The 70,870-nt window shown below is 35.8% G+C and overlaps 7 protein-coding genes and 2 long non-coding RNA genes across 22 annotated transcripts in view; 6 read left to right on the forward strand and 3 right to left on the reverse strand.

Moving 5' to 3' along the window:
• LOC113500456 overlaps positions 1-3,751 on the reverse strand; it is a 64,960-nt gene extending 61,209 nt beyond the window's left edge. The window contains exon 1 of the long non-coding RNA XR_003401205.1: positions 2,309-3,751. This is a non-coding gene — a long non-coding RNA (uncharacterized LOC113500456). The remainder of the gene's footprint in view (positions 1-2,308) is intronic.
• A 3,960-nt stretch (positions 3,752-7,711) lies between these two features.
• On the forward strand, positions 7,712-8,685 carry LOC113500454 (bolA-like protein DDB_G0274169). The gene is made up of 3 exons (XM_026881261.1): positions 7,712-7,879; positions 7,956-8,158; positions 8,472-8,685. Exons 1-3 carry the CDS (start codon positions 7,858-7,860, stop codon positions 8,619-8,621), a joined length of 375 nt encoding a protein of 124 aa, XP_026737062.1. The 5' UTR covers positions 7,712-7,857; the 3' UTR covers positions 8,622-8,685.
• Positions 8,686-9,473: 788 nt separating this feature from the next.
• LOC113500636 (set1/Ash2 histone methyltransferase complex subunit ASH2) lies at positions 9,474-19,446 on the reverse strand. Of its 3 annotated transcripts, XM_026881491.1 has the most exons (10): positions 19,071-19,446; positions 18,808-18,986; positions 18,137-18,284; positions 17,434-17,630; positions 13,108-13,325; positions 12,755-12,932; positions 11,692-11,848; positions 11,358-11,481; positions 10,882-11,136; positions 9,474-10,624 (listed from the first exon to the last, which is right to left on the reverse strand). In XM_026881491.1, exons 1-10 carry the CDS (start codon positions 19,229-19,231, stop codon positions 10,520-10,522), a joined length of 1,722 nt encoding a protein of 573 aa, XP_026737292.1. In that variant the 5' UTR covers positions 19,232-19,446; the 3' UTR covers positions 9,474-10,519. The 3 variants fall into 3 exon arrangements, with proteins under 3 accessions (XP_026737292.1, XP_026737294.1, XP_026737293.1); XM_026881493.1 differs by lacking the exons at positions 17,434-17,630; positions 18,137-18,284; positions 18,808-18,986; positions 19,071-19,446 and adding an exon at positions 15,756-15,845; XM_026881492.1 differs by lacking the exons at positions 17,434-17,630; positions 18,137-18,284; positions 18,808-18,986; positions 19,071-19,446 and adding an exon at positions 15,365-15,713.
• Positions 15,865-18,133, forward strand: LOC113500640. Its single transcript, XR_003401226.1, has 2 exons — positions 15,865-15,922; positions 17,984-18,133. It is a non-coding gene; the product is annotated as an uncharacterized LOC113500640 (long non-coding RNA).
• Positions 19,447-19,788: 342 nt separating the features above from the next.
• LOC113500639 lies at positions 19,789-22,618 on the forward strand. Its single transcript, XM_026881498.1, has 3 exons — positions 19,789-20,257; positions 20,578-20,914; positions 21,758-22,618. Exons 1-3 carry the CDS (start codon positions 20,038-20,040, stop codon positions 21,909-21,911), a joined length of 711 nt encoding a protein of 236 aa, XP_026737299.1. The 5' UTR covers positions 19,789-20,037; the 3' UTR covers positions 21,912-22,618.
• On the forward strand, positions 21,847-30,445 carry LOC113500638 (2-acylglycerol O-acyltransferase 1-like). 4 transcript variants are annotated; one of them, XM_026881495.1, is made up of 6 exons: positions 23,846-23,892; positions 26,617-26,844; positions 27,090-27,533; positions 27,803-28,002; positions 29,225-29,387; positions 29,900-30,444. In XM_026881495.1, the coding sequence occupies exons 1-5, from the start codon at positions 23,846-23,848 to the stop codon at positions 29,380-29,382; spliced, it is 1,077 nt and encodes a 358-aa protein (XP_026737296.1). In that variant the 3' UTR covers positions 29,383-29,387; positions 29,900-30,444. The 4 variants fall into 4 exon arrangements, with proteins under 4 accessions (XP_026737297.1, XP_026737296.1, XP_026737295.1 ...); XM_026881496.1 differs by lacking the exon at positions 23,846-23,892 and adding an exon at positions 21,847-21,900 and having other exon boundaries at positions 29,225-30,445; XM_026881494.1 differs by having other exon boundaries at positions 29,225-30,445.
• Positions 30,446-30,821: 376 nt separating this feature from the next.
• Positions 30,822-55,720, reverse strand: LOC113500635. 5 transcript variants are annotated; one of them, XM_026881486.1, is made up of 26 exons: positions 55,526-55,720; positions 45,788-45,970; positions 44,624-44,764; positions 44,361-44,393; positions 42,968-43,150; positions 42,447-42,590; positions 42,071-42,253; positions 41,856-41,987; positions 41,452-41,766; positions 40,963-41,277; positions 40,439-40,753; positions 40,046-40,234; positions 39,754-39,894; positions 39,236-39,556; positions 38,823-39,005; positions 35,779-35,910; positions 35,374-35,697; positions 35,057-35,245; positions 34,816-34,953; positions 34,500-34,601; positions 33,802-34,116; positions 33,568-33,724; positions 33,324-33,490; positions 32,920-33,246; positions 32,660-32,839; positions 30,822-32,584 (listed from the first exon to the last, which is right to left on the reverse strand). In XM_026881486.1, the coding sequence occupies exons 1-26, from the start codon at positions 55,689-55,691 to the stop codon at positions 32,397-32,399; spliced, it is 5,163 nt and encodes a 1,720-aa protein (XP_026737287.1). In that variant the 5' UTR covers positions 55,692-55,720; the 3' UTR covers positions 30,822-32,396. The 5 variants fall into 5 exon arrangements, with proteins under 5 accessions (XP_026737287.1, XP_026737288.1, XP_026737290.1 ...); XM_026881487.1 differs by lacking the exon at positions 44,361-44,393; XM_026881489.1 differs by lacking the exon at positions 34,500-34,601.
• A 3,111-nt stretch (positions 55,721-58,831) lies between these two features.
• LOC113500466 (myosin heavy chain 95F) overlaps positions 58,832-70,870 on the forward strand; it is a 44,682-nt gene continuing 32,643 nt past the window's right edge. Inside the window, exon 1 of one of the 5 annotated variants that reach the window (XR_003401206.1) lies at positions 58,832-59,168. The gene's annotated coding sequence lies outside the window, so the exon portion shown is untranslated. The remainder of the gene's footprint in view (positions 59,169-70,870) is intronic. The other 4 variants (XM_026881276.1, XM_026881277.1, XM_026881278.1 and 1 more) reach the window with 4 other exon arrangements.
• LOC113500474 (myophilin-like) lies at positions 61,688-62,362 on the forward strand. The gene has a single exon (XM_026881286.1). It carries the CDS (start codon positions 61,732-61,734, stop codon positions 62,293-62,295), a length of 564 nt encoding a protein of 187 aa, XP_026737087.1. The 5' UTR covers positions 61,688-61,731; the 3' UTR covers positions 62,296-62,362.

The following is a 70,870-nucleotide window of genomic DNA, read 5'->3' on the forward strand; positions in this document are numbered from 1 at the left end:
ACACAATTCCCAAGTCTGCACGTGTTATATTCATGTTACAATTTTCAAGAATATCCATAACGTGATATCTTTATATTTTTACATCTGTTAAACAAAATAATCAAAGATAGAATACAAAACGTATTTTTTTGCCAAACACGCAAAATAACATCCAATTTCATTATTAAACTAAATTTGACAAAATATCTTAATGAAGTGTTCTCAAAAAACGACATTATTAAAAAAACTAAAAACTCCAAACACCTTTATCAAGAATCACCAAAACGCCGGCTAAATTTTAAACGAGCCACTCCATCAGCGAAATTAATTTCACAAAAACAATTTAAGTGTCCGCGATAAATTATTGAGCTTTGAGCTAGTAATAATGTAACGTGAGACCCGCCTTATAAATAACGATGCTGAGACGAACAGAAGCGTTCTTCGTAAATACATTGCAACTACGCAACGCAAAATACTTGATTATTCTAAATCCACGCGACAGAGCATCCACCTCACAACAGCTTCACAATAACGTCCACTGCAATGCAAATTGCTAGAATAATACTTAAATTGAAATATTTCCCGGAAACAAACAGTAAATATTGGACTCTAACACAAGTGTATAAGGATTAAAATGATATATGAGTGTGCAATTGAAAACGTTGGCATCATATTATTTGATGAGTGGGGAATGAGTGTCCTGAATAAATTTGCAAGTGGTTTACACGATATGGAAAGGTATGCTTTTAATGGTGCTTCCTTGTTTTAAATTAGTAGCTCGGACACCAGTCTGTAATGGAGGCTCGCTGAAGAATTAGCACTTTGAACTCCTGATGGATTTTGTTTCACTTTAAGTGCGTTCCCTAATGTTATGCAGTACATGTTCATTACTAAAACGTATTCCCTAAAATAAGGGTCGCATAAGTGCAAGGCAAAGGTAAGGTAATTGTTTTCCGTGTGTGACATACACAATCATAACTCATAGTCTTTTCCATCGCATGAATTTTGGTTTAAATAATTTTTAATTTTCTGTATCCATGCCAGGATACGAATAAATACGACATTATTTTTGTCCCTCTATTTATTTTGTCGGTTCTTAAGCCCTGAAGCCGTCCAACATGTTTTCCCTAAACATGCCATGCTATAGATACGAAAAATACGTCATGAATATCACATTCATGATACTATTACCTTCTAAAATTTCGTCCGAAACCTAAACCTGAACACAAGAAGACAGCATTCAATCGCTCAACTACAAAGGCAGCTTCAGTGCCTACATTGTTCGAAACACATCAAAGCATTAGGGTTCGGCACAAAGCTGTCTTTCAATCGGGTCGATAGTCAGTTAAGCCAATTAATGCATTACTGTGGAACACTAACGAACGGGCTGTGGTTACACCTAACCGCTCCGATCATTCAAATAGTGTTTTGACTATATTTTTGATCCATTTTCGTAGGGAAATATCGTCCTTGCTGTATAACATTTGGGGATGTGGGATTTTTCGTAGCATACCCAATCAGAAGTCAGTAGTGATCGTGGGCAAAATTTGTATTCCCACAACACATGGCACTACTTTTTCTATCTCTAAGAATTAACTCTTTGTACTGAGGATTTATTAAAACCGAAAAAAAATCCTCCGAAAACGGAAAGGCAATTCAACTTTAAGATGTTCTCAAATATTTAGAATGACATACTTGCAGCGTACGATTAAGCGGAAATTAAATCAATTAAATTGGATATAACCAAAATTTACTTAAGAAAATATGAAGCCAACGCAATAATTGATACAACAAATCTTCACACTGAGAGCGACAATACGATGTTTGCGTTATACCGAGCAGAAAATTTACAACAAAATGTAATTACCGTAATCTTTTCAGAAGTAGAATTTTGTTGAGCTGCGTAATGAGGAAAACTAGTTATATTTTATGGAGTAAAATGGAATATCATACATATCTTTAGGATATCGCAGGAGCCAGATTCCTCTTGATTCAACAGTTTCTTTTTTACGCTAAACCCCCGATGCTCAAAGAGGGTTTGAATAAGTTTGTCATGTCTGTCTGTCTGTCGTATGGCTACCGAACGGATTGAGTGATTTCAATTTAAGTTTTGTATTAAAAGTGAATGATGTGCGAGTGTTCTTAGATATGATTGATAAAAATCACTCGAGCCATGTAAATGTTCTAGGGACTAAAGTTTTTACTGTTGGTGATGTTTTTATTATTATCATAAGAAGGACAATACAATAATACAAATGGTATATATGTTCTTGTTGACAAGTGATAAGTGTTAGCTCAATAGCTAAGCTTATAGAGAAAATATTCTCACCGCCAAGTCACAGAAAGCCTACACCATTTCAAGCTCCCATAATCTGTAACAAAATAAAACTTCACAAATACGCGTGCACCCTTTGTGTGTACTACGGACCTGTTTAAGCAAGGATTATGACGTAGCGTAGCGGCGTAGGTGCCGTAATACCCAAGAGTGGCGTAAGTTTGACAAATCCCGAATGCTTCCCTTTGGGTACAAGCAGGTATGCTGTTAACGAGATATAAATGCTAATTACTAAAATGATTTTTAGTCACGTTCGTTGGATGAAGCGGGAGCACAAACTGTTTCCGTTTGTTTGTTTTCTTCGTGATTATTTGAAGTGGTTTCGAGTAAATTTAATATTACTTTATTCGAAAATTGCTCTCTTTTCTACGTGTTTTTACTATTTCGATTATTTTTCTGAGTTTGAGGTTCGGTAAATGGATAACAAAATTATCGAGATATTTGGAACGGACTATCATACGCGTAGGATTCATCCAAATAGCATAAAATATATTTATTATTACTTAAGCGAATAGAGATAATTTTTATTACCGAGGCACCGATGTCTGTCCGTCTGTCACCCGGCTGTACCTGAATGTCATCCAGCCCATTTAGAATTTTTGTACGGAACTCCTTGCTTACATACGTTTTTGAGTTTAACTAAACTGTTTTGTTAATGTTGCGCAAAACAAAATATAGTTCAGTAAACTGGATCTTGGTTATAATTTTAAAGCCTTTTTCATTGGCCTTTGAAGCTAACTAGAAATGTTATAGCATAAGGTATACATAATTCACATCTGCTCTCAATATAAACCTATCATCTGACCAGCCAAGACAAGCAAGGAGATTGTATCTATGGTCGTCGCATGAAAGCGTGTCGACTGTGTCAAGCGAGAGGCGAGCAAAGAGTGTGTTGTGTAGTGTTGTGCTTCCAATATCCGGTTTGTCAGTCCACACGACTAGACGTCAAGCGTCGTGTCGCAACACTAGGAATATGGAATAACGTGTGGTGTTGCCAGCCTATACTGAAATGTGGGGTAATTAGAAATATTTTATTAAGGAGAATATTGCTTTAGAATGTTTTTTGGTACCTAGAACTTTTAAAATAATTTTTGTCAGAAATTGTTACAATGTTCATTAATATATGGAATTCTCAGCTGAACGAATAAAACGTTTTTTTTTTGTTTCAAAATTAAAAAAGTAAGATGCTTAAACAAAGTAAGATCCAACGTAAGTAACAGTATTAAAAAAATAGTTCAATTTTTAATATTCGCTCTGGCAACCCAGTAAGACGAGCGAATCGGAACCGCTCTGTGACAACAAACAACACAATTGTCCGCGAGTGTGTGATACCGTGAACCTGCTGCTGACATTTATATGCAGACCGAAGATATCATGAGAAATGCTATGACATCATACTTTATTAAATGATGCAAATAACTGCTCATGATTAAGAACTCAGGTTGGGTCCGAAACTAGTCGGGCATTCGAGTCAACCAAGTAAACCGTTGCATCATTTAATAATGAATCAGTCTCACGATAGTTCATGCTTTGGTTAGGGATCCGCGGGTATACTGAGGGTAAAAACAGAACCGTATTACTAAAGTCCCGCTGTTTGTTAGACCGATAACAGGATGTATCTCATGAACGGTGATAACTACACAGTTGACTTTTTTACAGATGGTGTATTTCTGCAGCCGCTATAAAAATACTAGTAAATAAGTTTATGACCTGGTTTAATATATAGGATTTTTATCTCTATTATACGTTCCCGTCGTTTCATTTTGGATTTGTATCGGATAGGGCCGCGGGCAACAGCTATTATTCTAATAAAAAATCCAAAAAGTTTGACCACAGTAAACAAAATACGCACGATTTTTTCATTAAACAAACAAATACACAAACGACTCAATCCATAATGTATAACAATACAGAAGTTACTCCCGTGTAAACATCTGTGTATAACAATGCAGTTTATATTAATTGCCAGTTTCCTGACGTGTGATGTCGGTACGAACCATTCATATTCGATGCCTGAATACATTTGTATGAACGTTAGTTGACAATATAAAATTCTGATTGGACAACGGATTATTACTGCGGGCAACTTTAAAAATAAACAATGTTATTGGTATCCGTGCCGATATAGGAACGTGACTTAAAACATTATCGTTGTGACGCCGGTTAATATGAGGGAAATTGGATAGTGTTTTGTTTATGCAAACAAAGTTTAATAGGCGATAGAGGTGGTGATGTAATAGGTGATGACATGCATTTTTGTAAGTGTGGCGAAAAGCAGTATGGTTGTTTTTTTTTTATACAGTCCGGATATAGTGTTATCAAACCGTACTTGTTCCGAAATGCGATCGAGTTTCAGCTGTGCTGGTATAGTTCTAATATTGTCGCTACACGATCACTATATTCCAAAGTACCAAATCGACTGAAACTGAACGAATTAGATTTTTCGTTAGCCAGCCTACAGGATTGCCATCATTTAAGTAATGATTTAAATTAAAAAAAAAGATATAAAAAACCCTTACATTAAATATATCATGATGAAGACAGAAACAATTGAAAACCGACGTAATCTATTAACATAAGACAAAGTCGCAAGAGGATCCAATCTCATCAGAGCCACGCAACGTCTGCACATAATTCATTGATTTATTATGCGCGGCATCCACCATTTGCGAGCTACTCTTCGATACTTAAGTTAACGAAACGATTAAAGCATTTCATTCGTATTCACGGGTTAAGAGGGGTGCTAATAGCTTCTGGAGGAAAGGGAGACAATAAAAAACCGAGCGCATGAAGTTTGGGGACTGTGACAAAAGATTTGTTTTTGTTGGAGATCAAGGGATTCTCTTAAGCGCGACTGTGGAAGTTAAAAGGGAGGAAATTTTTACAACATTTTTAGTGCTTATTTGGATATGGGTGTACTGTTAAAGATTTGTACTGTTAGCTATCCTGAGATAGATAACGCGGAGTGCTCAAACAAACTTATGCTTTAAAATAGTATTTAGAGATTGATACCTACTCTCAAAATTCTTGGAACCTTTTCATTCCTAGAGTATTCTATTCTATATCTACTATAACTTATTATTTGAAATTAAGATCTTCTTAAATGTGTATCTATGCGAGAGGAACAGCATGGCACTATATCATCTGCATCTGCTTATATTTTAGTGGGGTGAGCAAAAAAAGTAATTTAACATTTTCCTTTGCATAATATACCTAAGTTCTTACTTAATAACTCTAGAATAAACACACATACGTATATACGTACTAATCCTAAGATCAAATTAAAGAATAGCATTCAAAGAAGGTGAAATAAACACGTTACAATAATGTTCGTAATCTCATTGCTTCGCCTCTAAAACAACAAGTTTGTAATAAAGTAATAATAGCTAGATACTCAACCACTCTGAATGAGAATGAGAAAGTAAAGTTCGTGCAGACGCGACGGACAAAACAATTGCATTAGTTTTAAAATTATTTTATATTTTAATTGTAATAACAGAACTTGCTTTAGATTAGGTTAGAATATTCTTTATTGTACACCATGGAATTACAGCAGTGATTCGTCTTTAAGCTTTACGTGTTTTTATCTCTGTATCACTCTATGGTTAAATGATAGACAATGTCTCCGGCATTAAGACCGCATTTTTCATGAATAAGAAGTAGGTATAATAAAATAATGTGATTCGAATCACAAGTTTGAACTTCAGTCGTAAAAATCGTGATTTTTGTGCTGTCGCACATAGGTACTACCAGTTGAACTACGTATTCAACTCCACTTTGGCAACACGTAACGTTTGGAACCGGTGTTGCAAGCCTATAAACATTACTTTTGCTGCAATGGCACCGTTGAGATCGCTAAGGCGATAAGCTTTAGCGCTAAAAGCGCAATAGCACGAACTGTAGCCTTCGTGAAAGATTAACCAGTGTTATAATTGTTGCAAGAAACGAATAGCGTTCTACCATTTTAATGGGTCTAAATGATAACAGGAGCTTATCTGTAGAGCGGATGATAGAGCTTAATGCCCATAAAGTTGATAGAATACGAAATATGATGGGTAGCCTGGGTAAGCCTACACAACAAGACATTCTGAAAATATTTAAAAGTCTACAATATCTACCTGTTCTTAGTGAACCTGGGTGCTGGGTCATAGCTACGGGTAATACATCGGTATACATCACACTGTTTATCATTTAAAAGTTACTTAGTGTCAAAATACAGTAAACAGAATGAACAACATGACTACATGCTTTAAATAGACGCACAATGGGCCGACTTGGAGTTTACGTGTGTAAAAGGGAGTCCCGCACCAGTCACAAGCTTTAAATTTAAAGTGTAGGTAAACCTGATCCAGATAGGCACACAACAATTTTCAGTCAGTTATTCAAAAATTAACTATCAAAGTATAAAATTGAAATACACCAGATACCATTCTGCCATTCATGTTTTCCTAAAAAGTGAATTAACACCGTTTCGAACCATTAAGCAATAATAAAATCACTCCATTGTGTAAACAGAATAATGTGTTACAATAAATTGCAAATCAATATTTCAAATATAACCATAACATTTGTAACGAACTCAATGATTCCACAAAAAGGGGGCGCAAAAGTGAAAAAGAAAAACGGATATTATTTGATCGTACAATGTATCACGCGATGGGGGAAGAGGGGGTGCGAAAACAAACTCACTCCCAATATCCAATGAAAAATCAATCCATCAAATCCAATAAAAAATCTAGAGCAAGTTATTATTACGTTATTTATTTATAGCTGGCTGGGGACAATTTGTGGCTTACTATATTTCTGCTGACAATACGCATAAACTTTTATTTGATATTCTCCCTTTGCCGCCACAGGGTTTATTTGTTTAGTTTTGTTGGACGCAATTAGGTTGATAAACAAATAACAATACGATTTTATGACTGCCGAAATAACTTCCGTAAGCAATTTTCTTTTGTCGTTCAAAACACAGTTTATTGTGTCGGTACATAGTGGTTCTGTTATGCGGTTTAATTATGTTTTCCAGACAAAAATACTCTGCGACCTCGATTAAATCTTAGACAATAACAACTACTTGCCCTAATGTAAGCCGTATAGCGAATATAACCCATGATATATTATTAAATCATGGTACAATTACTTTAAAGTTAATCAATTCTTATAAATCAGATAGTTTCTTCAAAGTTGAGCTCAAAAGGAAACAATATGAACGTACTCTTTATAATTAATTCAACCATACTACAGTCCATGAGACCAATTCTAATATTTTTTTTATTGTTGTATGTGTCTTTTTTTTACTCAAAAACATTTTATTTTCTCTTTATTTAAATTTCAAGATTTAAATGTAAATGTGATTTCTGAACGTGGTTGTCAATGTCTCTTGAAGGTTCTGGAAATGTCTTGTTCCCGTCACATTGACATTACCGACCAAATTATTTTGTCAGCTGTTTTGAGAATTTTCACAATAATAAACCACGAAGATATTTAAACACACTTTAACATCGGTTTAACTCATATCAATTATCATATAAAGTAACCAATCTATGAGTATCATACTGCGACCGGGTAAGAAGTTATCTATAAAGCTTAAATCGAAGGGAAAATAGAATTTAATAATAACTGTTAAAAAATAATATTCTAGGTGTCTTCAACATCCACAGAAGCATGTCTTCGATGGCAGGAGTGGTGGAGAATACGATAAGGAGCAAATTACTATCGACTTTAGACGCTAAACATTTAGATGTGATCAATGAGTCGTACATGCACAATGTTCCCAAAGGTGCCGAGACTCATTTCAAAGTTGTTGTAGTGTCCGATAAATTTGATGGATTGCCGTTAATAAAGGTAAAGGAACCGAGGTTATTAAATAATTTGAGTATTTAAATTATGATTTAAAAATGTGTTAAATCAACTTGCTATGATAAATGCCAATTTGTTACTAGTATTTACTAAATACTTATTTAGTTTAATTCTACTAAATCTTGTTGAGAACATTTCACATAGAATGGAGGATTCAAAATTAATATAATAATTTAGAAAATCTGATGATCTGTAATAAAAACATTCTATTTCTTAAATTCATTTTGTCATCTTGGTATTTCTTCTTGTATTTTATTTAAAACAGGTTTTTAATACTTACTTATCTCTTTAATTACAGAGACATCGCCTAGTAAATGATATTCTGAAAGAAGAGCTACAGACAGGTGTCCATGCATTATCCATTGTAGCTAAAACACCACAACAATGGGAAACCAGTGATAAAGTCATAGAGAGCAGCCCTAACTGTAAAGGTGGTTTTGGAAAATAGATATGTAATTGATTTTCATTACCTAGTTGTAAAATAAATTTATAGTTTTATTGTATTGATATTATTTTGTATTTGTCATTATCTCCATGTTGATCTGCATGGCGATATAAAACCCTCTTCTGTCAACCATTAGGTAACAATTATAGCTGTTTCCTGCAGGCCTGCCCACTGCAATCGAAAATTATACCACAGGAACATAAAATTAGGGAAAAACTCTGTTATTCCTGGTTATAAACAATCCCATGTTTGGTCTAAATTCATTCAGTGGTTTTTGCATGTAAGAGGAACAAACATCCATCCATCGAAGTTTGGCTGTTATAGTATCAGAAGGATCTGTCACCCTGTATTGAACATAAGACATGAACAAAAACTGTACCAACATAAACAAAAGTTTTGGTTACACGAGGCGCTAGAGACTCCAGCCAGAGTCGCGCAGATCATCCTGTGACTCTGGCGCAGTAGCAGCCCTGGGTTTTATTAGGCGGTGGCAGTTCGACATGTAGTCATGTCATACCCTCTATGTGGGTTGAAGTCATTACTATCACCCTGGAAAAAAAACGCACGGATAGCCGAGTGGTTGAGGTCACCATGCCAAACCCACTGTGCGCGTCGTGTCGCGAGTTCGATCCCCGCGTAGGACAAGCATTTGTGTGTTCCACAAATGCTCGTTCTGAGTCTGGGTGTCTGGGTGTGCATGTGAGTTGTATGTTTGTAAACCCCCCGCGACACAAGGATTAATTTCCTTACTGCGAGAGACGTTTTTTTAAAAAAGAAAGAAAAGGCTCTAGTGTCTGCCAGATCCTTTACAACCATTAAAGTGCAATCTGTTTTATAGATAAAATAAAAAAACAATTTTAAGAAGAGGAAAAGCTTTATTCTTACACCATTTCTTACTTTTCTAATTGGACTTTTCAATGCAGATCAATTGGTAGTGAACCATTAACCAATTCATATTAAGAAAATAATATTATATAATATGTATTACATATTTTTCTTAATAATCTGGAAATTGTACAAAAATGTACTATGATCACCATAAAGTGAAATACTTAGCAATATTATACTGTTCAAACATAAGAGTTCAATATTTATTTAATGACTATTTTAATCATTTTGATACTTTTTCAATACTTTCCAATTAGATATTAGTTAAAACTGTACAAAATGCGCAATTTAACATTATATGTATACACTTCAGATAAAATTGTTCACAATAATTTTTGATCATATTTTCACCTTTGATTTAAAGAGATTTATTTGATATTTTCGTAGTTTCACCTTAACATCAGTAACTACACAAATACAGTCAATGTATTTGCATACATTTATATTTCTGATATTATCATATACAATAGATGACTTTAACAATTTTTTGCATAAAATATTGTTCAGGTTGCATTTTGATAGGACAACATAAAAAGGTTTTCAATCAGACACGTCATTAAAGCTACAAAGAAAGTGATCCCATATACACAACTTAATAGTATGATAGAATTTAAATAAAACTACTTTACGGATTTTATCGTGGTTTAATTTTAGATCTTAGTTCCCGACGTTTCGACACCTTTGCAGGTATCATGGTCACGGACAGACTCCGTAAAAGTAGTTTTATTTCATTGTCTAACATTCGCGTAAAACTAAGAAACCACCACGATAGAATTACTTTAAATGATTGTGATTTTATTGTTCAATTTTTCATATTAAAAGTCCACATATCAAAACACATTGCAAAATATGCTGTGTGCATGGGATCAGTTGTCTCTAGCTTTTCAGTGCAGTATCATGGTAAATAGCAGGCTTCATCAGTATTATATTAATTTCTTGATAAAATAACACTTATACACAACACTACACTCAGTCCATTCATTCACAAACACCGTAAAACGGTGTTAGTTGTATCAGAGGTTGAAGTTATCGAGTCGTAGCTTTCCCTCGTTTTCTGTGAGGTATAGTAAATCAGCCATAGTTTGCTCGCAGATCGCTTCTTCAGCTTTTTCCGACATCTGAAAGAATCAGTAAAAAAATTGTTAATTACTTTGAGAATGACCCTTTGGCGTCCGATGATAATATTCAATGCATCCTAAGGGTTCTAGGTAAAATATATTTGAACACAGCCGTCAGTCTAGCACTCAGTCAACAAGTATACTATCAATCACAATTGTAGCTAGGATAACCTGGGTTTAAACTTAAATTAATTGTAATCTATCCTTAGTGCCAGACTAGACTAAAAAACTTAATACAAACATGTAAAAACACTTACCGGTCTGTACTTGTATTCGCTGGTCGGCGGATACTTAAAATTGGGTCCAAAGTTGACACTAACAGTGACGTTCTTATGTAGTGACACTGTGGGGTAATAGCATCCTTCGTTGATGTCCACGAAGGCCTCGCCTTGACATTCGCCATTCTTGAAGAAGTATATCTTACTGCCCGGCAAAGGCTTGAGATTGTTCAGAGATTCTTGAATATTATCCTTGTCTTCGTAGTACAGGTGACTCTTGAATTTTACTAATGGCTGGAATTATTAGCAAATAGTAATTATCATGCTCCGTAAGGCAATTTAAGTTAGTTCAAAGTTAGTTAACTATGTCATATGAAATAGTGAAAAAGCCAACAACTAGAAAGTAGAGTTAGAATTTATCGTTTTTCATCTTTGTTAATTGTAGTGTTTTAAGTTTTCTTGTAGGAGATTTTCTTTTTTACAAGAAATTTTTTTTTGGTTGATATTCGGCTTACCCTGTCTTTATAGGTGTTGGGTGTGTACTTAGTAGACACGCTCTCGGGCAGAACTACGAGGAATCCAAGTGTGTCACCCTCGCCGTAGCCGCTGCTGTAGTGCTTTCCGCGGGACTCGTGGAACCTGCAATTTTAAAATAAATCAATCAAATAGTGACTTGTATATTGTAATAATGATCTGTAGTCTGTTCTCAATTTAAATCGAACTGTAGGCTGTAGAGGAATAGACGTTGGGTAAAGTATATTTGTGTCCACAAATGCATACTTCAAGTGTGGGTGTTTGTTTGTGGAAGCCTCTTGAATTTGAAGATGATAATGAATAGAGTATAGTTACCGCGTGCCCTTGCGGCTGCGCCAGGAGTAGCCGAACTTGTCGTAGCCGAGCGGCGCCTGCAGGTTGGCGTAGCGCCGGCCCCAGCCCAGGCGCGCCGCCGCGCCCTCCGGCAGCTCCTCCACGCACACCTCCCAGTACCAGCTGCCGCGGGACACGCCTGGCACAGTGACACACCACAACAAGGAATTTAATGCGGTTCATAGCATATTCAGTTCCTACGATGTAATACCACGCACTAGACCGAGCTGACGACCACGGGTTCCAGCACGTGCTACATCAAACACTTGTTGGTCGGGCCTGTTGGTCTAGTGGTTAGTAACCCTGACTGCTATACCGGAGGTCGTGGGTTCGATTCCCGCCTAGGACAAATGTTGTGTGATGATCATGATCATTTGTTCTGGTGTCTGGGTGTAATATATCTATAATATGTATGTATTTAGAAATATATTAGTAAGTTTATCAGTTGTCTGGTTACCATAACACAAGGTCTGCTTAGCTGGGGATCAGATAACCGTGTGTGAGTTGTCTCATGATATATTATATATATATTATTATTATAAAAAGCTTTTTCATGGCCTGCTGCTTCTAATAGTCTAGGTGATAGTAGTCTGAGGGGTAGGCTCATACGTAATTCGAAGGATCGTGGTAAACAAGGTAGTGAGCAATACTAGCTCTCGCATCTATCTATCTAATTCGACATAAATAGACTTAATATGAATCATATGAATTTAATAAAGAGTCTATACCTCGGCCCTTTAGAAGACTATGCTTTAAGTTTTAATTCTTTCTATTCCGTTACAATTATGGAGATTAATAGTACGTTTATAAGGAAGTAATACGACCCTATTTTTCTCATAACGCACTGTAAAAATCGAAAACGGGAAACGAGAAAATGTTATTTATAGTACCAAATCATTTCCTTATCAAGGAATCAGGCAACAATTCTCTTCTCGCTCGCTTATAACTCTAATACTAAGTCCGTATACTTATTTCAGTGAAAATTAACCTTATTATGAAGGTATCTGGGCCAGATTTATAGGTACATGACCTATAGTATACTCACCATGCGTGGCCCGCACCATGCAGTAGCCCTTCTCCCCGGTGACCGCGAGCCTGTCCTCCGACACCTTGAGCTGCGGCGCGCGGTCGTGCAGCGCCAGCAACACTACGCCAGGACACAGCGAGCGGTACAACCAACCAGGGATGGGCTTTCCACTCCATTCATTGCTCTCGTCGAATTCCTGATTCACAAAAATGTTTAGATTATAATTGTTCCTTATATTGAGGTGAGCCAAAAATTCAAACAGAAAATTTATTAGCATCTTTAGAGTCGTTTTAGTTTGTCATTGAATAAAAAAATGTGAATCCATTTGAAAAAAGAAAAACTTAGTTTGTAATCATTCTGCTTGAACGAACCTGTCTAAAGGGCGCGTGAGGGTCAGGTTCAGCCAGTATGTACCGGTAGCCATCCTTGTTGAAGGGATGTTCAGTAGGGTACCCGTGCGAGGGCAGCTTGAGGGCCCCGAGGTCCGCGGTGCGTCCTTTCTTCCCGACGGGCGCGCCGGCGTCAGTGGCGCCACCCACTGCCGGCCGCCGCTTACCCTGCCTGCCCTTCACATTGCCAGCTAATGGAACTGAAAAGATGGTCGCATTAAGTTTATGAAGTAGATTATGGGTTTGAAAAGAGACTTAAAAGAAGATGGAGTAAAGGTGTTTAGGAATAAATTACATGGATAGAGAAGAAGAATGTTACGTTTGAGAGCGAAATCTGACTAACCGTTTGAGAAAATCTGAGATGAGTACCAAAAAAAGGAAACTATTTTACTTTAGTCGGCCAAAAAATAATTAAAAAATCATTAGTTTTACTGTTTCCCTTAGCAATATGTTATTTTACAGTCAAATTGACTTTTCAGTAAACAGTCGATATCAGAAAATGTATAAATTGCAAAAAATGTAGAGTCGAAATATGCTATTAACGAGACATGGAAATATCATTATTTAAATACATTCCATGTTTTAATTAGCTGCAACATTGCATTGAGCAAACATGCACGTCTCTGAACCGTGAAACAGATCAACAAAATAAATTCTCATCTGAACGAATACAGCGCGGGGAACAGTAAGAAATTAGCGTTGCGCATAATGAATGCCGTTCCAATTAACAGACATTGCAAATTCGCGCTCGAAAACAGAATTTATAGCAGGATGTTTTATTTCGAAGATTTTTTCTATGATTATGAACGTTGGTATCGTAAATATTAAAATAAAAAACGAATGCTTTTGACGTATAGTAGAGTGTAAGTAAAAATTGTTGAAGCAGACGTCGTCCTGTCAATTACGTTCTTATTTAGATTAATGGGTACAGAACAAAACTTGAGACCCTATACAGAAGTAGTTAGCACTTGAAGATAAATTCATTTGTATACTACGAGCGAATAAAATTTTAATAAATATGTCATTAATGTTTCCAAGTGTTTAGTATTAAAATATGTATAATTCACATAACGAACGTGAGAACAATATTGAGTAACGAAAATAAGCCTTAATTCCTTGAAATAAAGTCACTGTACTGTCAACGTGTATGTGTTGCTCTTGGTAATGGGTCGACTGTATGAATTGTGTAAAGGAAGTGGGTCCAGTTAAGTGTAAACTATATTATTATGCTGGGTTACCAACATGTTTTTTTGTAGTATTTAAACTGCGATACGACGGAATATTATGCAAATAACAAGTTAAATCAAATTCTTCACCAAATAACATTTAAAAGAATGGTGTCGGAATTTAACAATTTATCCGAACGAAGTTATCTTGAATTCCTTTAATCGAATGCGAATTAAGTAAACACGGAATTTTGATTACAAACGACACGAGTTTTTGAAGGTAGACGTGCAGCGACAGGCGAATGTTTGCATCATGACCTCTTTCCACGGCGCTACGAAATATCGCAAGAAATGTAGGTCTTATCAACCATTCATGTGTCCCAGAAACAACTCCTAGAAAAAGTACAATGCTCCCGAATCGACACGAGTTTATGACTACTCGGTATTACAGTATGGAGCAGTGATAGAGATTTAACAGTACGTTTCGTGGTAGAGTGGGAAGAAATGTTAATGAAATAAGTGCTTGTGAAAACAAAACTTCGCTGCTACATTAAAATGCAAAGTTGTTTATCCTTTTTAAGGACAAAATTTAGTGAACGTGAATATACACAAGTCGTTTTGTTTTTATAAACACCAAAATTATAATATTATGTTTCTCAACGATCGTATAAATACTATAAATCTTTATTGTCGCGTTACACGAATACTTGACGTACATACATATTTGGTATCGTAACGAAATCTCCTGAATTTTATGTAAGCTTAATCATGCATGCGACATAAATGTAGTCTTGAGATAAAAATGTAAGTAAAAAATATAATACGATGTTAGAAATTTAAATAACAAGCGGAAAGTTAAAATTCCATTAAACCACGTATGCAGTAGCATCCGTAATAGCCGATATCACAATTGACTACCCGGTAGCATTTTATTGGGTCCTTTAACACAGCGATAGCCATTCATATCATACAGCTGCAGGAAACAATTATTTATGCAAGAGGATGTTAGCACTATACCAAAGGCCAGCCAATAAAATACACAACGAAAATCAATTCAAATCTTAACAACTTACTATCCATGTCGTCAACACCGATATCTGAACTAACTGACAAACTTGTCATATATTTAGTGCAAGTGTTGATAAGATAAAGTATACGTATCGAGACGAACCCACGCGCCGATTAAATCGGAGTCTTACGTGACAAACAGCATAACAATGTGGGACGACGTACGTAAACAACCAGCCAACATCATATAAGGAATAAAAATAGTTACCTTACACTTACGTTACTTTAACGAGATAAAAACGCGACGCCAATACATACCTAGTTATAAGTAAACATTTGTTCAAGGCAAATTACGTTTCTGATAACAGATAGCCGTGTTAATTAATTATGTATGCTTATAACATTCTAAAGAGGTGTAACTGTGAATTTGAGAAAAAATAAACGGACGTAACTCACCAGCCATAAAGTTCAAGGTGATTATGTAGTGAACTATTTAAATCTAAAATCAATAGAGGAGAAATCGCGCGGCTAACGCGACGGTCCTATGTGTACTTATCGGCGAATATACGGACACACTAACGTAGAATATAGTGTTTTAATGCCGCCGCTGTGTGCGTCGCGAAGTAAGTGTTTACATACACCAATGCATAAAGAACAATGTCATTATTCAATAACATGTCTTTGTGGTCGGGTCTACAATTCGATGTATGCACCGCGCGCGTTCGTGTATACGTTTTTCAGTGTTTTGGATCGTTTCCAAAGCGATATGTCACTCGGTCAATTATGGTGTTATAACCACTCAACAATTTCCAACTTCATGTCATTTTATTTAGGTCACAATAGTAGGTCGCGTTTCAAAGTCGTATCTCGCTGTTGTAGTGATCATTACCGAAGAAATAAAATGTGTTGGATGAATTTCAAGGAACTACAGTGGCTAATTTAATTCAGCATATTAGAGGGATATTAGACTAGTCATTACTCGCCACTGTACCCTTTAATCTCAGTAATAATACCCGCATTACATGGGCGTGTTTCCGGTCTAATCTTATTTAATCGAACCTGACAAACCACTTTGCATAATAGTAGAGCATACTCTTTTAGCGCGCCAATTTTAATTGACCATATAACTATTGTATTTTGATGTTTGCAGGAATTGCAGGTATTTTAGATTACGGGTAATTTTACGTTTATTACATTCTGATAGCACTATTATAAGCTGTTGGAGCCACATCTAAGATATTATCACAGACACTTAATTACATTATTATTATAATTATTTCAAGCATACTTTGCTCATCAGATAGATATTCTTGTAGAAATTATCAGAGGAAATACACACCGATGATGATTTGTAACCAAGAATGAAATGTTCACTAGAAAAAAAGAAGACGCACCAAAATCCGTATATTTTTTGATCGCCTTCTAAAAACAAAAGCCATGATTTTTAGGCATTTCTATACTTGGTAAACAGATGGGGTTTCCGATTCACGTCACTGATCGTGCGTCATAAAATTGTTGCCACTTAATAGTCTCGAAACCAGGTACAGTTGCCAACCAGAGACTGAACATAAGATGCTCAATGACTGATAAATGGAGTAGGTGATCTGGTGCCAAATTTTGTTTGTATAATATTTGTTATACTGCCTCAAGAGCTATGCTAAATATTTTAATTGACTAAGAGGTGTCATAAGAAGCTTTAACTGGTGCTAAATAGGTCGTATCAATGTGCTAATTGGAAGGCAATGCTGGGAAATCAATAGTATACTGCTTTTTTCTTTTATTATAGATTATGCAAAATGATTGAGAGATTGATTCCTTCTTGCTATAGTGAATTCTGCTAGGCATAGACTGGAGTAGATTACAAGAGGAAAGGGATGTCTTTTTCTAACATGAGACACTCATAATAGATTATGATTGAGATTACTGACTCTGAAGATTGGTAAACATACAATGGTCTTGAGAAAAAGAGGATAGAGATGATTACCAGTGAAAAAACAAAAACAAAGGCAGTCCCTCTGCAGTAACAACTTATAATAGTATATCACAGTAGTTAATGCTCAATCTTTCTACATATCTGAACAGGTCTTTACCCAGCAGCAGAAAGATAAAAACTAGTAATATTATCATTACTTACTTGTAGCAATGCCCATGTCGGTGACTTTAAGCTGCCCTTGCTTAATCATAGCCTCATAGTTGGGCTTGATAGCCGTGAGCTCCATATTGTAGAGCCCAAACATTGGTCCCTGGTTTGCGTCCTCCTCATACGTAAACAGTACTTGAATGTCTTTTATGAGGGCCCTCTGCACTGTAGCGTACCAGGACTGAGTAACTCTGAAATAAAATAACTTTAGTTTTTTTTTTTTGAGGTAAAATAAACTAAGGAGTTTATTTAATCACTTTTAAACTAAATTACTTTTTTAATCTGCTATTATTTGTCAATGCGACAATTTACAAAATTTTGTCTCCATTGTGACATTTGTTTTTATTTCTTTTATTACAATTTTTTTTTAGTGGCCAGTATAAAACAAATACAAACTTTTTGGGGTTGTTTCCTGTTAGGTAAATTATACTGTTAAGAAAATTAGAATTTTACTTGCTGCCTTTGCCTTCTTAAAAAATGAATCCCAGGATTCAATATTAAGGGTGACAATTAATTTGATAATTTTTTTAATTTTCAATACCAGGTAATAAAAGAAGAAGCCGACTCCAACATAGTTGGGAAAAAGGCCAGGCCGATGTTGGGTAATAAAACTATATGTGCATTTCTAGATACAGCTTAATATTGTATTGCTTCAGATTTTGTCTTGGAAAAATAAAATAATGGTAATTTAAAATACCTTCTAGGCATGGTAGTCATTGCTTCCCAGTACTGGTCTATGTATGGTATGATCTCTCTATCCTTACTGAACAGGGCTCTGTTGCTGTTGTCCTTCACTGACTCCTGTCTCAAGTTTGCTATTGCCGTCAAACACATTTGTGGGAATTCTGAGAACAAGATAAACATTGGATTGAATTAAGATATTCTTTCTTCAAAATATGTGATGCAATTTGTGGGTACAAAAGGGTTTTTTTAATATAAGTGTTTCTATTTGAGATTTATTTGGAAATTGTTCTAGATGAGTCTAAAAATGCCAAAAACGTACTTCTAATTTTATGCATTTGATTGGAATGACACTTGACGCACATGTTTAGAGTATTCTTTAAAACATCTATTTTTTTATATTTCTCTGTGTAATAATGAATATAACAGTTTTTAAAGAATATTTTTATTTTTACTTCCTTTCCACATAACTTTAATCAGTACAACAAGTGCTCAGAACAATATAATAATTCCTTGTTTCTAGAGATAAGGTCATTGCTCTGCACTTAGATATTATTATCTTATGCCATTGCAAGTGTAGGTCAAGTCAAGGTTTCAGTATATAAACACAGTCACCAGTATGCCATACATTGCCCAGTAATCTGAAATCTGTATTATGTTTTTAAACACAAGGTAGTAAATACTTACGAGCTTGGTTCTTCTTGAAAGTTTCAAGTCCAGTTGGTGAGCAGTTCTTGCAAATAAACAAGTAGTTTGTCATAAATGGCACCAACTTTCCCAACTGGTACCCAATACATGATTCGTGAAACCATCTATTACAAGAGGCACACAATAACTCAGCAATATTCAGGTTCCGATCTTTCCCGCTAAAATCATAAAGGGTTATCAAGCAATCAGTGCTAATTCTAAATTTGAATGAAAAAAGTAACACGAATGTAGCTTTTACTCACCAGTAACAATTGCCTTGAGATTCAGAAGAGGATTTATTCGTTTTATTCTTTTCGCCGTTATCCCCCGGCTTTTGAGATTCTGATTGATTGTTATAAACATTGTTGGAGGCAACATCTGCCTCAGCAGATTTTCTTATGGAGTCCCCTGTCGCTGAAGACATTGTCTAAGTTATTTCGCTTTTTCTAACAAAATACGTATACTTGATCGTCTCATATTATAATAATACTGTCAATAATAAAGATAAAGATTGCATTCCGTAGTAAATAGAATGCAAAATCGTAACATGGAAACAGTGCAAAGTGTTTTTAGTCCATACAAGTAAAGAATAACAAGTGTTGCGAATATGCGTTGGAAGATGGCGCTAGCGTTTACGGTGAATTAGTTAAGTGCGAAAGAAACAGAGTATTGCTGTCATTAAACCTGTGACATACTTAATTTAGAAGATTATTAATTCGTTTAGGAATAAGCTGTTACCTAATGTTGTAAAACGTGTAACATTATTTCATATTAAAATATGTGGTTGACAAAGCACTTTAAACCCGATGCTGAATCAAATTACATTTAAAGACATATATTGATTCTAAACTAAAATTTATTGTGAATGTTATTTAAGTTTTGTTATGAATAGAAATGACAGTGAGATTATACTACCTTCAGTACTACAGATCGCGCAACAAAAAAAAAATTTAAGATAGTTTTGTATTTTAATAAATTATACTTTTTTTGCGTATTATGTATTGTACTCTTTTTAGTAGATACTCTATTTTTATTTATTTTCTATTTTTAATTTTTCGCGTTGATATTTTGTCCTTTTTGACAGATTGGTATCCCACACATTCAAACGACAACGGTTGTCGTGGTAACAGTTTTGTTTACACCAATTTTATCGAAGTGACTACACTACAGACTTAATTAAAACTAAATAAACTATTCAATAACATACGGTAAAGATCGTGGTTGCCAGCGATGGATTCTATAACTTATACGGACAACGTGTGTATGGACATCAAAATGTCTCAAGAGAACATGTTACTGGAAGTCATTAGGGAGTTGTGCGGCGAAAACAGCAAACTGTCGGATAAATTGAAGGGGAAAGTAAATAGGATTATAGCCGATTGTAACCTCACACACTATTCTAGTTTACACAGGCTCAGTAACCCGGATGAAAGCACGGCTACCTTGCTAGGTATGTCAATGAAATAAGGTCATATTCATTTGTTTTCTACAAAGCCGAAAACGCTGAAAGATGCGTAACCTAAATCCGCCCATAAGACGACGCACTGACTCATATATTGGTCGATAGTCAAATTCAACAACAGTTAAAACATTTGAGAACTCTGTAGATCACTCAACAATATTTAGATACTCATGTGCTTGTGGACTAAACCACAATTAAATTTGCTTATCTAAAAAAACAACTGATAAATGAAGCAAAGCATCTGATGAAGTGTATTCATTCTTATGTTATGTTATGCTATATTGTCATATTGTTGTGTAATGTTCCAGGGTTCATGCACCAAACTGCAGTAGAGCTCACCTTCGATGAACAAGCTGAATTCAACCAGGCTGTCCTACAAAAGATCCAAACCAAACTACCCAAATTCATAGCTGAACTTGAACATCTAAGACAGTCAACAAACAGTAAGAAAACACAGAAAAGTAAAATGAAGGAGCTTCAAGACAGTATCGATGATAAACTGAGCACTCTTGAAGAACAGGAGAGCGAGAAAGTGGAACTGATGATGGAATGGCTCAACCACAGGCTCCGGGATGTCACGAAGTTCAGTGATGATTCCAGTGAGCTGCTGACTCTTAAGACTAAGATTCTGGATTTAAAATCTAAGTGAGTTTAGCTTGTGATGAATTTAAAATCTTATCTTTATTTTAATGCTTAAATACCTTGCAGTGGGCTGGGAAAGAGGGATGGAGGATGAGCTTGATTCAGCGCTGGTTACTATTAACCACAGACCAAGATAACTGGTAGGAGTGAAGGGAGGCCTTTGCCCAGCAGTGGGATACTAATGGCTAAACATTACAAAATTATAAACAGCTTTACATTGTTTGTGGCTAATTGCTTACATGATGGTGATGATGAAATAGTGGTTAAATTAGGTCTTACTTATACTTAAGCAATAATGGCTATTGTGGAAGTGAGATGATGCTATAGAAATGTTTCACCTTTTTCTTCCTTAGTGGTAACAGTCTTACTTTAAAGCTTATATGACTGGCACTACACATTAATTACTCAAAAAAACAATATTTCTGACTGCAGAGAGACTTGTGAAATAATAAATTGTTTGTAAAACAATACTAATGATATGCACTTAATTTTCCATGTGTAATCTTATCCTAGACAATCATTACTTAAAATAAAACCGCATTAATAAATCATAATTAATGGTGTTTGTTACATAATAAAAGATCATTAAGATGAACCTTGATGACAATCCATTGTTTATAATATGGAGACTTAAATATTGTTTTGCTGTTAAAAAAAATAGATTTAATGAACATAGTTTGCTCATTACTGAGTTTTTGTCACCTATATTTGATATTTATTCATTTTGCATAGTGGTGGACTATTTTTGATTAAATTTTATACTAAAGTAACACTGGGCATGATAATACTCCTTGAACTACTCTGTCAAAAATATTAACTCTTACTTATCACGATTTTTTCTTTCAGAATCCTCCACCTTCAAATTCTTCAAAACATCTTCACGGAGACCAACCAATCTATAAAGGCGTATAGTGAAATACACAAAGATATGAAAGATTCCATCAAGGAAACAGAACAAAGAATTAAAAATTTCCGAGATATCATTAATGGTGACAAATAAGAACTTTGAACCTCTATGTTTAGAAGAGCTCAGTTTACGTTGTGTCGCAAAGTACAAAGTTTAAGGCCACAAAGTCATCTTTCAAAGTCTTAGGCTGCATTTCTATCATGCACAAATGCTAAAGATTGATTGCTAAAGACAAAAGATTCTGTAATTAATTTTTAGTGGAAATGCAACCTGTTAAGGCACGGTTTGGCAGCCGACTGCACGCTACAGCAACGGTTGAAGTGTGTAGCACTACTGGTTTACATCCGAATAACCGAGAGTTTGAAGTTACCACGCCAAAGCCGCTGTGCGCGTCTTATCGCGGGTTCAAGCCCCGCGTAAAACAGGCGTTTGTGTGATCCACGCTTTCTTGCCCTGAGTCAGGGCGTCTCTGATCATGTGATTTGAATGTTTAAAACTCGCGTGACTAAAGGAGCGGAGAGACATTATTTAAAGAAATCTTTATTTCTGTGTGTACTGTAATCGGCTAGAAACTCGTGTCTTGAGGCGCTTCTAACTATTGTGTAGGCCTATGTTAAAAGAACTTTGTACCGAAAAGCCAAACGTGTAACAATATGGACTTTGGAATCATGATAGATTGGTTGGATAAAAGTCTTTTTATCTACTTATTTAATTAGCCAATGACTTCATAATTTCAAAGTATATTTTTTTATTGCGTCGTCGATAGGACAGGGAGTATATTTTGTTTTTATTATTTTATTTTATTTAATAAAAATATGTTTGTTTATCTCTAAAAATGTTTTATAAAATTTCCTGATTATTTTATGACGTTGTCTTTAGTTAGGTTTTGAAATAATGTTTGTTAGCCGTCTAGTGGTAATCCTCTCAATGTTCACGATATTTTATAGGCGCTAGTAAGGAGTGTAAGAGTGTAGTAAATATGACAAAAAACCCCAGTACTCATCAACACACCGGTACTCACACAGCTCTCTCAGTACTTAGCTACAAACTAAATTTGCTTTTATGTTAAATAGTCGATATTGGTGAAAGTCGGGAATACTCGGGAATAGGACTGGCCGGGTAAATATTTTTTTAAAGGAATTCTACCTCGGTCTTGTCTCATGTATTTTTAATTGAAATTAGCTTTTAGATCTAATTATTTCTTATGACTCGAGAGTCAATACATTCTTAAATCTTATTTACTATTTAGGCTTGTTTGCCTATTTTACCCCGGTCGTTAAAAGATTCTTGAAAGATACGATAGATTTCATAGTACATCGATACATCCGAAATCAGCTTTTCATGAGAGTTTGCTGGAAGATTGTTTTCTATGATACGTAAGATGATCTTATGATCTGTTATGAAATAAAGTTATTTTACATCGGTAGCGTTGAACTTCTTGCAAAATTCAATGGTTTTCATAGGTTCAATACGTGTATAAAAAAATACCTATCTACTATACGGGATCCTTGTCAAATATTTTATTTTCTATTTTTGATCCTAGCCTACAAGAACAGCTACATTTTCACAGTTTTCTTAATTAGATTTTAATATGGTTTAATAAAAATGTTTAAACTTGGAAAGCTAGATACCTAAAAACACCTGTATATTTTAGATACAGACCAAGTAAATAGTCGATTCAGTCATTTATGTATCCAAACAGTGGAAATTGGGTATTTTATTATAAAATTTTATTACCAAATTGAAACGGTAAAAATATCAAAAATATTCAAACATTCTTATTATTTTATATTTGCACCCTTTTTTGTAATTTTTTAATTAGTTCTGTATAAGAAAACAATATATGAAACTGCTGAAGCGATTAACTGTAATTGCTAGTTAACGCAGTTATCAAGACAGAAAATGACATTGAGTATTAGAACAAGACTGTTCCTTGATTAGAACCGTCTTTGAAATGATTCAGTCGCGGGTTAATTGTCAATGAGTGAGCACGCGTCACCGCGCGACAAAGTGCAGTGATATTTAAAATGGAACACGTCCTTTGTGTTGTGAAAACACTGTCAAAAGGCTTTAGGTAAGTTTTTTTTTATTTTGTTTCTTTTTCTGCTCTGATATTTTGTATGCTCTGTAATTATAAACAAAGCTTTGCCTCAGATGAACGTGAGCGTAGATTGTAGATAATGATTTGTCAACAAGTTTATAAACAACTATGTCAACTTGACTTAGTAATTAGAAATGGTTTAATTATATTTACACCAGGGTTATCTGTTCAGTCATCCTGAAAATGTTTAAGAGCAGGAAAAACACGTGTTGTTACTAATTCAGAATAAAGAGACGTTTTATGTTGAACTTTTAAGATTAATATCAAAACAAATCAAATCATTTATTATTTGCACAACAATAAAGTATTCCAAAGCATGTAAATTTTTGGTACATAATTTAAGAACCCAAAATTTTATTTTTAAGTTCTTCCTTCATTGCGATACATTTAAAACATTACAATGGGAATAATGCGGGTATTTTTAAAACTGCCCTCTTTTCCAACCAACAGATTATTTTTAACCGAAAAATACCAAGTGTGGGTACAGAGTTCAGAACTAAAAACTGCTATAATTCCTAGCAAAAAAACAACCCACGGCTGTTGCGTCCAGACAGTGTAGGTTCGAATCTTGTTTGTTTTAAATTTGTTGTATAGAATTAATATTGAATTTAAAATAAATCTTAAAGCATGACTGACGTAAATCACGGAAAAAAATTAAGTAGTAAGTAGTAGTGTAAATGGTTTATAAATATAGGTAGTTGATTTTACTATAGACTCAGAAGAAAAGAAAGATTATTTAGAACTAATCGATCCATTACGATAGGTACTGTAACTTTCTACTACATGAAAGTCTGTAATCATAAGGAACTTTTAGTAACTGTAATTATAACTAATGTCCAATATAAAATCGAAACACTTGAAAAGTAAGTCAAGTGATATGATAAATTAGGCGCTCTATCGGTCAGTAGTCGGAAACTTAAGCAGGTAATCTTTATTAGGTAAATAAACCTAATCGTTATACACCATACAGTGCCTTATTTGAAGATTATGAATGCATTTTTTTTAATAATTACAATGAATGATTCGTGACTCGTAGGTAATACCCGTAATACCAACCTAAATTATATATTTGGTTAAAAAAAAACGATGACTCGATGATGACGATGATTTGTGACTGATTTAAATTTTAGTTATAGTGGCAGCAGCAATACATTTCAACATCACAAATTCATTGCAAACTTTTACGGTTTAGGATTACGACCCTAAAAGTGTGACGCGAGAATCGAACCTTAAACCTATAAGCAGCAACACTAAAACGCCAGATCAGCTACTGCACTTGCCTACTTTATTGATATTATTATTTTTACTGCACTTTCTATGTTCTTTGTCTGAAATTGCGATTAGCGTAGTCAAAGATAACATAGTTAAGATGAATGTCATGAAACAATGACCATCAACAAAGAAAACATATCGTATGTTTACAGAACAATATGTTTGTGATGGATTTCCGCACGAACGAAGGTCAAAAGTACATTGAAGAGCAACAAACCATTTTATTACGATAACAATACAATGACAACATATGACTCAAATAAAGAGACATGCTAAAAATAAGTTGCATGAAAAAAGAGTTACAATTTATGGGTAGTACCTACAATCATTAGGCATGAAGAATTTTGTCTAATGTTAATATTTGTGTTCCGAAGTCCGTTTTACGTTCTATTTAACCAATATTTATGTGTATATACACATTGGAAATTTATTTAAAAGCTATTGATAGACTAATTTAGTAATTTAATTACTTATTAATCATCAAGTAACGAGTGAATCTTATTTTATAATACCTGCTTAAAGGTATTATCTACTAACTATGTATGGTTCTAGATTTAGAAAGCTTTGACGTAAAAAGCGCAGATTATTTTAATACCGGATGTTGAAAATAGAAGTGCTTGGTGAAAAGGAATTTTTGTTGTATTCTGATAATTTCCCATTTAGCATAAGTTTCAATACTTAAAAAAAAACCTGCTTCTTGAGATTCTAATTGAAACCCCTCTAAATATCGATCCGTTATCTTGTACACCAAGACAGTGTTGCATTGCAAAGAAAGTTTTAGTACTTTATTATGATACTTAATATTATTAATCTCTTGGTCCACGCTTAGTAGGTATTTCAAATAAGCCAACGCGATTAGATAAGGGTTTGTCATGTGGCAATCGTCATGTTAACAGTAGAAAATTATTAGTCAATAAACCATTTAGATTAAAATGAACGATGATAATTATAAGACCCGTTACAGATAATTCTGTTACAACCAGATTATGCCATTTTGACTCCTCAAAGGAGTACTTCCTAAAGCAAAACTGTTAATTTATATGTCTCTGGATCATTTTTGTATTGCTTTGTACTTTGTAGGTTTAGTTAGGGGTAAAGGTTTTAGATAAAAGAAAATGATGTCTATTTATTTTACAAGTAAGTAGTTTACCTTGAGATCAACCCCACAGCAAAAAAATTGCAGTTAATTACATATATTATGTTGGGGAGGAGCTCTCCCTTAACAACGTACCAGTATGCCCACATAATGTCATTGGTAGTTTCCGTCTAATGTCTACAATTTTGTATGCAATTCTATTGTATACAAGTCTTTCTTTTATATCTATGTACATTCTACACTGTCGCGCCTATTTATTTTTATAACAGTATCTACTATCTGCTGAAGTGATTATATCAATTAACAAGACCTACTTTGTCTAATTTCAGTCAGATCTCAGACCTATTGGGTATACAATGGGCTCCAATGAACATTCCGATGTCGCGTCGGCTGCAGACATTAGCTGCCTTCTTTTGGATCTACCTGATCCTCTTTGGAGAAGCCCTCAGCATATACCTGTTCATCCAGCTGGTATACTCCCGATTCTGGTGGGCAGGCATCCTTTATGGAGTTTGGATGCTCAATGATATTGAGATATGTAACCGTGGCGGCAGAGCGTAAGTGGCTTTAGTCATATTTAAATTGAATACCGTTTTTTATTTGCTACCAAGGAATGTTACTTAACATTTTCTTTATATTATAATTGATAATTTGTAAAATCAATGTCCAACGTTCTCATATAGACAGCTGAACATCTTACACGATACAAACAGGTTTTAACGATAGTAAATTATTTTAGACTTCTTCAGCGACAGTATGTTTCTAACTACACAAACTTCATTTCGATCTCTAAATTTTGCAGATCTGAATGGGTGCGCAACTGGACGTGGTGGTATTGCCTCCGCGATTACTTCCCCATTAAACTCGTGAAGACCGTCGACCTCGACCCTTCCAAGAATTACCTGTTCGCTTGCTTCCCACACGGCGTCTTATCATTGGGGGCTTTCGGAAACTTCTGCACCAACGCCACGGGTTTCCAAAAACTCTTTCCCGGCATGACTTGCCATTTGATCACTTTAGGAGGACATTTCTTAGTACCTTTCTTTAGGGATTTGGCTTTAGCCCTTGGTGTTTGCTCCTCGTCTCAGGAAAGTCTCATGCATTTGCTTGATTCTCAGAAGTATCAGGGCAATTGTGCGAGTATGATCATTGGAGGGGCGGCTGAAGCATTGGATGCTCATCCCAAGGAATACAAAGTGATACTGAGTAGAAGGAAAGGATTCATCCGTGTAGCTATGAAGACCGGGTAAGCTTTTAACATTAACAAAGCTATAAATACGATAAAAATACGATAACGAACTTAGGTGTTTCGTTATTTAAATTTATTAAAAAAAAATCCTTTACGTACCTTATCACAGATCGCTATCGCTATAATCAAATTTTCAAGTTGTCCTCGTTAAAGACAAGTTCTTCAGAGTAATAGGAAAAACACTACAACAATCTTGATAATTCCTCTATTTATATATATTATTTACTATCTATTACTTAAAGATGTTCTTTCCTCTTATTTTCCAGGGCTTCATTAGTGCCAGTATTTTCTTTCGGCGAGACGGACTTATTCCATCCTCCGAGCAACCCTGAGAACAGTCTGCTGCGGCGCGTGCAGGAGAAGGTCCGTCAGCTCACCGGTGTCTCTCCCATGTTTCCTTTGGGGCGAGGAGTGTTCCAGTATTCATACGGCGTGCTGCCTATAAGATCGCCTGTTACTACCGTTGGTGAGTGTTCAATCGATTAAGTATGTATAGAGTATGTGTATGTTTGTATAAGTTTAGAGATTATGTTACAGGTGCAACAAATATGAGAACCGTTGAAGAAAGCGCCTCTGACGCAAAAAATATTGCTAATGTGCTCGTAAGCTTTAAGCTTGGCTAAGATGTTCCATAACTTCTGAAAAAGCTGGATGCTTATAATTTCAACTTAAGTTTTGTGACCAAAAGTTTTATCGCTCTAAACTTTTTAGTTTTACTAACCGGTCAAACGCCTCATAGTTCTTTAGGTTTCTATCCCATATTATCCTTAACTAAGCCCTCGAAGTACTTCTCTTTATGGTCTCATTTTTTCCTCTTGGACTAACTTTTACGACGCCGTTTGTATGTTAAAAAATAGCATTAATAATGAATACTAGACTGCCGAGGTCATGCGTGTAATGACCTGTTTTATACTCTTAAATTGTTAATAACGACTTGATGCAATCTAACGCTTGTTATAGTCAATTTAGAGACGTCAGTGTGCTCAAAAATATGCTGTTTGGTGGTTGAAGCTGTATGTTTTGAGAAATAGGTTAAAACGCCACATCCAGATGCTGCACCTACCATCCAGTCGTATAACATTCTGAAAATTTAACCATTTTTCCTAACACTTTAATGTTTATACTCCTAAAACACTTCTACAACGTTACTTCTTTTCTTTTAATGGAATTCTGGTACTAAAATGAGTTTTTTGGCAATAAGCGCCCAGATACAACATTCGTGGATTATACCAATACTTCTTCTACGCGGTAATCGAACTGCGAACGTAGTGCCTTTGGCGCTGTGACTGATGCAACGATTATCAGAATATATCTTAACATTATTTGTATTCTCATGAATTTGACCTTAAAACTTTTTGTGTCTATAGACATACATAAATAGGCAAATGACGGACAAAAAGTGTTCAATGGAGACGTTTTACTATCTAGGAAAAACAACAGTTTCTTGGTAGCTAATTAGTAAAGGCATAGTATAAAGGGTCAAGGAAATATTAAATAACACAAATAGGTAATTATTCATCAAGAGTCTTCTGTAATCGTTATGTATGCGATATCTATACTAATATAATAAAGCGGAAGAGTTTGTTTGTTTTCACGTGCTAATCTCAGGAGCCATCTCTCTCTTTCGGACGAGGACCACCTCTAAAATGTAAATAAAGTTTATTAACAAAAATATCTCGTAATTTCAGTTGGTGCCCCGTTGGAAGTGAAGAAGAATCTAGAACCGACCAGTGAAGAAATAGACGCAGTTCATGCAGAGTTCTCCGAACGGTTGGCAACACTCTTCGAGACGGAGAAAGTGAAGTACCTGAAGTACCACGAGGAAGCCAAGCTAGTCGTCACATAGATAAGGTTACTTTTATGTTATGTTATGTAGGTATTATTTGAGATTCTATTGATGCCGTTTTATGACAAGTACGGCTCTGAGCAAACGATGCATACTTTGTTCATTGAATAGAAATAACCGAGCTCTATTGGTTTTGTCCATCGTCGGATTTGATTCGTTGAGTTTGGACAGCAGGAAGAATAAGATTTAATTTAAAATGAAAACTGTCGGTGCTCTAAGGAGACATTTTTGAGTCCTGTTTCTATTTTTGGGTGAATTGTGCGCCGTTTGCTCAGTGCTAAGCCTAAGGGTCGAATTAACAAATCGAAATCAAGATACTTTATTTAAAGAGATTCAAATCCGATCATTTATAATGAACGGCTACACGTGCTTGTAGAAATTAGTATATAATTTAGAAAAGACAGAATTTATTAATGTACTGCGACCATATATTTTAGCAAGCGAATAATAATATTTTAATAATAAGAATATTTAAATACTATTTCTAAATGTGTTAAACTTATAGCATCATTTACAGATAACCTGAGTGTAGAAGTATTTACCACCATTTTGTACTTCGAATCACACGAATACACCCCACTGCTGGCCATAGGCCTATTTTCATGGAAGTTTGAAAACTAATCACCGTTATCGTCAGTTTGAATTATTATAGATGTTCCTATTTGGGTTAGACAGTTCATATTTGACACATTCTTGCCTCTGTGTTCTACCCAATTTATATGTATAAAGTTATAAAACATACCTATGTCCTTTAGCACAGTAGGGAAGCTCAATTAATTTTTAGGTTTTATAAATGCTAAATTTTTCTAGTTAAGTAAAAACATGACAATCTATGTCTTATAACGGCCAACATATATTATTTGATGGTGCGCACTTTTAACTAAGTATAAACAAATTAATAATTGATATCAATTTATTGAAATTTGATAAAACCAATCACAAATAATAATGAACAAATGAGCAAAGATATTTTCATTAAAGCGTATATTCCAGAAATATGCCTATTTTGATAATTATAAGCGTGTATTTTACAAAAACGAACTTATTTAATGTTTTTTTATGTATCTAATTAATATTTGATCATATTCTAAAATATATTATTAAGTTTTTCTTCATAGAACAGACTGAATTGTTTTCAAATTAGTTATAAGTTTGTTACAAATATGCGGGTAGATTAATAAAGATGTTTATAAAGTTTAACATAATCCTTTTAGTGCATTTTCCTCTCAAAAAAAATTCGTCTTTTCCTGTCATATAATTTTAGCCCAGAATATTCGTATTCATCAATCAGTATCGGATCTTCTTCATAAATATGAGACTCCATGTAACTTTTATACCTTTTGATAGTTTTAATCTAGTTATATAGACAGTTTTAATTTTAAATGAATATACTTACCTCGCCAACATTTCGCCTCGTGTTAGAGTGAAATAAAAATAAAATCATTTTACTATTTTTATTCATTTTTATATATTTACATTTTATATACAACGTTAACATTAACGACTGCGCATGTCTTCGCGCACGACTCATTTGAGCATATTTTTTTACTCGGCTACGAACGCACAAATGATTAGAAAAAAAATAAAACGAACAGATTAAAAATAGAAAACAAGGGATACCAACATTACAGTTTAAACTACGAAAGGGAGTTCTAAAATCAAATCTGTTAACGCTCTTGATTTGGCGCGCTATAGATCACTTTTTTTTTAAGAGAGATAATACACATATTTGATACGTTGCTTTTTTGCAAGTATTGCCATAATAATGGAACGGGGTGTTGCCACATTTGTGCGTCCGTAGCCAACATGCCTCCCTTACGTTATATGAATGAAGGTATCATTATAATTATACACAATAATATACAATACGAGCGGGAATGATACAGAGTATATCGGGCATGTTACTACGTTACTTAAAAATATATCGATGGTAGTGCAGCACTTACTTGGATTAGTGTGGATACGTGATTGGGCAACTACTCAAAATATGTAAAAATGTAGAGGACTGCTGTACTCTGGGTCATTTTGATGCCAAAAGTCCTAATAAGCAAGCATGTTTCAAAGTAATGTATAATTTTGTTGACAATCTAAAATTATCAAAACAAATAAATTAAAAATCGGAACTGCATAATCACCATCCAATTTTAAATCAAATACCTCATAAATTAATACTTACAACATCGAACAGACTAATTTGTTACAACAATAAAATATTAAATTTAATTTCGAACATAAGAACAAATGAAGTACCGTAGTATCATGCGGGCGTCAGTCCAGCTCCCGCCCATTGGACAGTCACTCGAAAAAAATGAGCTCTAAAACAAAATCACTGACAAACAACTATAAAATTAATAATAACATGAAGTGAATATATCAACAGGCAAAATTTACGAGACAGCTATGAATTCACACGCGATTTTATTACTGGAAAATTGTCAACAACATTAAAATATACATCCCTCAATATATTTTAACGATTTCAAATAAACATGTTTTCTAATTATAAGTAAAATTGTTAGAGAGCTCAAAAAACTCAAACTCAAACTTAACAAAGGCTCAACGAAACCTAATAGGCTATAGACATTAATTAACAAGAAGACATTATCGGTGCGGAAATCATTGTATCATTAACACGGATTGGATAATGGAAAACGGTTCATCTCACACTATGTTTCCATACAGATATCTACTGAGAATACAGTCTTAACGAAACGATCGTAATTCAAAATGCCCTTGAACAAAATATTAATGTCACTATCAGTTACCGATCCTAGATCAGATTATTATAAAAACTTGTCTTGTTTCAATCCAGTGTTTCCGTTGTCCACTAGAAATCTCTATAAAAGTTTGATCCCAAGAAAGTAAACTAAGCTGATCCTTAGTCCATGTGTGAAGTAGGTTTGCATCGGTGGATCGTTTAGGACTAACTGATCATTTGTCGAAATCGGTGTAGATCGGAGCCGTAAGGCCGATACGTCACAATCTAAATAAAGAAGACGAGAGTCTTTAGCAGCTCACGCTTGCTTTGGATGCGGCGCGGGAGCCGGCGGGGATGGCTTGAAGCACTGCATGAGGAACGCCGTGTACATTATGAACGCTATCGAGAGCGCTATCAGAGCGTACATGAAGATGTTCAGCTCTGGCTGCCGGAATCTGTTCTTTCGCAGCCATTCTAGTACTTCGTCTTCGTTCATGAGGTCTCCTAAAAAAGGCCATTAAATTCAGAAAAAAACGTTACAAACTTTCCTCCGGTGATCACTGAAAAAGGAGTTCATACCTCTGTATATACTGGGGAATCGCTTCCTAAAGTATACAATAGCTGGCAGCTTAGTGACTCCCCACTTGCGCGCGTATCGAGGGTCTTGCATTTTCACAAAGGTAATATCCAAGTTGTCCGTTTCGCTGTCGATGTTTTCCAGCTTGTCTAATACGGCGCGACTTTCAGCTGATTTCTCATCTAAAAAACAACACTTTACTTAGAGAAAATGCTAAGAAAAATAAACAAACATAATTTGTACATTGTGCCAATGAACTTACAGAAGTAAACAGCTAAGAATTCGTTCTCCTCCAACAGTTTGTCCAACATCTTACGGTTCACCTCCTCAATTTCGTTTTTGATTTCAAAAACGTCCTGAGATGTCAACCATTGTAGGACCCTGTCTACTTGGTGGAGATCTCCGTCGTACAACATCGGTACTTGTTTACGGAAGTATACCAATGATGGTATGTTCACTACGTTGTAGGTAGCGGCTGCTTCAGGACTGGCGATCTTTACAAAGTCGATGCCAAACTGGTCGACCTCCCCGTCGATTTGTTCCAGTGATTCGAGAATTTCATCGCATTCTGCGCAATCTTCGTCATCATCTGTAAGAAGTTTTAAACCATTGTATATTTCCTAACATTGAATAGGCCAACCCTTGTGATGCCCCAGTAATACTTACAGAAGAATACAACCAGCAGATGAGATTCGTAAAGCAATCTTTCCAACATTCTTTCGTTGACTGATTCAATTTCGTCGGCCAATTCCCTGTTGTCATCATCGATGAGCCATTCCAGAATTGATTCTTCATTTTGTAAGTCACCTTCAAATAGAAGAGGGTTTCCATTCCTAGAAACAAATGATAAGTAAGATTTAAAAATATTAAAAAAAATGTAAGGTGTCATAATTTTTATTATCGTATTTACCTGAAGTAAACCATAGCTGGGAAGGTTTTGATGGAATATCTCTTGGCGAGTTGTGGATCTTGGATCTTGACCATGTGAATACCATATACGTCACACTCGTCATCAATGCTTTCCAGGCCCTCAAGGATATGATCACAGATGTGGCAGTTCAGTTTGTCTAAAACATAACACACGTTATGATTCTTATTTCAATATATTTAATATTTTTATTAGATCTTCTACCGTAATACTTACAGAAGTAAACAGCTAAGTACTGTGTTTCCTCTACCATCTTCTCCAACATTACTCTGGTTATAAGTTCGATTCGATCTTCCGTTTTCTGTGTGATTAACCATTGTAATACTTCTTCTTCTTCGGCCAAAGATCCTTCATATACATTCGGAACATTTTGTTCGAAGTACACTAGTACCGGGAAATCTGTTACTCCGTAAGATTCGGCTATAGAATAATCTTGCGTTTTGACAAACTTGATACCGTGTCTGTCGCAGTCATCATCGATATTCTCAAGTTCTTCCAATATCCCAGCGCATTGTTCGCAGTCGAGACTATCTGCAACATTTAGGTCTATTGCCAGTTAAAGTGTAAAATCATTTTGTGAGATAACTTCATTGGATGGACAAACTGTTTCGTACTATTGTGAGGCACTAAGAGCAGGTAAAATGTGCTGCTACATAAACCAAAACCAACATCATTCATTATGCAGTACTTTGCCGTGGACTGAACACTTCACAGACTCGACACAGGTGGATGTGAAAACCGGGGGTAAACTTGCACTATTCAGATAAATAGGCCTTCAAATACCTACATTAAGTGAGGACATGCTACATGCAACAAAGTAAATGACTACAGATATAGGGTCATTAGAAAGATTGCGATTGCTGGGAATTAAATTGCCAATGGTAGTGGACACGGCTCTAAAGGGATAGGAGTACCCTCTTGGTCCTGTCCCTCATCGTCTTCGTGCTCAATTACTTTCTTTTTCGTTGACTTTCTCATCGCTTTCGAATTGCAAATTTCACATAACGTTTTGTTCCCTATTAAAAAGCAATAGAAAATTAATAAAAAGAAGAATAAATGTTAGTTGCTTAGTACAATTTACAGTAAAATTGTCTCTTTGTGTTCTCTTTTTACATTCTTTACATTTCTTTTGTTTTCTTTAAATACTATATTTACCAGCACATTAAACAAATGGTTGTGTAATGTGTGTGCAGTAACAGTGTAAGATCACCAAACTGATAAGCAACTTACAGAAGTAAACCGCAAGAGAGCTGGACTCTTCTATCAAGTCTAACAGATCTTGACCCTCCAGGGCCTCAATGACATCTCCAGCTGGGTTTTTCTGAGTTAACAACCAACTCAGTAGCTGTTGTTCGTCATACAAATCTCCTGAAAAATAAAATAGGATATGTCAGCAAGTGCAAATTCAAGCTAAAGCTCAAGACTTATTTTTGACAAAAAAAAATAATCAGTTTTACTCAGTTATTATTACCAGCATAAATAACGGGATCTTTGGAGCCCATTTTGAAAAACAAGACAGCAGGTAAAGCGAATACTCCGAATTCTTTCGCCATCTGCCGGTCGTCGATCTTAACAAAGTTGATGCCGGAGTCATCGGCATCGTCATCGATGTGTTCAATCTCTGCTAGCACTTTAGGGCACTGTTTGCAGTCATTACTGTCTAAAACATTTGTTATGTGCAATACAATTGGATTTGTGAGTACATTTTCATTGTCATTAAAATAAATCAATAAATCATAAATAAATACCATGAAATTGAAGTTATAAATAAAATAAAAGAAAACTCACAAAAGAACACCGCTACGTAATCCGAAGTCTGTCTTATTTTTTGGAACATTTTCCTATTGACTTTCTCAATATGATCTGTCAGTTCCATATTTTCAGGGTTAGTCAGCCAATCCAGAATTTCCTCTTCATCATCCATATCACCGTCATAGTTGATTGCCTTTGTTTTCCTAAAGTATGTGATGCCGGGTGGGTTTCGGAATCCATATTTTTTTGCCATTAACCGATCGCTACATTTCACTATTTTAATTCCATATTCGGCTGCTTCATCGTCAATTAATTCTACGTGACGGAGTACTCTTGGACTCTCTGGATCCTCTTCCTTATCTGGAATACATTAATATTTGTTAATAAGGCGTTTAACAGATCTATTTGCATGTGGTCTTTCGTAAAAATAATCATACTTACAGAACACAACAGCCAAAAATTCTTTAGTTTCAATAAACTTGAACAGTTTGTCCCTGTCTATTTCTTCTATACTTTCATCTTCTTTCTGTTTGACCATCCAATCCAAGACCTCAGACTCATCCAACAGATCCCCTAAAATAGTTTTACATTTTACTTTACGCTGAAAACCCTATGAACTAATAAAATACTTTAAAGAAACCACATCCATATCACTGTTTTGAAAACTCACCAGTAAAGTCCAATAATTGGCATGCGCGGATACAACTACGGCAATACCATGCTGACATCATTCGTGTGTGAAATGAGTAATGACAGAATTTGTTTATTAGAAAATTTATTTATTTAACAAAAAGGTTGTTTCAGCGCCGACTCAACAATTCAACGTAACAAATAAATAAATTAAACATTCATGCGAATTTTCGGCCAAACAATACAACTTACATATCGACATATTGTCACACAACGCCAGCACTGTTCGACCAGAAAGCTTTAGACGACTTTAACCACACATTAGTCTTCAATGGATACAAATAGCCGTTACCTAACTACCTATACAATATAGTGAGCGCCAAGTGACAGAAATCGTCCAATGCGGTCAGATCCCTATGGTTACTGAAGAAATGATAATAATGATTAGGTTATTGCACTGACATCCGGCACTGCGTTTATACAAATTAATAACCAAGTAATTCATTAGTTTAAAGTTTGATCAATACAAAATATTAAGAACTATAAGTTTTTTTTTTATTTCTATATATAAAAGTAACATTTTATCAAACGTAGCATTACAAAATAATGAGATTCCATGAAGACTAGATAACTATATGAACATGAAATCCTTACACAATTATAAGTCTTTCAAGGTGTCACGGCAAAATACAATGAGAAATGCCTTGCGTTGTTATTGTTACGTCTCGATTTAAATTAAATTTCTAAATATTGGAATCAATTTACAATGAAAATAACGATTTGTACACCTGCTAATAATGTCTCTAGACATCCCAATATTTAGTCCCGCACATAATCTCGAATTTATAGGAAAGCACATTTTGTTGGATGTATCAGTGTGGGCTGTATTCGCAGCGTTGCGGCCGATAGCTTGGCAGGTTGCAATAGATCACGACATACAACGTGCGAGTACAGTCCAATGTGCAACGTGTTACAACATTCAACCCTGTTAAGTGCTTGCAGGAATCAAGGGACACGAGGTTATTGAAAAGCTAGCAATGTTAATAGCCATGACAAATCAATGCAAAGTTAGACAAGATTTATTAGAAAAGGTGGAATCAGAATCTGAGGGCCAGTAACGATAACATTCGTGTCCACTTGATGCCTAGCGTGCACGCCGCTACTTGCCCCGACATCCGGGGATATCAGGGCAACATACTTCTAACATTAATTAAAATTTACCACCACCAAATATTATTGTCAGATTCGACTAAACCTTTTTTCCCTTTGGACGGTTTGTCTGGCTTGGCAAGGGCCTTGTTTTTCCCCTTGACCGGCTTCTCAGGTTTCAGCTTTTCCTTTTCGAGTTTCTTCGGCACCTTGGTCGGCGTGGCCTTCGCTACTTTTGTCGGACTCTGAACTTTAGTGGGACAGCACTGGTAGGGTTCGTAAGTCATTTTTGGGACAGCCGGTTTCGCCCCCAATCCAATGTAGAAACAGCGATCGCCTGCAGTCAGTAAAAATCTCGTTTACAACCCGTATAAACGGTAATTACAATAAACGGTTAACTGCGTTAATACTGTGCATATTCGTAATTGTTGCGCTGACAGTTAAGCGCTATTTCTAATAGTTATGTTAGTAAATATAAGATTTGAAAACATTTATTGGTCATTAAGCGGTCGCGAATGACTGCAGGCGATAGCTAGAGAGTGGGTCCCATGCGGGCGCCAGTAGACCATGCAGATGTGATGCGGGGGGGTCCGTGGGGCCAACGCTACTCAATTACCTGAGAACATTTGTTTTATTCTACTGAATATACTGTCTTCATCGCTATCCTCATCATCATCATCATCATCATCGTCGTCGTCGTCGTCGCTGTCATCGTCGACATCGACATGCCTCCGACGCGTGACTTTACCTATTTTAGAGCGAGCACCTTTGTTCCATTTTTCTTCTTCATCACTGTCATCATCATCTTCGCTGTCATCGTCATCGTCGTCATCATCGTCATCATCGTCGTCATCATCATCGTCATCAGTATCAACGTTGTCATCGTCGTCTTCGTCAGTGTCATCGTCATCGTCATCGTCATCATCATCATCATCTTCATCAGTGTCATCGTCATCATCATCATCAGTGTCGTCATCGTCGTCGTCATCATCGTCATCATCATCGTCATCATCGTCATCAGTATTATCGTCGTCATCTTTATCTTCCTTGGAACTCACTTGTTTACGATTTTTCTTATTGACTGGCTCTGGCATTCTGACTTTCGAAGTTACCATAGGTTTTCGGCTCTCTTGTTTCGGGGTAATTTTCTTTGACGTTGCAGTAGTTTCACCTCTTGTGAACCCCGATGCTTTTTTATCACCATCTGCATTGGCCTTCGATTTAATATTAGCTTTATTATGTCGGTGGCTATCTTCACCTGCAGGCATTAGTAACTGTCATGCAAAATGACATAGCTCAAACATCCAGCATTTAAGGCGTAAAGTAGTAACACTTGTTTCATAGAAATATATAATTATCAAGAATGATGTCATGCACGGAATACTTGGAATTCGTAATATTTAGATATATTTAACTTTAAACAAAATCCCTTGACCTTAAACAGATATAACATTAAAAACGTTTATTAGATGGATGTGGATTCTTACTTTTTTGATCTACTAGCCACTGCAGAACCTTATTTTCGTTCTTTAAATCACCTATAAACAGGATAAAAATGTTAGGTTTCATAGTACAGACACGTTTTACACATACATTATCATTATACATTTGAGTATTATCCAATATTCGCCGTCGCAAGTTAGGCGTCATTGGTTGTATTTACACAGATATCGGAAACATATTTACAAATCAAAGCTGTCACTTACCGTCGTACATGATAGGAACACCTGTTTCATAGTATACCAGTGCAGGGAAGCTGAAAATACCGATATCAGAGGCAAGCTTCGAGTCCTTAGATTTTACAAACTGAATGCCATGTTTGTCTGTGTCGTCATCAATTGTTTCCAGTTCCTCAAGAATATCGTCACAAGTGTCACAATCTTCACTGTCTGCAACAATAAAAAAACACTGTCATATGAGGAGCTAAATTCCAAACCCTAAAACTGTAAATACACATGTCAGTTTTTATAACCAGTCATCAATTCTCCAAATAAAATTACTTTACCAATTAAAATGTACTATGAGCAAGTATCTTAGGCTGTATATGTACAGGTATTCCTCAAGAGAATACAAACTCTAGCGCCCATAGTTCTTTAGAAAAACAAATTGCAAAACTTACAGAAAAACACGGCCAGGTGTTCAACATCATTGATGAGATCCTTTAAGGTCTTCCTGTCGACATTCTCAATGACATCAGGTTGCGTATCGTGGAGTTCCAACACCCATTTCAGAATGGCTTCCTCGTGCATCAGGTCTCCATCGTAGATGGTCCTGAACTTGTGTCTGTAGAAGGCCAGAGCTGGCAAGTCAGCGAGGTCATATTCCTTATCAACGCCTTCATCAGATGTTTTGACGAAGTCAATGTCCTTTTCTTCACATTCATCGTCAATGTTTTCAAGCTCGCTCAGGATCTTTTGTGACTTCTTGTCTCCTTCTTTGTCTGAAAGTTAACGTTTCGAATTAGTTTTGCAGACTTCTTTGCAATACAATGTCGTTTTCATTCAAAAACCTGTGCTTATAATAAAAAAATAAGAATACATCATTTGTATAAAAAGATCTTTGGAAGATGTGAGATATTTAATTACTTATATGGTAAATATTAAGTTAAATTAAATCTTTTTTTATGAATATACTTACAGAAGAACACAACAACGTGATCGTTTTCTTCTAAAATTTTCTCGAGCATCCTAGAGTTGACCTCCTCGATTTTACCAGGGATCTCCAAGGTGTTTTCGTCAGTCAGCCATGCCAGGACTTCATCCTCATCTTCGATGTCACCTACAATTAAAATTGCAATTAATAAATGAGTAAGGAGATTTTCGATATTTATCGATTATGATCATCTTTTAAACGATCTAAATAGAGTTGATAAAAGTAATAAGTGGTTAATCGGAATCCTTCATAGAGTAGATAATGACTTTTATCTTACCCTTGTAAATAAGTGGATCCTTGTTCCTGAAGAACACGAGAGTAGGGAAGGTCTTGATGCCGTACTTCTTAGCGAGAGTGATGTCTTCTGTGGTGACGAAGATGATTCCAGTCTCATCGAGCTCATCGTCAATGTTCTCCAACTCTTCAAGGATGTTGTCGCACTCCTCACCCTCCTCGCAGTTACCACCTGAAAAGATATGTGTTTTCGTGTTAAAAGGTGGAATGATAAATTAATTTTGGTTAAATTCACGAATTGAATTGATTGTTTAAAATTAAGTCAATCAATCACATAATGATTGAAGTTTGTTTAGGAGGAAATGTATAGATAAAAGGTTCATTGACATTCGTAGCTGCTATTTCAATTCAGAAATATCTTTGTAGGAATACTTACTGAAGTACACCACCACATACTCGTGCTCCTCAATGAGGTCAGTCAGGATCTCATCAGTAACCTCTTCAATGGTAGCGCTGTTCTTTTGTTCAATCAGCCACTCAAGTACTTCATCCTCATTCATCAGATCTCCTTCGTAGATAGCCGGGATGTTTTCTTCAAAGTACACCAGTGTTGGCAGGTGATCGATACCGTATTCCTTAGCTTCGTTTTCATTGTCCATCCTTACGATAACAATACCTTCCTTCTCAAGCTCATCATCAATGTTTTCAAGTTCGTTCAGGATTCTGATGTCTTGTTTGTCTTCTCTGTCGTCTGGAAAGTTATACAAATACTTTTAGTGGATTTTTACCTCGTATTCGACAGAAAGTTATGATTAAGAATAGTTTAATAACGTGATCGGTACATGATGCGAACGTGTAGAATCAAGTTCTAAAGTATTAAATACTTTTTTATTGGAATAGTTACATATTAAATTAAAAGTTCAGCTATATTCTTAGTTATTAATCCTAAGTCATACTTACAGAAGATTACGGCCAAGTAAGGAGTGCTGTCAATAAGTTTATCCATCATTTCATCAGTGACTTCAGGGATCTCGCTGTGACGTTTCTGGTGAAGTAACCATCCCAACAGTTCTTCCTCCTTCATGAGGTCACCTTCGTACACGTGAGGGATGCCTCTCTCGAAGAACACCATTGTAGGGATAGTCTCAATACCGTACTCCTTAGCCTCCTTGTCATCATCAATCTTGACGAAGGCAATGTCATTCTGGTCACATTCATCATCGATGTTCTCCAACTCAGACAAAATCTTCTGACTCTTCTTTTGATCCTTGTCGTCTGTAATAAATTCGAAGAACTGTATTTCATTTATATGTCAGTTCTTGATAGTGTTCTGTACTGAATTATGAAATTCCCTATTTTTAGACGTGTGGCAATTTAAAAAGCTGGCATTGTTTCAAGTAGCATCGCCAATGTTAAGGCCATGAGTAAAGAAGTTAAAAAGGTACTTACAGAACAGGACGGCGACGTACTGCATTTTGTCAATGATCAAGTCTAGCATTTCGTCGGTGATGTCCTCGATTTCGTCGCTCTCAGTCTGATGTCTGAGCCAGTCCAGGACTTTCTCCTCTTCTTCTAAGTTGCCTTCGTAGTAGGTCGGTATTCCTTTCTCGAAGTACAGCAGTGTAGGGACTTTTTCAATACCGTATTCTTGAGCTTCATCATCATTATCAATCTTAACAAACGCAATGCCAAGTTGGTCGCATTCATCATCAATGTTCTCCAGTTCGTTTAATACCTTTTGTGATTTACGGTCGTTGTTATCATCTGTAACGAAACATTAAACCGTGACGTGTCATAGATAAAAAGCTTGGTGGAAGTTTACCAATAGGATTTTTGCCAAAAGTTGTACTTACAAAACAACACGGCGACGGTCTTGCCATCTTTAATTAGACGGTCCAGCATTTCATCAGTAACATCTTCGATTTCATCCTTTTCCAGTTGGTCGACAAGCCATTCCAAGATTTCCTCTTCGTTCTCGAGGTCGCCTTGCAAAATAAACAGTTGACGTTATTTCTTTGTTAAGAGATATTCAAACATAGGTTAAAGCTCGAATTTTGTAAAAACTTACCATCGTAAACATTAGGGATCTGCTTTTCGAAGTAGACAATGGATGGTACATCATCAATGCCAAAGTCTTTCGCGGCCTTGACGTCATCGATCTTGACGAACTGGATGCCGTGGCGGTCACAGTCATCGTCTATCTTCTCGAGCTCAGCCAGAACCGTCATTGACTCATCGTCACCGTGGTCGTCTACAAATGTTATGATAGAAATGTCAATATTTGAGACAATACTGTTAAAGTTTTCCAATATGTTGTAAAGTGCTAATTCATCAATCGAAGTTGTCATAACTTGATAAAGTGTTAATAAGTACTGTGTAAATGTGTAGTTACGAATAAATATGAATGAGGGGATAATTCAATATGTCCAGAACTTAATACTTACAGAACAGTACGACAAGGTTGTCAACATTCCCGATTAAAGTGTTCAAAGTTTTTGCCGTGACGTCTTCAATAATATCTTCCTCATCACCGGTGGACTTGTTAGCGATCAACCACTCTAGTACATCCTCTTCTCTGCTCAGCTCACCTGAAAACGTAGGCAAGGTTGCTTGAAGTTTATCTAAAAGGATTTAACTATGTTTTTTCAGCTTCAGTAATTTTAGAAACAAAAATAATCAGAACAGGTTACAGGTAAGCAAAACTATTTTTATATTCTTAATACCTACAAAAATATCTAGGAATTGGCGTGCTAGGTAATATTTAAGTCTACAAATGCAATTATCTGATATTTACTAGTACTTCTACGAGTTTATTACCGAACATTAACCTAAGTCTTAATAACAATTCAAACTATATGCAGAAGAAAGCATGTTCTTGATTTGACGTAAACCAGTAACCATCGTCATTAACACTATCCGTTTCCGCGATACACGCGTCAGCAAACGTAAAATATGAGTCACAAACCTTCATAGATAATAGGTATCTGATGCCTGTAGTACACCAGTCTTGGCAGGTCTCCAAGATTGTACTCCTCGGCTAGTTCCTCGTCGTGGATCTTCACGAAACCGATCCCGAGTTGGTCAGCCTCGTCGTCGATATTCTCCAGCTCCTGAAGAGCCTTCGCACATTTCTTACATTCCGGCTTGTCTGCAACACGTCAGACCACGCTCTTATTACGTGACTCGCCCAGATCACCCTGCCTAGTTCATGCCTCGGATTTGAAGCGGTGCTGTTATATGCCTAAACGCGATTGTATTTGCTGTGTGTTAACATTTAGTGTGCCATATAAAGCTAGTGTCGTGCAATATATTTATTAAACTCGAGTGTGGTTGCCGTTTCTCAAGTATGAGAACGTATAGATTATCGGCAGTGAGAAGCAGGACTTTCTCAGTGTGCTCATCTAAAGGTCAATCTATAAAATCATCGTGTAAGTGCTTGGGGTATTTCAAATGTTGTCTTAGCATTATTTGTATCGCAAAAACTTGTAATGTATTCAGCAACATGTTGCATAAGACCAATAATGACTTTTGTGTATGTATTTATAGGTGGTCATTGTAAACAATTTATTTGACAGCATGCCGTGGAGATGAGCGCTCTTCATCACATATTTAGGTCAAGGTCATCTTACGATTCTTGGAAAGTTTTTGAACGTACTTCATTATCCCTTGGCAGTATGGTCTGATGATGTACGAAGATTAGTTTTTAATAGTTATTTTTTACTGTCGTTAAGAGGGAGAATATAGTCTGACGCTGTAGTCGTGACATGTCGGTCCGTCAATCCGAGCTGGCTGGCGAGACGCAAATAGCACAGCCGAAATAGCTCGCCTCACGGCCCGATAATGCAAACGCGTTTTTGATTCTAGCTTTCCCTTAGACCAGATAATACAAACAACGTCAATATAGAAACAGTAAGATTCCAGATGTGGCGGTTAATAATTGCGCGAACATCAATAGTTAAAGGAAAGATTTATCAAATTCAAGTGTGTCTGTAGGTAATAGGTTAAAATGACAAGAATATTCGTTAGGATATGACCATTGCGTATAATTTGATGTGAGTCATAAAGTTTCGATATTTTGTATCTGAGCCAAATATTTAATTAAGCGTATTCATAATCGATTATATTATTCATATAAGCAAAGAGAATTACTGTTTCATATGTAATTGTATCCAATAAATGTTAAATCTTAAATTTTTCTTCTTTACCATGATGCTGATTACTCCTCTTAAATTCTTAAAGAAAGCGGAAAGCACGTATATGATATAAAGTTACAAATACTTTTCTACAAGCAAGAAGAGTAACATACAGCCAAGCCGACGTTAGAAGTATGCATGCCGCCAGCTGAGAATCTTACTTACTGTTTGACGGGCCGCAACTTTTGTGATCAGGACCTACGTCAAAAACACAATCAAAACACACGGCACAATATACAGACGCATGGTTTAACCTTCACTAACATATACGATGTACACGACTGATAGGAAGAGTAAGAGACTCTACTCGATAGGACTACGTCGAAAGAATTTACAATACCACATAGGTTAGTTGAAAAAAATGGCTCGAATTTACCACAATTGCTAATATACGGTGACAAAACACAAAGTAACACTCCAATACTTACAGAAGAGAACGGCTACATAGTCTGTGTCCTCGATGATCTTCGATAGAATCTTTTGGTTGACTTCTTCTATCCGGTCAGGAAGGTCCATTGCTTCTAAACTCGTCAAGAAATCCAGGACGCTCTCTTCGTCCATGAGATCTCCTAGAATTAGAATTTTTTGTTGACGAGAATTAGTATTATTTATCACCCTGCATGTCATATACATAATCAGAATAATAATTTTAAATCTGCTGTAAAAAACATAACATAAAATACCACTAATTGCTGTCAATTTTAATTACGAAGATCGTTCTAAAATCATGGCTCAAACATTGTAGAACAAATTAAAGAATTCTGAGAGATTAAATCACGCGTTTTATAAATAGCCGAAATCCGGTATAAGAACCTAGTTATATATTTAACAATCAAGGGAAGTCGTCTTGAATCACAGTTTATAATTAGTTGAACAATAAAACATTAGCGTCAAGAGCTCATTGGATTTTACAACTGTCTAATACTCAAGCGTTTATCACGCTCCACAGAAAATTTGTAAAATTACATGAGTGCCGGAAGCTTGGAGGTTCTCCGACAGAATTTATTGAGTGTCAGACTATGTCCTGGCCAAAGAGTGACTAACCCGTGGCAATGATCCCTGGACCGTAGCATTGAGGATTAATTTAACCCAGACAACAGTTATGTTCGATGTAATATGACGCTTTGAGTCACAATTATATTGTATAAGTGCAATGAGTTATCATTCAAATCATAAATTTATGCGAGAATTTGAACTCTCCTTAGAATCCAGAAGTCATTAGATATGAAAGAGAATTACAATTTTTATGTTGATTTGTTGTTTGGTCTTTTGGTAACTAGAGAAAAATTTAATATATTATGTTCGGTCGTGATTACTGCAATGCATGGTAAAAGCCTCTATCCAATTTTTATTGTTTTGGGGAGTACCACTACCTGTGACAGTAAGTGGCAGTTGTCATGTCAGTTTGGCAATTGTTAAAGCGAATCTGCTAACTACACGTTCCAGAGCAGCACATCTCTTTCCCAACTACTAATCTTACTATGAGGTGGAGGAGTAACCCAGGATTATTTCAGATTTCAAAGCATCCTTGTCAAACCATGATGTCAAACCTATCAAAGCTGATCTGGATTGAATAGATAAGGAGATCTGACCTTCGTATATGATCGGTTCCTTCTCACGGAAGTACGTGAGGGCGGGGAATTTCGTGATGCCATACTGCTTGGCGAGCCTCTTATCGTTGATCTTCACGAAGTCTACTCCGAACGTGTCAGTGTCATCGTCAATCTTCTCAAGTTCTTCTAGTACCTTGTCACACGTTACACAGCTTCTTGCATCTGGAATAGAACGTTCATGATCGATTTCTTTGTAATCTACACTTTCATGTGTTTACATAGGCTAGGTATCGAATCTCGGTCCACTTCGTTCCACCTCAATCTGCACGGATAGCCGAGTGGTTTAGGTCACCACGCTAAATCCACTGTGCGCCACGTATCTCGAGTGTGATCACCACGTAGGACAAGCGTTTGTGTGATCCACGAAGGTTTGTTCTGGGTCTGGGTGACTTTTTGCATGTGACTTAAATCTATGTTAAACCCCTCGCTACGCAACGATTAAATTTCTTAATGCGGTGTTTTTTTTAATAAAGTTATAAAATATGTTTGAAACCACCTAGCTGTGTCTTACTCGTCCAATTAGAGTTTTAAGAAATCTGTCTATACGTCTAAACATTCATCGAAACTATTTACTTTGATAACGACATAGCCACATAACATATATCTGCCATCAAAACGATTTGAATACTACATACAATTTCACTAAAGATACAAAATTAATATAAATAACCTATTCAACAGATTTTACGTCCCAATCATTGGAACGGAATCCCTGAAATAATTGTAACATAACACGTGGAAGTTATTCGTTACATCAGCGAATATTTTAAAAATAATAAAGTGATGACTGATGTTGCTAGTCTTGTTATATATTTGGATGCTAAAATCGGCTTAGTAAAGTTTATGATACGGATTGCTGTGCCAGTTCGAGAGATGACTGACAAGCATTGAACTACAGACATGGATAGGAAGCAGCTGTTCGATGTAATACGTATAATTGATCACAAATATTATGGAAGTTTTGAAATGATACTTTCAGTTAAATTTATTGGGACTAAACTGTTTGAGTTAGCGAGTTCAACAATGTTAAATTCGGAATCGTTACAACTGTAACAGCAATCTTGAAAATCCATTTGGATAACATTCAAATTCTGTTTGACAGGTATCTATTGTTATTTACATTACAGCAGCCTGTGATCCGTTGTTTGATTTTTACAAGCGTGACGTAACAAACATCATTAACCTTAGCAGAAGAAAATAAACTCATAAATATATCGAATGAAGAAGTCGCGACAGCGCCCAGTTTATATTTACGATGTACTAGTGTACGCTCGAGCCCGCATAACGTTCAAATCGTGGCCGACGTTGCTTTTAATTTAATAGCTTTTTGCCAGTTTTATGTTACCTCAAAAACATGAACACATTGAACACGTTTTACTAGAGCAACAACATTTATGGAGCAAATTATTTAACCACACTTAATTATGGAAGTTGGAACTTTATGAAACCTCTGTTATAGCCCAATCTATTTATATCTTGATGGGTGCAACTGAACGTGTGGTTGATTCAATAATACAAGTGGCTTGTGAAAAAAGTTAATTTTGTTTTGTGGCCCAGATTTTTCGTGTTCTCATTTTTCAGTTGACATTCCTGAGTTTCATTCAAGTTTTCTATAACTGTAGGAGTGTTTCGTTTTTGAATTTGTTACGAACATGAATAATATAATGATATACGAATTAATCGTTAATATCTTAACAAAATCATCTGACCTTGGCAATGTTTTATACACTTTAATACTCGCGCCATGTTTCTATCAACGATTAAATAAAGCGTTACTGTCGCCAATTAGCCACAATAATAGCATCGGTATTTTAATTAGATTTATTTTATTTCACGTGCCTATTCGTAACCTTACTGCATACGAGAGACTGGAGTTTACTGAAGGGGTTCCATAGCCCTCCAGTAATATCTATTCCCTTGAAACTCGGCATACCAAGGATAGTCTCGAAAAACAATAAAATATAGGAGAGGAAAACTACTTTATAGCTTATACACGACACCGTGTTGCTGGCAAGGCTTACGCATCTTTTAACGTCGTGACATCTCGAGTCGAGGCAAGCGATGAACTATCGGCATGACGTACTGAAGTAGAGTTTTCATTCTAAGACAAGAACCAAGGAGGAAATGTGAAAATAGATGTTCATGAAAATTTAAGACTGGTGAAAGAAACTTACCATGTGTGCCATGGTAAAGTAGTTATTGATTATTCCAAAAACAGCTGTTCATGCCGTGACCTTACACAATATGGATGGTAAAATATTGACTCATAAGAACTATACAATAACACAACCGTACCTAATATTAGAACGGCTGAAGCTCTGTTGCAACGCCGCGAGTATGCAGGACATGCAAAACAATTACAACGCCTGCGCACGTGATGAAGCACGTTGTATATTTAGTTCGAAATAAAAAAAAACAGCAAAACATAGAAGCATCCAGAAAGCAAACAGACAGTACGGATTTAGAAGCTACTAATAATCAACCAAACAATTCAAGTTTTACTATAGCAATTAGATTGGAATAATTGCCTATACCGAAACAGAATTCTGAATAAGCCTCATAAATAAATCGGGATTTCTTGCCTACGCTAAAAACATGTTACGTGTTCCACCCATTTGCCTTCAAAATGTCGACCCGTTGTGAATGGCCTGGTTGATAAATACCTCTTGTTGGGATTTTTTGTGATCCCAAAATAATTTAATATCTGTGCAATTTGTTGCTTTTCCACACTATACACATGTATTTTAAGATAGTCGCTTACTTCCACTTTAAAATCCCTTACGTATCTCTCAATATATTCACATTTTTATCCAACATTAGAATTATTTTCACGTTCAGTCTTATCAGTTTCGAAATAATTTGTGTTTAAAGAGAAATTAGTAGGGTTGCTACATATCACTCATCACTACAAAAATAAAAATCTTAAAGCTCTCTATCTATTTAAAGATCTAAACTATTCAGTTCATCCTCCAGGTTTTTGTTTATTCCGTCTAACATCTTCTGTGTTTATACATAATTTGTCACTGCGTGAAATATTTATTTTTATTACGCTTGGGCTTTATCCAGATGCATTTCATTTCAGACTATTTACATAAACACTTGCTTTGCTACATAGCATTGGAAACGATACGTGAACAGTGAGGACATTAACGAAGTCCTTGACTCGTCGGTAAAGCGGATGATTTTGTGAGAAATGAGGATTTTACACTCAATATATTTTTTTTTGCATACCGTATCATAAGCATTACAATTTTTCTCACTTTTCCCAAAAGACTCACTGTCAATACAATGAATTTCCAACTATTGTATTGGCCCAATTCTTAGGAGAATAAAAATAGTATCATTTTAATCCAATTTCCATTAATTCATCGGTAATTGTAAATGGCGGAATTGATTTCCTAGATCCCGAGAATCAAATCAAAATGATCAATAGAATGTGCAAATGTTAGGCTAGATTTAGATTATTACATGTTCATCGAGACATTGGTCGAGTGAGAAAATTAAGAAAACATAGAATGCAAGCATGTTGGCAGTTCTCAATAATTTGCAGACGGTTATGTGCCATTGAATTGCATTCCCCTGAACATACACGTGCATCTGACGTCGAACGCTTTTGGTAATTCTAACATCTTACGCAAATGTTACATAAACATGCTTTTAAGATAACACTTCATTTGCGTGTTTGTTTCAATGATTTAGACAAGCGAATGTTTCCTTCCTCCGTCTGTATACAGAACCGAAATGAAAAATGGCTTATAACAACTAGAAATATAGACTACAACTCAGATATTGTAATAGAGACGTCTAGCATACAATTCGTTATGGCAATAGGACAAACTGTATTGCTATTAATTTTAATATGAAGGGCACTCTTCTGAAAAATTAATGGATGAATTCTACCGTCACATATTGTTGACATGATAATAGACCATTCCAAATCGTGTCTTAGATATAATGCTTAAAGCCAAAACTTCAATTCTTCACGGAAGTTTTCCAATCTGTCTGACGTTCTCGTAAGTGTCAACCCAAGCAGATGACTTATTAGCAGACAACTAGTCACATTTGGTCAGACAGAAAGTCAATCAAATTTGAGTGCAATCGTTATGTAACGCACTTTAAGACTACTATGGTCATCTGCCAGATCTAGTGATTGTCCTTGGTCTGGTGCTACATCATTTGAGCATATTGGCTGTTTACTAAGCATGTAGCCAATTTGCGAGAGCCCTAAAATCTTATGGGGATGCGGCACATCTTCTAATAAGCATGGTGACAGTGGCAAAATTAATTACTGAAAAAGGAGAAATGGAAGCAGATAGAAGCCTGGAAAGAAGCAGTTCTAGAAATCATTTCTTGCCATGGTTTTCAATAATTCGTTGATGATATACGTGGAGAATGATTCGTCTTTCACATTTAAATTGATCTTCAGAGAAACAATGCACGGCAGTTCTTTGCAAAAATTGTTGCAATTCCAACCAATATGTAATCTAAATGAGAAACCTAGAGAATAAATGGTGAAACACTTCTTATTTCTTTCAGGAGTGAAATCCTGTTTCCTTTTAACGTAGAATGCTTAGAAACGGTTAGTGGTTTGAGATTAACGAAGTTACTTTCAGATTAACAAATTCAGCGTCAGGTAATGATCAGTATGATCTCGATAAACCTTTAATTGCTTCTTGCAACACGCGGTAGGTAAGATATAAGATGAATTATTCTTAGCCTGGTACCATGCAGTCGAACGAAACCACGTGGCACCGATACCAATGTAATGTATTAATGGAGATTTTAGATTATCCCGCTTACAACGGAGGGGAGTGAATCCTCCTTTTTGCTATAACTGATTGATTTCATTATGGGTTCCAAGAAGCGAGGAATTAAAACGATTCACTTGTTTTCTGCGAAACAACAAGGTTAAGAGTTTCGGGGTTATCATTGGTTTCATTGCAGATCCTGACTTATAGGATGCAATGACGGGCACAACAAGGCGGGTAATGTCCATAAAAAGAAACTTATATTCATTGATGGGTCATGTCTGAGGGGAGAATAAGAGTACCAGAATCTAAACCTTGAAAGAGAGGAGGAGATTGTTACAATATAGCGAACACACTCTGAAAGACTAGCGGAACTGAAGGACTATGTAAATTATATTCACAGGCACAAACCGTGTTTATTCCATCACTTTTGAAACAAATCTAGTCCATAAATTATAAAATTTTCGGCTTTTAGGGGACTCAAAAAGCAATACCTAAATGGATTCAATTAGAGAATATAACAACCAGTAATTAACGAAAGGGAATTCTTTTTAAAATACCCGTGGACTTCCCAATTACAAAAAATAGAGGGAATCAACATCAAAGATGTTCAGATTTTATTTAGGCTTCCGTGAATATTTTGGCAAGTGGATTAATATACCACTATCAAAATTGAATAGCTATGGAAATGTATATATGAGTTTTTCAACGTCAGAAACCAGACTGACGAAACCGCGATACCGCTGCCCCTCATCATCGTGAAAAATAGAAATAATATCCGCAATGAAAACAGTATCTAGATATAAACGATATTGCTTCGCAACTATTTATCATTCATTGGCTTATTTATCTTAATATCCCAATTGCTTCAATAAAACACGAGTTCTATGAAGTTAATTCGTAATCATAAACAAAACTGTTTGTTTCGTAAATTACATAATAATTTTAAACAAGGTTTTATTCCTTTTGGCCAGTATGAAATAATCATGGCATAAAAATGTGGCACAACGACTTTGTTCCTTCTCCAATAATTACGTTTTAAATTAAGCATGCTGAATGTTAGTTTGATGTGTATTCCCGCCAACGTGCAACGGGACATTTAGTGAATCGAGGCTAAGTTTTATAAAGCTTTTTATAAGTTTTTATTTGTGTTCATATATCAGAATGACGTGAATACCGACCCCGTTCGTATTTCGTTTATTTTCAGAATCTTCTGATTCATATGGTGAGTTGAAACAAATGTGTAAGAAATGTTCTATGACGTTGACAACTGTAATTGGCAGTATGTCTGGTTCGTTCAGGGTAAGACGTTTGCACGGATCATGTATTGCATAAAATGGACTGACAATGACAATGTCGGGTTGTTTAATGACTTCGGTAATTTAACAAGTAAATACAATGTGACATGAATGCCTGTGTCATTGTATTAAGATGTTTACAACTACAGTTGCACCTTCTAAGGAATCAACTTTGATTTCGGAAGTCATTACAAAATTTGCAGTTTACTCATTCATGTTCATTAATTTATATCTACATATTAAGTGGAAATTGTTTTTTTTTTAATATTACGTACAGATAAAAGAAATCAAACTGGACTAGTGGGATACAAGTGTCTTATTCAAATCAATGACCTTATCTACCATTCATCTTCAGAAACATTCGTGATCCCAATAATCATTGCTGACTTTCTACTTCCAATCATATATTAAATTGTTTCGCTTTTCAACTCAGGCATTACTTTCTCTGCCAATTAAATAAAACAGTATCTAACACTAAAAACTTCAACAAGACATTGAAAAAAATGTTTTCCTCAAATTTCAATGGCATGATATTAGTCAGTTTTAAATTTAATACGTCTGAATGCATTTCGGTCAGACTTTTCAAATATCATAATCCAAGATTGACATCTGAAAATATTAATGAGAAATGAATTCTCTTTGCCAATTTACTTTTTATAAAGAAACTGCATCTTCTGCTTGGTCCGTTGTTGCTTCTGTAACCTTTTTTTTAATGCAATAGCTAGAATTGAATTTAATAATTTATTCTAATTGATATACATATTAGCTATAGTAGTCACCTAAGTATTTTAAAGAATACAACATGAGAAGAGACCCTCTAACAATTTTCATTTCTAAACAAACTTCTTTAGTTTGTCTGGAGATTTATATGACCAAGAGTTTTGTCTAATTTGGAATAATATTGTCGCAGTGGTTAGTTTTTACTGTTGGGTAGTAGAACCTAATACTACCAACAGCATCAATCTCCTAGGCACTAAATCGTGTTTTCTAATTGATAATAACATTTTGGGCTCAATCTCATTAACAAGCATATTCTCAACCAGATGAAGTCGCCTTTTACCCTTTTTTTTAACAATTTTCATTATAAATAACTAAATTAGAAAATAACAGGAAGGAAGAAGTATTCATTCCTCCTATTCTTCTTTTGATTCCAATACAATCAATTAGGTCCCTGAGACACACCGAACTAGATCCCGACTTACACATTGATAGGTTATTTGAGGAAAAATAACAACTTACACAGGAGAAAAAGAAAAAGCAATGCCCTGTCTATTACGATCGGTGATTAATTCCATGATACTCATATTTGGAAGCATCGCAAAAGAGTACAATTCAAAATCAAAATCAAAAGTTTTTATTTCAAATAGACCGTTTCTCAGGCACTTTTAAAACGTTACATTACTGCCTCTAGTTGCACGGTTCCAAAGTGTCATTGTCATGGAGAAGAACCGTCAAGAAACTCCGTCCGTATGACCAATTAAATTCTTATGACTACATGGAAGAATAGTAGAACTGGAAATTATAATTTAAGAACACATGATAGCTGATAGTATTGAAGAACATAATATTGATATGATTTCTGTAATCATAACAACCTAGAAAGCTTCGTGAGAGAAAAACTGAGATTTCTGGTAAAGGTAGATTTCAACAGTTTGAATTCTGATGCTATTACATTTATTTAACAATGCCAGAGTGACGTTAATATTTGACATTTGGCAGTATCAAGACAATATTTGATAGGTTGTGGAATGAGGAAATACGTCAGTGAACCAGAAAGATACACATAATTCTCTTTAGTGGGTGAGACAGTGGGCCGATGTGTAAAATTAATTACTTAGTTTATAGGGCGGTCTCATAAATTTCAAAAGAATCTCGTGAATTTCGGTGGGAATGAGTTCGAATTGCCTATTTCGCCTTCTCGGCACAAATTGAAACCAAACACTGTCTGACAAAATAGAAATTCGAACTCTTAAAAATATATTTAATAATCTAATTGTAATCATTTTGAAACCATTGCAGTCGATACAGTCATTAAAGATGCTTAGCCAAGGATAAGGATGACCATGATGATTCTTTAGTGCAACTCCGAAAAATAAAGAAAAAAGGAATGATACCCTACAGAACTTGAATTTACTTTCATACAAATAGTCATACATCAAATGAAAAGAAAGTTCTCTTCATTAATTTCATCACCAGCTCTTGTTAATTTGTTAAAATTAATGTATTCTTGTACTGAAATCGAAGTAATTTTCATTAATCCAGGAATTAATGCTAGCATTCTTGATTTTGGATGTATTCCAATTGAAACAGTTGTACGAGCACATTTTCGTAATTATGTCTTTTCTGTAACACTTACTAGGCTGGCGAGGCCTATTTTTGTAACAAAAACTTTTCATGACGGCTAACATGCTATCAAGGGGCCGACGGTTTGTATCCATTTGATTTTATCTGCTGTTAAAATTATTTTTGTGTTTCGACCAACGTGGACTCAAGTAGCTAATGTTCATGACTAATTTAATTTGTTTAAAGTTTTGATGAAGACGCTTTAATCACTAAGTTTGTGTTTACATGTAGTTATTGAGAATGTATTCCTGCTTCCTTTGTCAATTTCTGATATGAAGTTTATAATTCTGAATACTTTTTTCTGTTTTGTAAAATGTTTCCATGCCTATTATTATCATCATTGGAATTTCGAAGTTCATTCAGTACCTATGTTTTGTTTATGTTTTTGTTTTCATAAGTGTGATCATACTGTATGTTGCTCAACGTGTTTTCATAAATCAAAACATCTAACAAACTAGGATACGTCTTAACCACATCCTAATAAAACCAAGAAAACGATTTTCTAAGAACACCTAGAGGAGCTCGCTCCGAACAATTTAGTCTCTCAGCCAAGAGGCGATCTCGCATCGGTGCCGGTTCGACAGTGATTTATGACACTTTTTGTGTCTAGACCAGCCACAGCGTGCACCGTCCGGGTGAGTGAGAGATACATAGCAGACATGGCAACGGCTATAGATACGTCAAGATAATAAATGAATATCTGACGAATTAGCTTATGGCTACATTCGATTCCAACTCACACTCTCATACGCACACACGCACAGCTTGCACTTTTACTAATGGATCATTGTAAAGAATGTGACGGAGAGCAGCAAACAGATCACATCGATAGTTGGCGACAAAAGAAAATAGTCGGAATGCCGATACCACGTAATGGAAGTCTATTTCAGCGGTAAATGCGGCGGCACACAGTTTTAGCCGAGCTAAGAGCGTAGGCGCCTTGCGACCTTGGCTGAGCCAGCATCGGTGGAACGGTGGAAAACGAGACTCGGTACCATTTTAGGCCGCGCCGACGGCCGCATCGGTCGGCGGCCGGGTCAAGTTTTATTGTCTCCGCGGCTCGGTTGCATAACTCGCGAATCGAACCGAGCCGCTCGCTTCGAAAATATCATGCACACAGCCGAAAGCTCGGGTCTGTCGAGGCGGTCTTCCCCTCGGCCCGTTCGAAGATCATTAACTCGACGATAACCCATTTGGACGGGCGCCGTCGCAGACGTTTCGACACGACGACGACCGCCCCCGCCCTGGCCGGCGGCCAGCTTTCGAAAGCTCGCAAAATTAAACGGAGACGCGCGCCGGTCGGCAGGCGGCGGCCGAGTGGCACTTACACCAGTACACCGCGACGAAATCCTTGTCTTCCAGCACTCTCTCCAACTGTTTAGCGGTGACCTCCTCGATCTGGGGCTCGTGTTTGGTCGGGGCGGGGGATTTACGCGCGGTCGCGGCGGCGGCGAGCAGCAGCACGGCCGCCAGAGCCTTCAGCCACCGAGCCATGGCGAGGACGCGCGCGGACTGACGCCGGCGCGGCCGCCCGCCCTGCGCAAGCGCCGCGCAGGCCCGCGCCCGCCCGCGCATGCGCGCCCCAGCCCGCCGCCGCCGCCGCCGCGCCCGCGCCCGCCGCCCTGCTGCGCTCAGCTTTGTTTACATCGCGACGCAAGGCTGACGGCCTTACATTCACCATGCCTGCATATCCATCTAAGATGTATCATTCTCCGCTTTTTATACAAATATTCCGCCGTGCCTGCTGCAAACATCATAAGTATGCTATAAAGAAATTACTTGGTAGTTTTCGTAAGTATCTAGCAGCTAGGTCTTATTTGACAATATATCTGAAACTGTAGAAACATGCCATCTCATCCCATCCTATTGCTTTCAGTAGAATTTATACCTTGAAGATATAAGGTCTAGCCTTTGAGACACGCATTTTGCCATGATAGAATACCTTTACCTTCACAAAAAAGGTTTACATTCCTTGAAATACAATGGTTTAAGGAATGTACACCTCAAAAAACTGACAAAAGTACAGGTATATAATGACAGTTCAGTAAGTTAGCAGTTTTGAAAGAATTTACACACATTCTTTCACATCATTCCTTTATTTGTTAGTCAGTTGACAAGAGACACAATGAATACAGCGTGGGACGACTGACCAAGGTAGTTAAATACTCGTACGATCTAATAAAATCTATTCTAAGCTCTTGTTTTGTTATTGAAACGCGACATTCAAAACTTAATAGGTGTTTGTACATTTTATTCCAAGAGTTCCGCTGTAGTTCAACAGCTATTGTGAAGACATCAATATTTTGTTGGAGGGAATACAAAAGGCAATTTTTGAATACTCCAATTTTCAAAGCTAACAGCCGTATGTACTTCTAGTTCACTAGCGATAACTAAAAAGGGAGAAAAAGATCTGGACAATCGGTTTTTAACGCTATTCTGAGACCCCAAAGAAAAATGAGATAGGTACTTAAAGTGAACAAGTGATGTTACTCTAAAGTTGAAGCAGCATTTCTTTTTTATAGTGCCAAATGGTTGCTAAATAAATTCCTTACTGAAAACCGCCTACTCTTCTCTTTAACTGGGATGGTTCAATTAAACCTTAACCTGATTCATCTAAACATATAATTTCACAAATAACTGTCTATTGAGCATCCACAAACAATATACTGGGTTACACAATATCTTCCTGAGGCAGCGAGTATTAAGATTTTACATCAGCATTAGCAATAGTTTTTATAGTAACGACTGTTCAGCAACAAATCAACCTGTTCAATATATTATTATGACAACAAGGTCAGCAATCGCGTTTTCCAAAGCACTTAGGTCTATCACCCTCGGTATGCTATACTCCCTTAGAAGGGCTATGTAAGGAAAGTGCGCCCAAACATTATGACCTCCTAAAGGGTATGGCTTACAACTAGCATTGACAGCTATAGGCTGAGATGATGATAATGATGATGAGACCTGAATTCTACCAAGCACTGTGACTATCAACTTTTTGCAAAGTAATTATTATTTGCCAAAAATGATTAGGCAAAATATCACACCTGTAAGTGCGATATTCGTCCGCTCATTCGACGTCGGCTACTTTGGGAAGCATCATTGAGAGTCTCATAAAAAGAGGATAGCTCATCCCACGTTTGGGGACTGCTGAGCGCAGCAGTCACGCCAGGGGCTAAGAACAGCTTAAACTGACACCATGTTGTGCATCAACTATATTCTAAGAATAAACAGACTTACAAATAAACTAAGGATTAGTGTTAATTCAGAAGTAAGTTAGGTGAGTTCTAGTTGAAAGTTTTAATATGCGGTATGAACCTATTAAAGTAAATACCTTGTTGATTATCTTTTAAATCCAGTATGTCTCACCTTCTTAGTACGTTATCGGCCGAAGCAGCCCAAAAGCAAAGTTCGATGACTAAAGAAATCTCTATTTTTTGACTAATTTAATCCTCAAGGTAATATTTATTTAGCTCGTGGCTAAGCTATAACCGCATAAGTGATTCGATCACAGGTTAAGTTATGCTTGACGCGGTTGGTCCGTAGATAGGTGACCATCTTTGTCATAGCGGGTTCCTCCGTGTTTCGGAAGGCACGTTAAATTGTGGGTCCCGGCTGTTATTCCTACATCTTTGACAGTCGTTACAGGTAGTCAGAAGCTTGAAAAGTCTGACAGCCTGTCTAACCAAGGGGTGTCGTGTTGCCCAGGTAACTGGGTTGAGGAGGTCAGATAGCCAGTCGTTCCTTGTAAAACACTGGTACTCAGCTGAAACCGCTTGGACTGGTAGCCGACCCCAACATAGTTGGGAAAAGGCTAGGCCGATGATGATGGTAATATTTATTAAAAAAAAATATTTTATTTCGCATAATAATTACTGAGCTTTATTATATTTCATTAAAGCCTCCTTAAATCGTACTATGTATTTTCTAATCACTTCCAATTCAAGTTTAAATCTAAAAACATAAACTACATAGCGAGTTTTACTAATACATCGATACTGTATGATTGATAAAACTCATGTAAAAATGTTCAGGTTCATGTGTTTACAAATAAGTTGAAATCAATATTATCTAACTTATTATTACCAGCCAAATTGTAATCATGTTTTGAGTTGGTTTCAATTTATTCAGAACTGCAGCTATTTCTATTAATCACTAAACAATAATCTTCTTTTTTCACTATTTTCCTAATTCACTGTAAATATTTTATTTTCTAGGTTGTACCGTTTCTGGACGAAGCTCCACGCTTCAAACGAAATGACAATGTCTATGTCTAATGTCAATGTCAAAAAATAGTATTGAGCCGTACTCATCATTGATATCGATAGTCAAAGCAAAATGCAAAAGCAACCATTAAATTATTATGTTTAAATAAGTTTCTGTTTATACTAAATATGTAATTCAAATGTGTGACTAAATATTATTCAATAATATACTAATGAAAATCCCAATTGTTAAATAGGAATATGTTCCACAATGAATCGTACAAGTAACAATATCTAGGAACGGAAAATTGAAAGTAGTTGACCCCTACCAATCCAATGTATTAGAATATGATAAGAAGCACATTAAAAAATCAAATCACTGTAAGCCTAGACATTCCAATCAGTATTACATGCAATTTTTTATCATTGTTTAGTTGTATTTTACCGATAGCAACTATCGACTCCTTTGTACGTGTTGCTAGTCCCTAATCCCTACCACAAAGTTGTGAACCAATCAGCGTGAACCGTAACGTCACTCGTCACGTGGAGGGGACCGCCGGAGAGTGGTTTCCGAACGGAAAAGGTAGCGTAGGTAACTTTTTGTTTCGCAGTCTCGCGCTGTTAACAAATTCTTGTGACGCGGCTAGTTTTATTAAAATATATGTTCGGCTTGTGATTGTGGAGTGACTTGTGAAATATACAATGGATATTATTTATTAATTATTTCAAGAGTGCAGTGTTGTAATTATATCTTCGCAAAGTTTTGGTAAGTTTCATAAACAGTTTTTGTTTTCAGTTTTTCATACGTAACTTGTGCCTGACCGATGTATTGTTTGATTTCGATGTAATCTTATCAAATATTTATAGGTTGGCTATATTTTCGTGGTGTTCAGTCAGGAATCTTAAGAGAATCTTGTTAGAATGTACGTGGGTATAAGTAAATAATACTATAAAACAAGGAAGATTTAAACCTGAAATATTTTGAAAAGTTAAGTTTTACATTAATTCATAGACATTATTTAGAGTACCTACGTACTTTTGAGAAATGACAACGTAGAAAATATAGATAAAGATAACTTTTTCCTAAAGCCATAAACTTTTTGAACTATATTAATAAGTTTTTAAATGAAACAATAAATTGGAGGGGGATGCAAAAACACATTTACTTTCATATAATTACTTTATTATCGATATTCTCCCATTACAAATCATACAAAAACAAATGATAAAACTTTAACTTCATGGTAAATGATTTTAACATAATTATAAAGTAAATGACTAATGATTTAACAATGTTTATCTACTAGTTGTACTTTTATCTTTCATTAATCTATTTTATACACCTTAACAAGTCATTTGGAACTAGTTTTAACGATTTTTTTTAGTGATCTGATATGAATATAATAATAATAGCCTGAACCCCTCATAAACGGCTGGAAAAATTTTAATGTTTTTTTTTTGTTTGCATTTAGGGGGGACCATGATGATGTATACTCACACAAAAAATCCTAATCAATTTAAATATCATGCAGGACAAAGTCTGTCAAACAGGATAATAACTTTTAACATTACTTAAAGTAGTATTTATTATGAAATACAAAATAAACAGTTGTAGTCTAGTCAACTTTATAAGTACTTTTGCTTAAATTGCTTCTGTTTATATTGGTCATTCATACTCAGCATATTATTATACAGGTTATAGTTTTTGGTGCATATACTTTTTTCCCTGAACAGCCTTTGCACCTAGTAGGTACGGGCTGTTACTATGTGTATTTCTTACATAAATTCTCCAATTCCTCATTACAGTATTAACCCATTTCTTTCATCTTTGCCATCGTGACAAAAGGTCATTTAGCTGATTTTACGAAAACTAGGTATGTTTGGCAATGTCCAAAATAAAAATTAAATGAAAAGCTTGCATTGTAATGCATGAATAATATGAAATTAATATGAATTTGAATTTCTACTAAAAGGGTTTGTTATCCTACTGAATATAAAAAAAAAACATCCACACCTAACTCTCCTGAACAAAATTTAAAAAAATAAAATAGTCTAAAAAAAATAAGGGTTGAATATTCAACTAAACAATGTCAATTATTTTGAAGAAAATACAGAAATATCTTCATTACTTACGGTGATACTAAAAGGAAACAGTCTCGTCTTTATCAGTGTAAATATATTTGCGAGATTACATCAATGATATTATCATTTTGGTGTTGATAGCTGCCTTTGAACAGAACAATGAACCGCGCGACCCATTGTTTTTCGGCCGACAGTATAACACAATAAAAATTGGCACATTTCGGGGTTTGGGCCCCAAAACAAGGCTGTTTTTCGCAATGCACTTCCTAATCTACTGATCCATCATACAGAACTGAAAGGAACTGTTTCAGTAAAAGTGACTCAATTATTTGACACATACAAGTGATGTTCTTAAAAGACGTTAAAACGTTTTGATACTTCTTAAACTTGAGAATGGAACAAAACGTTATTCTAGTTATCAATCTATTCCTGGCATAATTTAATAGGTTTTTAAAAGCATCCCAAGATGAAAATTTCGTTTAATCTTGTTTTCGGCAAAACATGTAGCATTGTAGCACTTTGAGGCAAAAGTATTCCCAAATAATTAAGCAAACAACAGAAGACAAATCCATTCAGAAACAGTTATAAGGGGAACAATATAAATGTATTGTTTTGCTATCACAGGAGTATCTCTCAATCTCTAATCAAAGGCGACACAGTATGAGTTATCAACATGATAAAAATGACCAATGACTAATATTCTAGAAACGTCGAAACATATATTCTGTACAGGTTATAAACGAATTTCTTGAGCATTGACAAATCCTAATATTTATTTTCATGCACATGTGTACATACAGAAAGTAACGATAGAACTACTGCGTACCTGCCGTTAATTTAATATAACACACGTAACACGTATATATGATATTGTCTCATTGACTAGAATTATACGGTTTTAACTATACCTACGACACTTGTATTCTATTCGTGTTTGCCCATGGTAAGGTTTTTTACCACCTAATCTAGCGGAAAATGCCTAAATTGATTAAAAAATATTTATCGATGCAGACGGTATTAAGTGTTCCTAACATTCCTAAACTTTTAGGTATGTAATGCGTGCAAGTACACACACTCATAATTATATATCGTTTATAACAAAAAGATAATAGCGCCGGTGATAAACACCAATACACGTTCGTAGAACCAGCGATAATCACTATCAACAATGTCGTCCACCTGATTGTAAGGATGCTTATCATAAGGAGTTTAGTAGCTACGTGTCAGTACAACTGTGAACATCCAACATGGGCGACTACCGCGCGGGAAAAGCTGGCATCAACGCCGAGGCGCAGGCCAGGATCCACAGCAAATACAACAATGATATCGCACATGAGACTCTCGAATGGATCAAAGTAATTACTGGCGAACCCGCCAACACAGCTGGCGATGCCGACAACCTGTACGAAGTCTTAAAGGACGGTACCCTGCTCTGCAAGCTGGTCAACGCTCTCCAAGAAGGCTCCGTGAAGAAGGTCAATCAGTCGACCATGGCGTTCAAGTGCATGGAGAACATCAACGCTTTCTTGGAAGCCGTGAAGAAGCTGGGCGTGCCCGCTCAGGAAACTTTCCAGACCATTGATCTGTGGGAGAAGCAGAACTTGTACTCCGTCGTTGTGTGCCTGCAGTCCTTGGGAAGGAAAGCCGGTAACTTCGGTAAGCCGTCGATTGGGCCTAAGGAGGCTGACAAAAACGTCCGTGAGTTCACTGAGGAGCAATTGAAGGCTGGACAAAATGTTATCTCTCTACAGTACGGCACCAACAAGGGCCAGCAGTCTGGTATCTCGTTTGGCAACAAACGCCAAATGTAAAATATACTATATGTACCTAATTTATACTTTTAAAACCGTTTTAAATAAAATAATTTGTATTTCGTAATGTTTGTCTTTTATTTAATTTGTAAATCAAGGTGTGGTTGCTACAAACTGTATTGGCAGCGTAATATTTATGAGATTAGATAACGCCTGTCTTAGTGCATTACGCATTGTGGAGTTTTATGTTAGTATTTGTTACTAAGCGTCCATAACCTACAAATGCTACAAATTTTATCACATAATTTCTTAACCGCAAGGCCAATTACTAAACGTTTCAAAGGAGTTCAACGTCTCGTTTTGGTCAATCTGATCTAATTACAATTTCTTAAGCAAGTTTGGTTGTTGGTTCACTTATAGGTCTTTTTTTACTCTTCTCTGGAAAAATACCTATGTCAGCATTCACTACCAATAACTTTTTATTAAAAAAAAAAGTACTCCACCCATACCTAATATATTTTTAACACGCATCAATAAAATCGATTTAAGTATCAGCTGATATCCGACTATCTAAAACTTAATGCTATTATATGATTTCTAAATTACCTAAAGTATTTATTGCAGCTTAAATTTGCACCTATAATGATTATACTATGCACCTACAATCGACATAGCCGAAGTTAAACGTGACTTTTCAGATTAGACTAAGTTTAATGGGTTGGAATTGTCTAGACTGCAACTAAGCGGAGTTCCTGTTACTTTATTCCTTTTAAATATAAATAAGACCACATAACTCTTTCAAAATCTTCATCCGTTTCAACAGTCTTCTTTCTTTTTGCTCTTCTTTTAGGTTTCCTTGTTTAACATTCTCATCCATTCTACCTTGTTATTCAGGCTATCATTCACTCCTATTTCATCATCTATCTTGATATCCATCTTAACTTTTCTATGTCTTGCTTTTTATTTCCATTAATCGGCGCTTTAATTATATCTTACTCCTTTTCTTCACCCTTTCTTCCTTATGTTATAATTCATGCCTCATCTGGCCATTACGACATTTCGCAAAACCTTCAATAAGACTTTATTACTCCTAATTGCTTGTGATTTCATTAGATTACCAAGATAATGCAATTTATCAAGTAGGTAATCATTGGAATTAGTATAAAATTTTTGATAAATATTAACAGAACCGGTTCTTATTAATAGTGATAAAGAAATTTAATTTAATCTGCTATTGAGAGTTTCTTGGTACCGTAATGTTTCGAATTCCCAAGGCAATTAAACAATGAATGCAGGACTGGCTAATCAGCTTAGCTAGAACTAGATATGAATCCTTGAAATATAATGTGCTGCGGAGACAAAGACTAATTTAAATTGCGTTGACTGCTTGAAAGATTAAAGACAGGCTAGACAATGTCAAGTATAGTGCTTCCATTGCAAAGATATTTATTGAAATATATTATTATTCCAAAAATGTGAACTTGTAAGTAACCCTGTCGGAAAATCAATTACAGCTCTGCATTATAACTGAAATTACGAGTTACGAGGTAGGTATTGAAATGATTCACTATGAAGTGAAAGAGGATTAGAAGCGTAAAATAAGAGAAAATATTTTTTAATCGTCATTATTTCAATTTTATAGATAATTATAATTATGACAGTTAAGATTATTGCGTTGCGAGCTATAAAATAAACACTGTTTTTAAAATAGAACATACCATATCTTGCCTAAATCTTATCATATTTCCAAATATCCTAAATATAGTTGAAGATAACAAATGAACAAAATGGTATCACCTTTAAACGAAATGCCGAGGGAGACCCTCTCCCCTATTGTACCGTTATTTGATGACGTCATTTAATATTGATCTAACTTTAGCAACGAACGGTTGCTTAGTAAATCACGAACCGCAACAGTACCTCAAACATGAAAACTGTTTTAGAAATAACCAGCTATTGAGTGCAGATTGCGTAATCGAATGACGTTCTGCACAGGCTCCATGAAACAATACAAACACTACGAGCTGTTGAAACGTACATATATTATGACTAATATATAATTTACTTGAAATAAATGTAGCTGATGGAACAGCTAGGATCGAATCAGAGAAATCCGAAGAAAAAGACATTTTTGCAATTTCAATAGCCTCTTTTCGTACCCTACCTCTATTTTCGACCGCAGAACTTTTAGTAGTGACTATTTCCAGTTGCTGTTTGTAATCACAGATCCTTGGCTTTCCAAAATTGTGCTCGAGCGTTACCAAGGACGTGGTCGAGATAAAGCATGCTATTTAATCGATGATTTCTAATTACTTAATGCTTATTGCTTTTATTCATGCGAACGGAAATGCCGGTATGTTCGATACAGCGTAATGTAAAGCAAGCATTAAATAATTATATAATAACTAAAGATAATCTAACTCATATTCGTTTTCGGTTCTTTGAACTAATTTGTTCGCTTTCGTGTTTTCGTTGTAGGAGTTTTATTTAATCTATACTAATATATAAAGCTGAAGAGTTTGTTTGTTTTGTTTGTTTGAACGCGCTAATCTCAGGAACTACTGGTTCAAATTGGAAAATTCTTTTTGTGTGGAATAGACCATTCTAAATCTCGAAAGTTAGAAAATGTTTGCTTGATGTAGTGACTGGTGGGGTGCAAGCTCAACTTCTCCTGAACATTTCTTGAATGGATTTCTCCGTTAGAAAGTGACATGTGTCTATAGATTAGTCGTTAATTCTAAAATACATTCTATAAACTAGAGATCGTTAGCGCCTAAGTGAAAGATTTGTATGGCGCAATTGTGGACAGTTACATTTAAAAACTGGATACGTAATAAAGCTCTATTAAGTTAATGAGCATTGTGGTTAATTTTGCAACGTTATTAACATCGTTAGTTATGAATGTCGACGTCACAGCCATTAGCGAGGCGATGACGCCCGTCACGGTCGTGTCAGCACCCCACAACGGAAGGACCGGTCACGCGCCGGTAAAAACGGAAATACGGATATATGACTAGGACCACCAATCTATTCCCAAAAGTGTAAAAGAGAGAGGACATCACGCACGTGCGCATTGTTTTGCACCAACAATGGCTAATGAATATTTTAAAACAAGGGAAATTATTGTTTGAACAGTGTTAAAGTACATTTGTATCCTCAATTCAACTTAAATTCTTGATAAAACAGTGAATGAGACTATTTGTTAACCTTTAGAAAGAATATTCATGACGAAAACATTCTAACGAAACAAAGAACTCCTTTGACAAGATAAGTTGTACATTTTTTTCCAGCTCACGGTTGAAATATGTACCTAACATAGCACAGTAATTGTCATTCACGTCACCCACACAATTATGCTTCTACTAACAATGTTCATCATTTTAAAAGTAAATTAAGATAGGTAGAGTATTAAAAGAAACTGTTTACTCATTCCTTTCCTTTCTAAACATGAATATGATTCTACGATACTTATCGGTGGAGAAAGCCTTTCAAAACACATCATAAAATCTCCATTCGATGCTATTGGCACTTCGGAACAATGATTTAGCAACATTGTCGTTAAAAACTCTGTTAGCGATGATCTTGATTTTTTAGAAAGTGTTTCTAATTCGCTTGTATTATTATCAGGTTGCATATTTTCTGGTTGTTGCAACATCTCCAAACAGTTCAGCATTCCCACGTAATACGATATCGATCGTTCTTGCAAGGCTTCTGTACGTTACGCTACACCGATTCAGCTCGCCTTCTTGTCCGAAGGCTCTTTTACCGTTACCGTATCGGGCCGGTCAACCAGATTATCTCGCACTAACGGGATGATATCCGTTTTACGATCGAGAAGGCAAACTGTTGCAACTAATTACGGCCCACATTACATTGATAGAGGGGAAGCGTCTCAAAACTGTATTTGCGTGCTGCACTAATCGAAATCTCCAGTCAATATCTAGAAAGTGGTCCATGTTTAGCGAAGAAAATTGTTCAATTTATCTCGTTTTTTGTTTTTGTTAGATGGTATTTCATAAATCTTAGCGGCAAAGAATTTCTTGTAGAGCAACGTTACAGTTTCCTATTTTTAAAATCACCGTAGCGTGCAGAACAGCTGAGATTTGGCGTGATCCGAGTAATTAATTTTGTTACGTCACCGACAATTGCAGTGTTGTACTACTTCCATTACACGCGTATAACTTTTATACGTCTCATGATACCTCAACATGTTACGAGTCGCTCACCTAGTTTCCTTTGTTATGATATTTATCAAATTATAACAGCTTTTTGCTTACGTCTACTACGTGATTTTTTATGCATGCGTGTTCATTACTGTGACTGATTTTTGATAAGTTATCTGGTTTACCGCTCTCAGGAAAACGGAAATCCTAAAGTTAAGCGGAACTTTGTTTTAAGTTTCTCTTTTTTTACTTTGAGTTTATGTTTAATGTTTCTATGCGGTTTTAGCAAATAAAATCAGTTTAAGTGGTTTATTCATCAGTGTAATGCTTAATATAATCCAGAAAATTCCCCCTCTCATATTTTCAACTGCGCCATTGAGTTTTCCGTCAGTCGTCCACGTCACTTTAGCTAGGGGAGTCGGGTATCAATTGATATGGCCCTGTGCTCGCCCCAAGCTGATTTATTCGTTAACCTGCGCTGTATTGATACAGCTTGACCTCATTGGTGGTGACATTTGTAATTGGCAATTGCCTTTGATATTAAGGTTATTAATTGCTATAACTGACGTGTCTTGCCCATCTGATGCGCTCAAATCATAATTATATGCATCTTGGATCATAATGCTCTAATTATAAATATTAATAATTAAATAAACCCTGACAGATTGTGTAATAAACTTAAAACAAGCCTTTCTAATTTTTAATGATGCTAATGAAAGATTGACTGTGTGAAAACAAGAAACGAGATAATTTATTAGTCTTCAGATGCAAATGTGGAATAAAAAGATTGTGAGAATATTGAAAACCTTACTTATTCCATAATTCTAATGTACTGTTACTATCAGATGGAAGTATTCTATCATCATGTGCAATATGCATGTCATTATTTCAATATTGAATCTGAACTGTAAGAGCTGCCTGTGGCTTTACGTAACGGTGAATTTTGCTAACAAATTGCGTCTTATGTATACCCATCGAAATGCATTCTAAACTTCAATTTTTCTACATGACTTGCTGTAGCGGTATTTTGGTATTAATTTAAAGATAGCGTTGATTTACGACTTGTTATTCCAGTTAGTTGATTCTGAATTATGGTATATTACGCGAGGGGTTTCACAAGCACACAAATCACGCACAAAAAGACACCCAGACTCAGACAAGCATTCGTGGAGGATACAAATGCTTGTGCTTGGCGGGGATCGAACCCACGACACGCACAGTAGGTTTGGTGTGGTGACCTCAACCACTCAGCTATCCGTGCATTCGTATTAGTGAAAAGGCAACCGTCTCCATGCAGCCCGCATCATTAGTAGTACAATAACCAACTGTACATTTACTGATAAGAAAGAGTATTTTAAAAGTGAACATTTTAAGCCTTCGAATGACTAATGGTGAGTAATTATCTCGCTGAAGAAATAGCTATCGTTGTAAATAACTTAGATATTAGAGATCTTATCTCGTATGGGAGGCTTGAAATAAAGGTATAAGCTGTGTTGCTGTTATTTCTTGTCCTATGACGAGAGTCGGTTATTACCATAACTGAGTTTGTTTGTTTAGTTGAAGAACAATATGATGTCATCGGTAGAGACAAGATTTTAAGTCGCTTGTAAAGTTATTAGACATAATTTGAGTATGAACATACCTGATTTAGAATATGCCTATATTGAAATTCATTTTTGCTGGAAATTTTCTTTTCGACGCATATCTTAAAAGTTCTTTATCTCGTTCGCAATCAGACCATATTACATGCATGTTACATAAACATATACTTCATAACAGGAATAAGTACGCATTAAAAATTGCAAACGGAAATACTAAATCCGTTCCGTGCCGACAGACTGGTTTGTTTATGTATCAGTCCACGTATCTCGAATACTACCGGCCTGTTGTAATTATGCATTTCATTTTTATTTGTGTCCCCCCTGTTTTGTACGATGCGAACCTGTTTATTATGACACTTTAAGTTCTACTTCGCATTCAATTCCTAACTCTAATATCGTTTTTTTTTCTCATCTACATCGTAGTGCCTTCTAGAGTCTTGGTGCCTGTGATTTGAATGTTACGGAATCCTCCGGAGTTTATTGTTTTAAAAGAGTACCCATCTCATGGACTTCTTTGAAATGGGTTTAAAAGTGGTCTGATGTGTATGAACGACATCACTTAACTTCTACTCAGCACAATTTGATCTATTAAGCTACTTTCATATTTATAACTTACTTTACTCTAGGTAAATTACATTCTGCTCGATTAGTTTGACTTTCGCCATAGATTCGAATATCCGTTTTTAGTATTCCCCACACGTGAATCATTTACATTTCAATTGGCTTAAGTGTCTGGGTTAACAGCTGCGCGGGCTTCAGACCTGCGATCGAAGGCACCGTTTAAACTGCAGTTTCAATCTCCGATGCTAAGTTTAACAGTTTTGAGTAACCGTCGGAGCCGTTGCAATAAATGTTAAGTCTCCGAACGTTACATTCACCGGTTGTAGGTCCGCACCGCCTAAGTGACCGACTTATCCGTAAACCTGTTTCTTTGGATGTTACCAAAACTGTCGGCGATCCGTTGGTCCAACCTTGGCATTGAGGAAACACTGTGACTAATGTCTGCACGTTGTTTATTATTTCTAATAAACTCGTTACGTTATTCGATGTATAAAATTGCGTGATGGGAAGTTTATTTTGTTATGTAATAAGAAATAATAAAAGCTACGGCTCGCGTGTCAATTGCTTTTTCCCAAATTACCTGGTTAGAATTCGTTGTCGATAAATCACTGAAACAAATTGCTGCCCAATTGTTCTCATACATCGCCTCGGTTACGTCAACAGCTTCAGACGAGACACCTTTGTATCTGAACTTAATCAGACTGTAAACTTTACATTGTGACGTTTCATTACGTAAAATAATATCAAGTCGTGAATCCTTATCATCTCAGGCTTCCTGCTCAGAAAGATTATTTTGTGTTCATTGTTAATTACAGTGTACTCGATTATTTATCAGCATTAGGTTTATTCTCTGTAGGTGTCATACGAAGTCCGGTTCGCTTGGCACGTTTTATGTCAGGTGCTTGATTATATGTATATATGGATGCTGACACCTACATAATACAACTTTACGAACTAATCACAATCGCAGTCAACCACGCATGCTTGATTTTATCTCTGACAAACATGATTTTCGTTGTTCCACTACATTTTCGTAATACGTCGAAAGTTGGTCAGTATTTCCTTGTTCGTTAAATATTACGTAACTAATTGTTCTACTTATTCTTATAATAGGAAACAATATTTCACTTTAATCTCTGTCTCGAGTGATTCATACAGAATTCGCATATTTCAGAATTTCATTGTTTCTGAGCCTTGACAAAGATAAGATAAACCGCTAACTAATTGAAGTTTTCATTTTGTATTGCTTAAGACTTTTTGCTTTAATGTTAAGTTAATTTGAAGATTTGTGTGTTGACCTTGACTTATCCAGTGAAATCTAGTTTGTGAAATATTTACTTGAATATCCATCTGAAATTTGTTACTTATTCATAACGTGATATTAAATCGTTATGGACAATAAACTTTTAACCTAAATATCTCCTTCTTACATCCGAATGCGGTTCAGTAACCAAATGCTTGAAAAGGAAAAAATCTGAAATCTCTAAAACATCCTTGTCCAGCAATTTACAAGAAGTAATTCTGATCAATTTTCGTCAAGATAAGTAACGGACAAATCGCAGTACGACCCCGGAGGTCAGCTAATGCCAATTTAAGTCTGCATCGCACTGAGTCACCGTATAAGTTAGTGACACACAACAAAAGAAGTTCCACTCTTATAAGCTGTGGAAGGGATACAAAAATAGATACTGCGGCAAAAGTAAAGGAAGTCTTGCGTTCGAGACTGCAATTTGAGAAACAATTTTCTTAGATAGTCGGAAGCTTTAGATCTATTAAACTAGCTCATTACTTACTAGCCACTACTCTCATTTAATGAGCATAGGTGTTGCATTAAAACTGGTTGTATTTCCAGTCGGTCGTCTTTACCACTATTTCCTTTCCGCGCTATGATGTGCAACACGAAGTTTATAAAACAAAGATTGTGTATTTCTCAAATTAGCACTGTAGCTGTGATTGATGTTATCAAACACTTACATTTGTCATGACTGTAATCGTTTGTTTCTTGATGCTTGGTTCTCTGTAATTTCGAGTACCGCTAGTTCATGTTATGGCTTTGTCATCGCATCATTGTTTAGTCTGAAGACCAAACTTTTTTTATTTGGATTTTTCAGTCCTCTTCGTTAGGCCCGCATTAGTGTACAAATCGGTTCTTCGATCGAACATATTTACTCAAAAAACAGTTGTTTCTATTATTAAGGCACCGTATTATGCTGCCTTTTATTTATTTGCGTCATCATTATTTACTTTAACTGTTTTTAATGGCATGCCTCGAAAACAGATGTATAGTATATTGGATAATGAATGTCTGTT

This window comes from Trichoplusia ni, chromosome 14, assembly GCF_003590095.1.
Source record: "Trichoplusia ni isolate ovarian cell line Hi5 chromosome 14, tn1, whole genome shotgun sequence".
Taxonomy (NCBI): domain Eukaryota; kingdom Metazoa; phylum Arthropoda; class Insecta; order Lepidoptera; family Noctuidae; genus Trichoplusia; species Trichoplusia ni.

What these genes read in the sequence shown, in the direction of transcription:
- LOC113500635 (XM_026881486.1), bottom strand. Translation starts at nt 55,691, where the DNA reads ATGGCTCGGTGGCTGAAGGCTCTGGCGGCCGTGCTGCTGCTCGCCGCC. An exon ending in AGATCCCGTTATTTATGCTG is followed by an intron (nt 34,954 to 35,056) that starts GTAATAATAACT and finishes TTTATTTTTCAG; the next exon opens with GAGATTTGTATGACGAACAA. An exon ending in ATTCTTAGCTGTTTACTTCT is followed by an intron (nt 32,840 to 32,919) that starts GTAAGTTCATTG and finishes GTTGTTTTTTAG; the next exon opens with ATGAGAAATCAGCTGAAAGT.
- LOC113500454 (XM_026881261.1), top strand. Translation starts at nt 7,858, where the DNA reads ATGAGTATCATACTGCGACCGG. An exon ending in GAGTATCATACTGCGACCGG is followed by an intron (nt 7,880 to 7,955) that starts GTAAGAAGTTAT and finishes ATAATATTCTAG; the next exon opens with GTGTCTTCAACATCCACAGA. An exon ending in ATGGATTGCCGTTAATAAAG is followed by an intron (nt 8,159 to 8,471) that starts GTAAAGGAACCG and finishes CTTTAATTACAG; the next exon opens with AGACATCGCCTAGTAAATGA.
- LOC113500639 (XM_026881498.1), top strand. Translation starts at nt 20,038, where the DNA reads ATGGATTCTATAACTTATACGGACAACGTGTGTATGGACATCAAAATG. An exon ending in AAGCACGGCTACCTTGCTAG is followed by an intron (nt 20,258 to 20,577) that starts GTATGTCAATGA and finishes GTAATGTTCCAG; the next exon opens with GGTTCATGCACCAAACTGCA. An exon ending in ATTCTGGATTTAAAATCTAA is followed by an intron (nt 20,915 to 21,757) that starts GTGAGTTTAGCT and finishes TTTTTCTTTCAG; the next exon opens with AATCCTCCACCTTCAAATTC.
- LOC113500636 (XM_026881491.1), bottom strand. Translation starts at nt 19,231, where the DNA reads ATGTCTTCAGCGACAGGGGACTCCATAAGAAAATCTGCTGAGGCAGAT. An exon ending in ATGACTACCATGCCTAGAAG is followed by an intron (nt 17,631 to 18,136) that starts GTATTTTAAATT and finishes ATTTTATTTCAG; the next exon opens with AGTTACTCAGTCCTGGTACG. An exon ending in CATGGTGCGGGCCACGCATG is followed by an intron (nt 11,849 to 12,754) that starts GTGAGTATACTA and finishes TCACTGTGCCAG; the next exon opens with GCGTGTCCCGCGGCAGCTGG.
- LOC113500474 (XM_026881286.1), top strand. Translation starts at nt 61,732, where the DNA reads ATGGGCGACTACCGCGCGGGAAAAGCTGGCATCAACGCCGAGGCGCAG.
- LOC113500638 (XM_026881494.1), top strand. Translation starts at nt 23,846, where the DNA reads ATGGAACACGTCCTTTGTGTTGTGAAAACACTGTCAAAAGGCTTTAG. An exon ending in TGTAACCGTGGCGGCAGAGC is followed by an intron (nt 26,845 to 27,089) that starts GTAAGTGGCTTT and finishes TAAATTTTGCAG; the next exon opens with ATCTGAATGGGTGCGCAACT. An exon ending in CGTGTAGCTATGAAGACCGG is followed by an intron (nt 27,534 to 27,802) that starts GTAAGCTTTTAA and finishes CTTATTTTCCAG; the next exon opens with GGCTTCATTAGTGCCAGTAT.